Raw genomic sequence first — 72,089 nt, 5'->3', positions numbered from 1 at the left:
CCGTGAGCCGAGAAGAGATTAGAGTGTGGGAAAGCTGAGACTGCTGGAACTGGTGGGCAGAGGAGGAAGAAGAAGAAACTGTGCAAAGAAAGGGGTGCAGTCTACGGAGGATACTCTAAATCTCTACTGAACAGGACCCGATGCCTGTGTAGAAAGATACTCCAGCTAATCAGGCAAAGAACGATTCTCAGAGAGAGGAAAACTGCCTGGGAACTATGAACTGAGCAAATCTTAAAGCTCAAAAATGTTGAGAGACATCGGAGTCCTGGTCTAAAAGAATACAGTGACCATGTCAAACCGTGCAGGCATTGAGGGCGGTCCCAGCAGAGGCACAGGGCGTCTGTAGCACAGGTACACTGTGGCAGTACAGCTAAGCCAGGAAGGAGGAACCGCAGACCCTGTAACAATTAAAAACAAATCTCAAAGGCACAAGATGGTGAGGATGTAAACTCACATGACGCAGTGTGTTTTATGAAACAAAGAAATCCAGATCCTCACCATCGCCACACACATGATGTCCAGCGTCCAGTTAGAAGGAACTGAACCTGCAAAAAACCAAGAAAATGTAACCCAACCCCTTTCAATAGAGTAAACCTCTAGAAGCAAACCCAGAAATCACAGAGGTCGTGTGATTATCATAAAAGGACTTGCAAGCAGCTGTTATAAGTATTTTTGAGGTTGAAGAAAAACAGAGGCATAGTGAAGAGAGAAACAATCGGGGAAAAAAGTCCTAGGATATCTGGAGCCAAAAATTACAATATCTAAAATGAAAAATTCACCAGACAGGCTTAAGGGTAGATTAGACACTGCGGAAACAAAAACAAAATTGAAAGCAAGACAGACTGTACAAAAAAGATTTTTAAAAAGCTAATAAATTAAACAGAACTTTGGTGACATGTAAGACAATATTAAGTGGTTTGCTATTTTAAAGGGAAAAGTAAACTTTCTGTTTTCACACACAATACTTGTATGCCTAAAAATGGGTAAAGATTTCTTTCCACCAGCTATCAGTTCTCCAGTGGACACGAGCAAGATATTGTATGATTCATTTCAGGTCTAACCCTGTCTACCTGAGGACTGCATCAGATCCCACAGGAAAGGGCTCACACTCACAAGACTCCCTCATGTTAGACCCTAATTACAAACCCAGATTGTCACCTTAGCTACTAAGCAATTGGCTATAAAAGGGGCTCCCATGACCCCTGTTTTGGCTTCAATTGATTTCCTAGAGCAACCCACAGAGCTCAGGGAAAGACTTGGCTTAACTTCACCCACTTTTTTTTTTTACAAAGACTGTTCACAAGGCTAAAAATGGACAGATTAAATGATATGTGAGGTACAGAAAGCTCCCAACTATAAGAATTTTTGTCCCTGTAGATTTGAGGTACATCTCCATCCTATACATAGATACGTTGTTGTTCTCCAATGTGAAAAGTTCCCAAACCCTATCCTTTTAAGATTTTATAGAGACTTTATTTTATGTGTATAACTGATAATATTGCTGGCCATTCGTGAGTAACTCAGTCGTTAGTGACCAAATCCCTCTTGGAGGTCAGGGGATAAGGTCACTGTTCGGTTCCCTGGTAACCTGGTCATTGTTCGGTACCCCCAGCTTGAAAAAACTCATTCTATTTTCATAAACTCAGGTGTGGTCAAGAGGACTTGATATGAATCACAAAAGAAGTGGCTTTCACCTTTAGACTGGACTTTTTTCAGAAACTGAGGACAGAGTTCAAAATTTTTAACAGAAGATGACCTTACTGCTCTAGACACTTACAAAATTACAAGCATTTTTGGGAATTGTGGGCCATAAACAATGGATGAAACCAAAATATGTATTTCCCTTTATGTCACAATATTGCAACCAGATTATTGAATTTTGAGTCCCTAAAGAAAAGGAAGAGAACATAAGAATTATTGGAAGAACAATAGCTGAAAGTTTTCTAAATTGTTTTAAAAATAATGTGACATATTTAAAGGCAGGATAAATACAAAGAAAAAATTACATCAAGGCATTTCCCAATTAAGTTTATGAAAACTCATGATGAAGATATAATCTTAAATATAGTTGAAGAAAAATTTCATCTCGCCAGGAAAATAACTAAAAAACATATTAAAGACTACTCAACTGAAACTATGCAAACCAGAAGACAATGGAATGATAAATGCTAACAGAGCTGAATTCTAGACTGCCATTCTAGAATTCCATAGCCAGAGGAAATATCTTTTGAAATAAAGGTAAAATAAAGAAACTTCAGAAGCTGAGAAAATGCATTATGACTAGTTACCTGCATTATATGAGTTACTAAATAATGTTCTTCTGGCCGAAAGAAAGTATCAAATAAAAATCACATCTATACCAATGAGTCCAGAGTACCAGAAATTCTAAATATGGGTGTAGATTTTTAAATAACTATGTGTTTGCAAATTTCTCAGTTTCTTGAAAAAGTAATTGACTATTAACTGTGAAAAGATATGTAGTTAGATTTATAATATATGAAAAAGTAAAATCTGTGACAAAAGCACAAAAGAAAGAAATTATGTTGTACTAAGATTCTTATACCATACATAAAGTTGTATGATAGTAACTGAAAGTAGACTCTTACTGATAAAGTTTACTACAAATTCTAGAGCAATCACTGAAAGCATTAATAAAAGTATAGTCAGTAAACTTATACAGAACATGGAATGGAATCCTAAAAAATATTGAATTAATACAAAATAAAGTAGAAAAAAGTGAGACAAATAACATACGAAAAAGTAGGAAATAAATAATGAAGAGTATATTTGAACCCTATGAAAAGTTACATTAAATATAAATTGTCTAAACATTCTAATTCAGAGACCGAAGATACACAGATCAGATCAAAAAAGGATGATCCAACTATATGCTATCTACAAAATACACACTTTGAATATAAAGACACAGATTGATCAAAAGTAAAGGATAAAGTATAATATATGAACACTAGTTATACTAGTTGTATGACTATATTCATATAAAAAATAAACTTCATAAAAATGAGTACTTCAGGGATACATAGAAATGCTCCATGATGAATAAAAGCATCAATTCATTAAAAAGACAAAATGCTTTTTAAAAATATCTTTATTAGTATATATTTACAAATACATAATAATTACATTCATCTGGGGGAACTGGTACGAACACAAAGGGCAAACTGATTATTAATGTTCTCGCCACCAACAACAGAGCTTCAAAATACACAAATAAAAATCTGACAGAACTGAAAAGGAAATGAACAAATCTGAAATTATATTGAAGACTAGAAAATAGATAACCTATAAGGACAAAGAGGCTTTGCACTTAACCAAACAGATCTTTATGGAATACTGTCTCCAACAAGAACAAAGTGCAATTGGTTTCCTAGTGTACCAAATAGACCAGGTTCCCAGTGTGGTTCTGGAGTGGGATTGTCCCTGCTCACAATGTTGTGCACATTTTTTTCCAACAACACTGCAGTTGGGAGCAGTGTGTTGATGTGGCCTTAGTGTGATGGGGTGAAGCAGGGTCCCGCAATTGTTCACAAGTGGCCCCGTTTCCCCTGAGGCTTCCTGGAAGATGACTGACTGGAACTGGCCAAGCTCTTCCTGGAATTTTCACTACTGCATGGAAGCTGTTCAGTAGCCCCCAGGCCTCAGTGTATGACAGGTCTTAAAAATCTGGAACAACCCTGCTCCTCAATTACAGTCAGAGACACTGAGGCCCAAAGATTTTTCCAAGATCACACAACAACTTCAAGGCAAAGTCAGAGCTGCAGCCAGCATCACGCTTGGGGACAGAAGGAAATGAGCAAAGTATGAAAAAGTGCCACTGCCACCCACCAAATGCAAACAGAGCCTAGCATCACCCAGTATTTCCTTTTGATTATGAACATTTTGAAAGCTACTGAAAGATAGAAAGAGTATAATTAATACCCATCTACCTGTCACCTAGATTCAACAGCCACTCAAATCCTTCACTACTTGCCTCATCATTCTTTTTTAAGCTGAAATGTTATAAAGCAAATTATAAAAACCATGACATTTCATACCTAAAAGCTTAAGAAAGCATTTCTTTAAAAAAAAAAAAGACCACATTCCCATGTAATTATAAAGAAAGTGCCTAAAAATTATCAACAATTCCTTAGCATGCAATGCCCAGGATTTATTTCAGCAGAGTCTTTGGTGTCCCCCACCACCCCTCTTTTGGCCCTCTCTGGCCACCAGTGCAGCATCGGTAACAACACTTTAAACACCAATGCTTCCACCTTGTGGACCTGCATTTCTATCGGAGGCCAAGCTAACAACACAATCCTTTCCCCCTGGATACAGCAGCAATCCTCAGCCAATGAGTTCATCAGTGACCTGGGTGTGTCGTTCTCAGCCATTATGAGAGGCTGTGCAACTGAACTCCACGGCCCACAGTGGGGACCCACTCACCAGTAGACTCAGGATTCCCTTTTCCAGGTATAAACCCCCCAGGAAACATCTCACACCCAAATCTTCGCTCAGCATCCATGACATGGGTTCCTTTCCCTCTCTGACACAGTAAGCGTTGGCCAATATCATACTCAGTGATTTCTTCCTTGACTAAGAACCCTTGAGTACTCACTTCAGTGGCCCTGATCATGTAATACCTAACACCAAAGCTGATAGAGAAGCAACCAGAAATAGAGGTAAGACTTGGAAGAAAAAGCAGTTAGAATTCACTTCATCACCGTCTCTTGCACTAGCTGCCAGAATGACCCTTGGGTGTCTGCCACCATGCTTTTCAGCCTCCTTGACGCTGGAGGCTGCTGTCATTTTAACACGTGGGGGTTCCTGAAGGTCCATAACACATGGTAGTTTACACAATATTGGGCCCATGTTTGTGTAATATGGAGCTGAAGATCAGTCTCCACTAGCACCTAGCCTTCTCCTGCCTTGACTAGAAGATTATGCATGGCAGAGATGCCAGCCACTGACAACCCCAGCAGCCTCACAAAGGTCCCTTTATGGATACCCTGGGTTTCTCTGCTAGACACATAGCCTCTGCTGCTTGAACCCTGCTTTGGTGCCAGGCATTGTGTCAGGCATCCCACATGCACATCACAGATGTCTCCTCAAGAGTGTCTAAACAAGAAAGAAGGACCATGGTTCTCAGACAATCAAGGAAACCAAGGCCCAGAGCCTTGCATGACTTTCTAAGACCACAAACCATTGATCATGGAACTGGTATCTAACTTTGGACCACGCAAGCATGCTTAGTCCAGAGCACCTCCATCTTTTCCTCTGGCTCAGCAGGATTCAGTAAATATGCATAGGATCCAGAACAGAATTCAGACAGTCAGCACATGGCCCATCTGGCCAGTGTTTTGGGAGGCAAGGACCCTGTCCACATACACAAATCCAGCATGTTTAGGGCTCAGGGCTTCCCACACTAGTTGAAGTCCACTGCAATAAGTCTGGGCAGGCACCAAGTCCAGGGTGATCACTGGGATTAAGGGTTGTTGGCAGCTGTGCAGTGGGGATCTAAGCAAGACAGAAACTGTTGTAATACTCATCTTACCCAGACCACAAATTTGGGAGCAGGCCAACTAGAATGAAAGAGGGTAACCGGCTTTCATCTCCCCAAGGACAAGTGGAAAGACATGAGAGGACATAAGAGGAAGCGAATGAACTGTACTCCTGCTCACAGCAGCAAAGAGCTTTCTTTCTGCTCCAATTGGCTGCTCAGGACAGTGTTCCTGTGTCCAGTTCATGGCCAGGACCCTGAGTATGTGCCTGAGTGTGTGCCATGGAGCCAACCACCCCTGTATAGGGGATAAGACATAGCATCTTTTATTACTGTTTCCCACCTTGGACCCCTCTGGGCTGTAGAGCTGATGAATAGAGCCCCAAACCACCACTCTAAAGCTCCTAAGGGGAGGGAGTCTAGCTAGGGCTGCCTACAGGGTGTACTGCCAGCATCAACAGTCCCAGTCTGGGCCAGGGTGCTACACGGGAGTGACGTTCCCAGTGCCGTAGCAGGTTCCAGGAGAGCCCTGTGCTGGGGAGACTTGCACAACCTCTATCTGGAATTATTCACCTGGATATGGAGAAGAGTATGCACCTCCATTTCCACATCTGAAAACGGGGATGATTGGGTTGCCTCCCGGTCTTCTCGTGGTGATTTGATGACTGTAAACAATGCATATAAAGTGTCTGCTTTGGTACTTCAAATGGTAGCTAATGTGCTGTTGGTTGTTTGCATTCTTACTCTCATCGGAACGCAGATTTTCCCTGCAAAGATCCATTCATTTTACCTGACTCAGAAGACATAATTACATAGTGCCGGCATTGGAAAAGAGCCTTCGAGAGACACTCTATGCTGTCAAACCCTTTTCTTCCACAGATGAAACAAAAAATAAGACCCAGAGAGATTTGAACACTTAAGAAGGTCACACGGAAGTGAGTCAAGAGCCCAAAGGAGCTGAGCCCACCCAGCCCCAGGCTCCCTCTCCACCTGCCATCACCGCTGCATCTCATATCGTGAATGTGGCAAGTTCAACAAGAATTTGGGTATATTAAAAAAAAAAAGATTGATTTTGATGTTTGGAGGCTTCATGAAACTAGCAATTTTAATCAATTTTTCAAAATTGCTAATTTCATCCATCCAAGAAACTCACACACAAACAGAAGGGCTGATTGAAATTTAAATGGTGGCTGGCTCGTTAGCTGCAGGCACCAGGCTGGGTATTTTCATATGCAAGTCTGCAACTGTGTCCTGGCCTGGCAGCTAGAGGAAGCAATCTCCACGAGACACTCGAGGCATTAAGAATGCAGGCAGCCAAAATGAGAAGCAACAACATGAAATGATAAAACAAAGACAGATCATTATTAGCACCAACATAATGTGTTCCTGTGTCCTCCGATCTCATTTAGAGCCAGGCCCGTTGTCGACTGAAACTGTAATTAGGCTGATAGGAACCAGGGGATTAAAGTAACTTTCTCCCCCCTACTACCCCCACCCCCACTGCAGAGATTTCAAATGAGCAAGATGGGGAGGAGATAAACCTGAGAGCGGTTTAATATTCTGGGCTGCAGCTTGGGACGGCAAAGGCTGACAAACAGTGCCTGCACCCTGCCTGAGGCTGCAGGGAGGGGTGTGCCATCACCAGCCGCCCAGCCCCACCAAACCTGCGCCTGGGTCTCCTCACCTCCGTGACCGTGAACTGTCATCAATCTGTCCACCTCCAGCTTTCCTCTACACTGCTTTGGCATTGCCCCAGCATCCCTGCCGCCTGGGTCGCTACAGAGAACCCCTCCATGGCCCAGAGTGCCAGGACAAAGGCCCCCAGGACCCTACATTAGGTGCCATTTTCCTGCCTCCTTTAGACTCTGTGGGCCCACCAGGTGACCTCTCAACCACACAGCTCATATCATCCCCTTCTATACATGCACCTATGACCAATCCCTGGCCCAGAGAATAAAAACAAACACTTCTCAAGGCACAATCTTCTCCACCTATCCTGACATTGTGTCTCTGGTCACTTCTGTCCCAGGTTGGGGTCATACAAGTCACTTGTCCACTCAGGTACATGCTTAGGACACCCTGCTGTTCCTCTACTTGGCAACACACTCCACATCCCCTAAGGCCTTCCCTGGTGCTTTCTTGGGAAGTCACTGGAACCCTGTTGTGTGCATGTGCCCTGTTGGCTCTCCTCTGAGCTGTGACCTCAGTGCTGGTGACCACAGTGACCTTCCACTTGACTACAAGCTCTGCAAGGGGAGAGACCAGACCACATCTGTCCTCATATTATGGACTCCAGTGTTTGGCTGGAGACATGGAATTAAAATTCATATCAGCTTTGATCAACTGGCAGGTGTACTTGGGATTCCAGGGAAGGCAGCTCGTACCACGATTTCCTCTGCCTGCTTTTTCAGGGAAAATCAACTGCTTAGGCAGGATTTCCGGTGTGAGTGGGAATGCACATGTGTGTGTGTGTGTGTGTGTGTGTGTGTGTGTGTGTGCATGCGCACATGTGCATACACTCATATAGGTGCATATGTACATATGTGTGTGTACATAGACATGTGTGCCTGAGATAAGTGCACATAGGCAAACACAACCAGTCTCAAGCTGGGTAGAGCTCTGACTCCCTGGGCAAGGTGTTGACATAAGAGGAAGATGTGTGGCTACCTTTGCCCGGGCTGAGGGGGGCAGATCAGCACCCCAACTTCCCACCACATCAGCACCCCAACCACCCATCACTGCTACATTTTATGTTCCTTCATCCAGTCTCTGTACTTCCAAGTTCCCAGGTACCTCAAGAGCCGATTCAAAAGTATGTGATGGTAACCGGAGATTTAGCTCAGTGGCACAAGTGCCTGCCTGGCAAGTGAGAGGTCACGAGTTTGATCCCTGGTACCAAAAGCTTGTGACAGTCACACCGTCACCAGAGACCTGGAACATCATGGTCACAGTGGCCCTTATCTCCCTGGTCCTCCATTTCCCCACCTGTGAAATCAGGAGTGGTTAATGTGAATGAGCCATGCGGCTCTCCCAGTCCAGTGTGACCCCTGTCACACTGGATACAACCCCTTCAGGATACAACTGCCGCCTTCTACCACCTGGGCCTTCAGGGGAAGGCTTAGCCTTGGGACAGGCTTCGGGGCTGCTAATGGTGAACTTGGCCTTAAGAAGGATCCACCACTAAGCATGTTCCGCACCCCTGCAGTGGCTCCCGAGGGACTGTGAGAGGTATAGAAAGGAGCTGCAGCCCCACCTGCAGCAACTGAAATCCAGGAAGTGCAGGCTTGGGCCTGTTAGTGTTCATCCCAGAGAGACCTCAGCCAGGCCCTCTGTGGCTTTTGTTTTTCTGCACAAAACAGCTCATTGTCTTTGAGAGTGGCAGGGGTGGCAGAATGCAATTGAGAACTCTTGGCTCACTTTCTTGTCTTCACTTTTAACAGACAGAATCGCTTCGCTCGGAGACAGAGCCTGCGTGGATGTGATTGCATTTGTGATTTCTACGTGTGTTTGAACACTTCTGTACTTCGGATGTGGTCAGGTGGGTTCATGGTGGTGGCTGGGCAATGGTGGGGGATGAGTATATGAAGGACGTGAAGTCACAAGGGTACACATTAGCACAGGATTGGGTGTACACCTATGCTGGGTACACATTAGCACAGGATTGGGTGTACTCGTGTACACCTATGCTGTGTGAACATCCTAACCGTGCATTTGTATGCATGGGTGCAGACTTGTGTAGATGGGTGGTGGTGTTTTCAGCATGTGCTCAGGGAGGTGTGTGTGTGCATCGTGTGTGCCACTATGCACACTGTGTTTGGAACTGGAGCCATGCAATGCACTTCCTTCCAATGATGAAGTCACATGGGCTGATCCCAAAGACAAGAGAAGAGTTGTCCCCAGATTTCCACCATATAAAACCATCCTCACTGACACCCCTATGCTCTCACACACTCCGAAGATCAGAGAAGTAACCTTTACAGAAGTCCCACATGGTCTCCCCGCTTCCTGCATAAGCTCAGTGGACATTCTGCTGTAACTTCCTTAGGGTGTGATGGTTAGGCTTACTCAGAGGCAGGCCGACCAGAGACAGCTTCTGCAGCTGCTGGCTGCAGGCTCCAGACGCTTGGGGCCCAAAACCAGTGCCTGGTGTACAGCAGGTGCTCGGGTCCTGGTAACTTCGGCTGTCAGGCAGCATTAATAACTACTCCTCTGGTGCGAGGCCAGACAGCCTCTAGGCAGGGTCTCCAACCCCACCTCCCCACCTGCAGCCCCTCATCTTACATGCCCCATTAGTTGCACAGCACCCCAAAGTACAACAGGAATGCTTCCTGAGCTGTTTCCTCTGCTAACTGCCTCTGTGACAGCTTCTTGGCTGGAGCAGAGCTCCAGGTTCACATATGTTAAGAGTATGTGCTGCAGGCTTCTGCCTCAACATGGAAGCAAGGGGCTAGGCTTACGACAACCTTTCCTGTATCCACAGCCTGAAAGCTGCTTCCCAGGAGCCCTGCCTAGGAAGTCACTACAGAACCTCAGCCTGGACAAGTCCAAGTGGCCTTCCACGTCTTCTCCTGGTCCAAGACACTTGCTCTTGCATTGCTACCTGGTGACCACTGGCCTCCTTGTATGGACACCCACTGACAAGGACTTCCACCCTTGAGGAGGTGCTTTTTTACAGCGAGGCTCTGAGTAGGGCCTTGGAAATGAGATGGCTAAAAAGACACAGCCACACCCTCAAAGGACTGAGGAAGAATTGGAAGCACCAGTTCATATTTTGGTGAGGTTAAGTACTGCCCACCTCACTGGGTAAGCCCTAGATTGTCAGCCTGCCCCCAGCCAAGGGAAAGCCATGATCATCCATGTGATCAACTACAGTCTAGCTCCATGGCTCTCTCCCTGCTGTGCCAAAATTTTACCTTTTTTCCTTTGAGGAACCAAAAGCTGGAGGGAATTACGCAGCATCACACCAGAATAGTTGGCACCTAAGATCCTGTCTCTCCAGGAACAAGCTAATCTTCCTAGAAGGCCAGATTTGCGGTCTGTGGGTCTCCTGGAGCTCTGATAGCACTTGGACCCTTTGCAGACATAGAATTCAAGGCTTGAGAGGGCACATAATTATTCCAAAGTCACACAATAAGGGATCCCAGTCCTTTTCGCATTTGACTCAGGGTTCTGGGGTTCAGTCAGTAAGGTCTGACCAGGTTGTATGGTGGCCTGGCCAGGAGATCAAGAGCAAGAGCAGTTTTCATGGCTTGTGCTACTTCCGAGAGCACTGTCTTGAGGTGTTCCATTTGTAAGGTCCACATCTGTGATCTTCACTTGCCATTTGCTGAATCTACCCTAGGAACTCCGTCTGTGCCCAGGACTCCAGGTGGAAAAAAGGAGAATGAGAGACCAAGGAGATGTAGAATTAATAGTAGATGATGCTAAAGGAGAAAAATCCTAGAGAATTCACAGGCTACAATTTCTTCTTTGCTCACGTTACATGTCCAATATGGGTGGCTCTGATCCACTCAGTCATTTATGGCACCAGGATGACAGTGGATGTGTCATCCTGTACCTGTACCTGCACCATCTGGAGTCCACAGAAAGGAAGCTCTGAAGGAGGACTCCTGCCAGCTCTTAACTGTCTTGGCCAGGAAGCGACACCCACCACTTCTGCTCACTGTCTAGAACAAGCCACGCAGCCCCCTGCCTTCCAGCAAGGGAGGTTAGAGATGTAGAGGGCATACAAAAGATTTGGGGAGTATTTCCTGTCTCTGTCATGGACATGATGGTCCCAGTCCTCCAGGGACTCACATTAGCCAGAGAGCTAAAAAAAAAAAAAAAAGGCCACTGGGGAAGAAAAACTGGCCCATGTTAGTGTCCATGAGCCTGTGGCCAGAGCTGGAGGCTTACGCAGAGCAAAGGATGAGGATGGTAAAGGAAGCCAGGAAGGAATTCCAGTAGGAGACCAGTCTAGAAAGAGGTATCTTTTGGTACCAAAGAGGGCACAGGTATCATGTGTTTGATGAGTCGCTGAAGATGGAAGATGAAAAATAGAAGTAGGGTAGGGAGGGGTCAGACCAGGTCCATGGGGGCCAGAGAACAAAGCCCTTGGAAGACACCTTGGAAGTGAGCAGGGCTGGGGATCAGGATGAAAGAGGCACTTCCGGAAGGTGACATCCTCTGGGACAGACTGGAAAGAGCTGCAAGCAGGGACATGTTGAGGGACTCTGCTGGGAATCCTAGATGAAGACATGAAGTCAGAAGAAAGGATGGCACCAACCAAGGGTCAGACGGGAGAGACATCTTACGGGAGCCAGCGCGACCGAGGACAATGGACCAGCTGGTGACGGGAATGCAGCTGAGTGCATCAAACCTGACTTCCTGCCGTATAAGAGCATCCCGGAAAAAGCAGCATTAAGCTGGACCAGAAGGGCTATGAGACAGCCACATGGAAAGGAGAGGATTTGAGTCATCTTGAAATAACATTCTTGGCACTACTTCGACATCCTGTCATGGGGCTAGAGCAGCTGGCTCACCCTGAGGGAAGGAGTTCCGCAACCCTGCCCCTTCCTGCCGCTTGACAGCACATAAGGGCACAGGATCTCCCTTTTGAAAGCATCCTTATTCCATGCACAGAGGGACAGCTGGCACAGGGATAGGCTGAGAGCCAGGCAAGGGGCCTTACCCGGCTGGCAAAGCTAGATTCCAGAGGGCAGTAAGGAGCAGGTCCCTCTTCTGCAGAGGTGACCAGTGACCTTCCAATGCCAAACCTGGGCTGTGGTCTCAGAGAGGTAGAGATTGAGGAAGGGACCGTGGTGTCACAGCAGTGATGAACTGGGGATGTTTGCCTACAAAACACACGGCATGGGTTTCCATGGTCTGACTGGCCAACTGGGATCATACCCTTGGCTCTATGGGCTGAAATTCCCTCTGACAAGTGAGCTCATAGGGTTCCTGGAAGGTCAAAATTTCTAACACTCAAACTTATTGACCAGTGGAATGGAGCATCTCAAGAATAGGACTAGGGATCTCATCGCTAGATAGTGAGGACAACCATCACTGACCCACCTGATATAAAAAGATTCAATCCAGCCCACGCCAAAAGCTCAACAATCCTGACACATGAAATCTGTTGTTTAGAATCCCAGATCACACAGTTATGCATTTTACCACAGAATCTTCTCTTTCCCAGGGCATTCCCACTGCCAACCCTGAAAAAAAATACCCCTCAGTCCCAGGTAAATGGAGACAAGGTAATCCTACATTGTAGGCCCCACAGTGACATAAAATCCTTTGGTATTGGGCGGGGGTAACTCCATTGTTTGTGTTTATGATATACTATACATCACCATTATTTATCATGAAGGCTAAGCTTTGATTTTTTTAAGGATTGAATCTTGGGAAATGAGAAGACACCAGGTTGTCCATCTATAAACACTGTTCTGACCTACATATGTTCTAATAGGCTGCTTCTCCAAGGTACAGAAAGAGCTGAAACCATGGTTAGTGTGCCAGGATGCTACGTTATCAGCATCTGCGATCTGTGACCAATATAGATAATCAATGGTGAATTACTGTGGAATGCTACTAACCTATTAAGACACAAGTAACAACTATGATGGATTCTTACCAGAAGAACCAAACCTAAGTCTAAACTTTGGATCTAATGCTGGGTATATGGAAATAACAAGGATGGAGGGACCAGTTCGATGTCACCACAGGAATGAAGTCAACAAAACCCCACAGGTGGGATGTCCTGGGACACAACTGACTCATATCTTTCATCAAGGCTAAAGCAAGAGAAATGAAAGGGGCTGGGGGAGGCTGTTTTATTAAAGCCATGGAAACCCAACCAAAAGAGTGGGCTAGGTCTGGAGGGGTAGCTCATTGGCAACATGCATGCTTAGCGTACATGAGGACTGGGTTCAATCTCCAAACCCTAACACAAATAAGAGAAAGGGCTGAGTTTGGATTTGAGTCAAACAAAATAACATAATTAGCAGGGATGCAATTCTTCCTAGAAGAGCAGGAAAATGTGAGTATAGATTAGGCTACTTGATGATCTCTGACTTATGAGTGTTTGCCTTCTGACTGGTGGGGACAGGAACTACTCCCACCCCTGTGCACGTTCCAGGCACTGTTGCCTCCACTCCTTTCAGATGGTTTTATTCTGTCTCATGAACTCTGCTCAGTACTTAATAGGTATCCTTTGCAGGCATAAGATGGTGACCTCCCCAACCCACACCCTACTCCAAATTCTGTCCTTTACTCTGCACTCTACATCCTTGGTTTCATCTCACCATGTCAGGGGCTCCCTACACTTTATCTCCAGACTACATTGGTGGCCCCCTTTCTCGTGCTGCAGCCTTAAACTTGTTCAAGATAGTGGGGGTAGCCCCCAGGGCTCTCTTGACCTGTTTATCTTCTCACTGTTGTATTACTATTTTATCTCTATGCCCATCTTAAAATCTGTGTTTTCCTGTGTTTTATCTCTTCATAGTTACTGTCGACGCCAAATGGTCCCTACTGTCACTAACCAGGAGGGTAGATATAGTGCCTACTGTTCCCTGTTGGCCAGAAGGGAAGTCTTCCCCACGCTTTCCCCAGGTGAACTCAGCAGGAATAACAGTGTCTGTTCCAGGGACTTAATCCATTCCTGAGGCCCTGTGCAGTGGCACAGCCTGCCCTGGGACGTTTCCCCAAGGCTCCAGTCTCAGGACCTCAGGACCTCAGGACTTCTAGAGCAGGGCCTGTCCTGCTGGCTTGGGACACATGCTAGCATTTCCACTGGGCTTGCAGAGCTGGCACTAGCATGCTATTTGTGAGTTTCCATCAGCATTTGTTCCTGTTATCAACACCATATAAAATAAACATTTGTCTGACTTGAAGATTTTGGCTTTCGTGGATGTTTTTCCATCTGTCTCTTTTCTCCTTCTCTCTGCCCCTTTCCCAGTCACCACCCCACCCCCCGCCTCCATCCACAGCACTATTCCCACCCACCCTGATACCCATGTGCACACATATGCCAAGTCTGTGCTCTTGGGTTTGGGGAGCACTTGTAGCCTCTCACCTGTCTCCTCATTTCTTTGCTCTCCTTTGCCCTCTTCATCTCATGGTTCCTTCCTGAATAACTTCCTATGCTGGCATCAAACACCAGAATTCTAATTCTAACTATGCTCTGTGCTGTGCGACCTTGAACAAGGTGCAAAAGCCCCTAAGCTGTCACTTCGTCTGAGCCTACCAGGTACTGAGGACATGTGAGCATAGAATGTCCCAGAGACTCTTGCTGCTGGCCACCAGACAACCAGGTGAGCCCATACTAGAGGAACTTCAGAGCAAGGGAAGCTGAGGTGGGAGTCCGAGGGCCTGGGTTCCAGCCTTGCCTTGCTGCTCCATGACTGTGTGGCCTTGAACGAGTCACTCCCCAGCCCTGAGCCTCCAGCCTCTAATCTGCAACAGAGACCACTGTCTCTGCACTCCTGGATGATAGGATGGGCTTGAAAGCTTCCTTGCTTCCTCCTTGGGAAGAAACATTTCATGAGGTCCTGGTTGCATGTGCTCAGGAAGTCAAGAAAGAGTGGGCACACTCTGAGGACACAGACCTGGGCCTGAAGTCTTTCCAGGACCCAGCACACACAGTCTACTGGCCCCATCTGGCTGATCCAAAACACGGGGTAGACACCCAGTTCCTGATAATGTAAATATTTCACCTTTCTAACCATCAAAGTAGTTCATGTTTGCTTTAGAAAATTAGAGAGAGATAGTACAGTATATTAAGAAAATAAAAAGTGGTCCATAATCCCTTCATCCTGAGATATCTAATAACCTTTGGTTGATTTTGTTTCAGTTTACATAATCACACAAACATATAGACACACACACACATACAGACACACACACAACTCAGTCTATTTTGAAATCACAATCAAGTGTAGCATAACAACATTTCAGTCACTTATGGACTGCTTATGTGATAGTGGTCTCATAAGACTATATTGCCTTGTGACATCATCACCTCTGTCATTTATGTGAGAGTACTCTGTGATGTCCACAAAACAAAATCACCCTAATAATTGTTAAATGGAGACTACCTGTATATACAAGATGTAAAACACAGTGGTGAATTTCCATAAGCCACATGGGCATATATACAAAACATATTAATTTTCTTTGTTTTCAATTCTTTCCTGAGCCCCATTTTTCCTAAAAGCAGAAATTCTAGTCAAATCCATCCCATACAAATTCAGTCATTTTAAGTTTTTCCTTGGAAGAGGCAGTTGACAACTTGGCCAATGTTGACCCTTCTTCATCTGTCTCACCTTCCCTAAAAAGCTGTTCAAAATTGCTGGTGAAGCCAGGGTGAGAGACTTCAGTTGGGGTGGAGAGAAAGCACCTGGTCAGCTGTCCCACACCATGCTCAGCTAAGGTCACTGTCCATTTTGGCCCCAGGAGCTCAGTTCATTCTGTGATACCCTACAGCATCCCCATCACATTCACAAGTCTCCTTCAGAGGCTACCACATCATGCAACCTTCAGCTAATATACACCGTGCTTGAGGAAACCAGACCTGCTGCTTGTAGGTCACACAGAGCTGTGGGAGATGCTGAGAGCTGTGAGACAGAGCAGGAGATGATACCTGTGTCTTATCCACTCTCCCATCACTGAGACAAAACACCTCACATTCCAGATTTAAAGGAAGGGAGGTTTATTTTGGCTCACAGTTTCAGTGGTTTCAGTCCATGGTTGGCTGGTTCTAAGGCAGAAATAGCATAACAGAATACATGACTGAGTGCTGGTGGGAGTGAGGGTGGAGCTGTTCACTGCACAAAACCAGGAAACAGAGAGCAGAGGGAGGAGCTGGGAGAGAGACACACACTTCCAGTAACACCCACAGCAAGACCCAGCTCAGAACAGCACACTCAGCTCTGAACTCTTCAGCGGATTAACACTGATGAGTACATTGCCACCATGATCTAATACCTTGCCAAAGGCCATGCCTCTGACCACGTGAAACTGGAGAGGGGTAGGCATTCTAGGTCTAAACCACAATTGCCTGTTGCTACCTTACCAATCCCATGGCCAACTATTATTATCAGTATATTTTCTATCTACCTCCCTCTATCCCTATTTGCTAATTATAATAACATTACTTAGTGGTGCTAGCAAGGGGCAGGCCCTGTTCTGGGAAATTTCTGCACAATGCTTTTTTCTTCTTCTCCATAGCCCTGCAGAGAGACAGCATTATGTGTTTTAGAAGTCCAAAGAGTCAAAGCCTCTCACCCCAAGTCACCATGCTGGGAAAATGCAGAGCTGAGATCTCCCCAAAGCAGTAGACTCTAGAGCCCACCTTCTGATCATGACCACCAAGCCTCCATTCTCTGTGCCCTGCAGACATACATGCACAAACCACCTGTAATCCTGCTTTCCCATTTAAGACAATCACACTAGCACGCTTTTCAAGTTGGGTTCCCAGAAAGGCCCATAGGAAGGGTCAAAATCCTAGAGATTCATTAATTTACCCCTCTTCTGACCCATGGGTATGAGGTACACACTTCCTACTGGGGACTGAAGATTCTAAAGACCTGAATGAGGCCAGGTTCTGCTCCTGCAAACCCACCTCCCTAGAGATGGGCCAGACACAGAGACAAATGAAGTTCCCTGGTAAAATGGTGCCAGCTGGTCTCTGGGCCATGATCACAAAGCTAGGGTGCAGAGATTAGATAGCACATGTAAGTGTGCAGCAGAGTACCTGCCTGGGCATTGGACAAATGTCAGCTATTAACAGTGTTTTAAAATGCCACCAATGCCACCCAATGACCCTGAGCAAAGCAGAAGGGCCTTGTTTGCCTGAACAGGCCCATATGAGGGGTAGGAAAGAGGGATCTTGTAGGAGCCAGCAGTCTTGGGAGCCACCCACAATGGTCACACCCCACCATGACAGGACCACAACAGGCCCGAGAGCCCCATCAGTCTTCCACCACACCCAGAATCTTACTCTCATACCCCAGCTCCTCCTTAAAGCTGTCACAAGGCAAACATTCTTGAAGGGTGGCCCAGAAAGCATCCCAATAACACTGTTATCTATGGATGCAGAGGAGCTTCCCAACTCTGCTAGATGGAGGGAAGGGAACCCAGGCCCCAGAGCTCACATGAACAAACACATGACCCCTGCCTTTGGTCCATGTGTGTTTCCTTACATCCATGTGACCTACAGACATTATGAAAACCCTAAACCTGAATAAGCTATGTGTCTTCCCATCTCATGTCCTGGGTTGCTGAGGGGCTCAGGGTAAGGGGAGGTCATATCCTCAAAGGTGGGTTCTCAGGTGGCCTGACAGGAGAAGCAGCTGGAACCAGGGCCCAAAGAAGGGATGATGGGGACGGCACTACTGGGGCCTACTGGGGCCAGGTAGAAAGTGAAGAACACCTTGCTAAGAAGCTTCACTGTCACATCCTCGAGTAAAAGATAACCAGGTAGTCTGAGGCTCTTTCGAGAAGCTTCCTCAGACAGTAGCCAGATACCCACAATGACACCTCCCACTCACTGTCTCTGGTGTCCACAAGACACTGTGCATCCTCACAGATGGTCAGGGTGGAGGGCTGAGCTCCACCCTCTCACCAAAGGCCACCAAGCCATGCAGCACACAGGTCCTGAATCACTTGTATGAAGCTTCTGTCACCCCACCAGCCCTTTCCTAGACCTCCTTCCTGGCACCTGAACACTACTTAGGCATTGTTGTAGTCAGGGGTTGTGCAGAGGACAATTAGAATCAGGACATGGAGTTTATATTAATATTTTTATAATGGTCATCAGGAGTTAACACAAGAAAATGCAGGAAATCTATCCGCAACACCAAAGACATAGAATATTTAGTCAAGAGTCTAAATCCCACAGCAATGACCCACATGAGTCCAGATAAAAACCCAGAGCTCATGACAGTGCCTCCCACGAGTCCAACTGGAGGTCCAGAGCCCACAAGAAGAACTCACATCAGTCTCTTTTATCAATTCGTGCCAGGAAGGCCCAAAGGTCAGCAGTAGAGCCAGAAAGTCTATGCCAGTGGGGTGAAGGGGCTGTGCTGGTGGGATGAGGGTCCTACGCTGGAGCCGAGAAGTCACACTCACAACAAAGACCAGGCTGTCCTGAAAGGCACCACAGCCATCCTCAGCAATACAGAGGCCCCGAGCTCCGACAACGACGACAAGCACAGTCGGGTACATGCCAGGAAGCCAACGTGATGAGTTCATCCTAGAGACCAAACGGCACACATCTTCCCCTCTGGATCCAGGAAGCAATGCTTGATGTGGGGACCAGAGCTTCTCCAGGAGAACCAACGACTCGAACAGCAACTCAGAACCCACAATGCCTCAACGCAGCGACACAATAATGCCTTAACACAATAGCTTTCCCCTCTCCTTCTCCACCTATTTATGCTGGCAACTTTCCTCCGGTGGAGCATCTTCGCTCAGTGCCATGCTGACGTAATCCAGCTGGCATTAAGTTGACCACCAGTTCTTAATCCATAACAGGCATGCTGGCTGCACAGTCTTGCCTGGCACCTGCAAGCAGCACCGACACAGAGCTGGCCTGCCCACCTCTGGAAGTAGAGTCCTCTCCTTTGGGGCAGAGTGAGGCATGCACAGAGGTGGGAAGATGGGAGGACCAGGACCCCCACTCCACACTCTGGAGTCCCCCTGCCTGAATTTAAATCCAGCTTGGCCAGAAAGGCTGAGTGACCTGGCAGGACCTGAACCTCCTGCACCTCTGTTGTCTCCACCTTAGGGAGTGGCTTTTTGTTTTGCTGGCAGTGCTGAGGATGAAACCCAGGGCCTGCCACAGGCCAGGCAAGCCCTGCCTCGATGCAACACTTGCCCACTCTGACTGGAGTCCTCCCTGTGGGGCTCCCTTCCAGAAGATGACTGTAAGAGTTCATAGAGACCCACCCCAGGCCTGTCCCCCACAGCATGCGGCAATACGTTTTATGGGGGACACCACCCATGCGCCCATTTCACAGCTGGGACCAGGTGGACAGAGGCCAACTGCTAGGTCTCCTTATGCCCTAATGAAGCCATCTTCCAGCTGTTGCCGAGGGAACTCATCAGAACAGCTGGAGTCCCGCCAGCCCCTGAGGCTGAGCCTGCTTGGCACCAGCCCCTGGGAAAGCAAGCTGCAGAGTGCGAGCTGTTCCCAGAAACTGGAGACCAAGCGGCCGGGGGCTTCTGATAAGGCCTGTCTGATTCCCAAGCTGCCAGGCAGACTGAAACCATAATGGCCAAGTGGGGGATAGGGCGCTGTGAGTGGTGGGTCCCGTTCCATGGGGAGAGGCCACTGGCAGCCCACCATGACCCAAGCTTGAGCCATCGTTGGGGAGATGCAAGTAAGCTCCACGTCCCAACACCAGCAGCTTGCAGGCCCTGGGCCCTGGCTGAGATACAACCAGGACAGGAGCTCTGTGGGGGCAAAGTGGCCCCTCCCTGTCTTCAGAGCCTGTTCCCACACCGCAGCCTTGTCCTCAGAGCCACTGAGTAAGAAAGCTGGACACAGATCAGTGTCCTCGTTTGACACTGGAAGAAAAGGAGGTTCTGAGCTGGGAGGCAAACTGCTTGAGGTCACAGTGAGTAACATGGCTGGACTCAGCCACCTCCTGAGTCACCCCCCACCTTCTTTCTTTTCCTCTCCTTCCCTTCCAGCTCCCCCGACCTGTTATTAAGGCCCCCAAGAGCTTTAAGTGATTAGCTGGAGGTGGCACAGAATGGATCAGGCAACTAACAAGGACTCAGAGAAATCAGAGTTTCTGATTTCAGCTGTGTGGCCCCAGGCAAGTTTCTTTCCCCCTCTGATTCATCTCTTCATCTGTCATATACGATTGGCGCCAGGCACCAACAACCCAGACAGGACTGCAGCAGAGAGCAGATGTGTCTAGGTACAGGGCAGGCTTGGCCTCAGTCACTCAGGCTCAGTGTTCACAACTAGGGACTGCCACTGGCTAGGTCAGAACTAACTGAGGAGCAAAGACCCAAGGCAAAGCTCACCATGTCCTCAGCAGGTGCAAATGGACATAATAATACACAAAAGGGCATCGCCATGATGTGAGAGCGTCTATAAAATGCAAGGAGGGAGCTCAGGAGTGCAAGAACTTTTTGCCCACAGACAGGGGGCCCACGGGTGGGCCAGCCTCAAGCAGACAAGTCGGGAATTCAGAGGTGCATTGACTCCTTGTCCCCAGGGAGAAGACTCAGGCATAGCCTGGCACAAAGACAGAGAACACAGATGTGTACTATCTTCCTGCTGAAAGGAGAACACCCTGATACACTGGCCTCTTCTAGACTACTTGTGGGGGTACAGGGTGCACACTTCTCAAAGCAGTTTCATGAAAAGCAAGCTAGGTTGGTGGCAGAGAATCACTAAATCTTGAGAAGTCATTGAACGAGAAGGCCCAGCACAAATCCCTCCTCCAGTTCCCTGTGGTCCAAGTCCATCTGGCAACCATCTAAATGATGCAGGAAGGTTCACCGGCTGCAGGGCCTAGCCTAGAAACTTGAGACCCTCTGCATCCCCACCAGCATATCCGGATGGCCAGGTGGGGTCAATCAAGTGTGCTGTGAGGAGTCCCATCTGGGCCCTTTCTGTCCTCCCTGGGTGGAAAGCATGTCTGTTTCCTGTGTTTTTGATATCTGGACCCTGGAGTGGTGAGCAGGGCTGGCAGTTCATTGGCCTCTGGGCATGTCAATCATCACGGCTCTGCAATGACAAGAGTGGAGCCCAGGAAGGAGGGCAGGCACTGCAGCACTACAGGAAGGAGTCAGGCTTCCCACGGCTGTTGGAGGAGGAGAGGAACAGAGGCAGTGCTGGAGTGAGGAAGCTGCCCTGGAGCAGTTGGAGCCCATTCCTAGTTCTGCTCTGCGTGGCAGCATTAGTGCAGAAGACTTTGCACATGCATAGAAGCTTTGCCAGGCTAGAAGTTCCCGAGCCAGCCTTGCTAAAGGTGTTCCTAGAGTTGGCACTCTCCCCCACTCAGGTGTCCCAGCCAGTGACCCAAGTCCACTTTGACATCTTTCTCTCCTCACCCACCAGCCCACCAACCCTTTGCCAAGATTTGCTGAGTTCTCTTTGTCTTTTGATTCCCCTGCATCCTTGAAGCTCACCACCAGCTTCTCTACCTTGGGCCCTGCCCTCCCTTAGCACACAGCTTTCTGTTGTTTTTTTCTGTGTATGTCCTATAAGCCTTCTACCCCTCTCCACTTCCTACAAGAATTGCCTCCTGTTCTGCCATAGATCAGGGGCTGTGTTTATTTCCCTTACCCCTGGATCCTCCAAGACTTAGCACATTGCCCAGCACCATAGGTGCTCAATAAATATTTGTGGAGTGAATGAAGAAGGAAGCAAAGAGAGAGAAAGAAAAGAGGAACAAGGCCTTCTTGTCCAGGGAAAGTTAAATGACCAAAAGAGCAGGGTGATGGGAGGCTGGGATTTGGAAGAAGGGCCAGGAGCACAACATGTTGTCCCCCTCATGTTAGGCCAGATGGTTAAAATCCTGCTTGAACAGGCTGGGTTTGGCCCTTCTCAGAGTCTGAACCAAGCGTATTAAGAAGTCTCCGAGGTCATCTGGCTTTTTCTTTCTTGTGACTGTCATTTCTATAGAAGCCAGATGGGCAAGTTGGGTCTTCTGTTCAACTCACCTCCTATGACACTAAAATCACCATGTGTGTTAGCCAGCTTTTTCTTGCTGTGACAAAATACCTGATATGAACAGCTTAAAGGAGGAGAGATTTATTTTTGGCTTGTGGTTTCAGAGGTTTCAGTCCATGGTCAGCTGACTCCATTGCTTTTAGGCCTGTGATGAAGCAGAACCATCATGGCAGAAGGGCCTGGCAGAGGAAATCTGCCCACTGCTGGCAGCGAGGAAGCAGAAAAAGGAGGAGGAATCCTGGGAAGGAAAGGGCTGGGCATCAGGGTTAGTTGCCAAGGTGACACTTTTATATCCATGTCCTTCAGCTAGATCCCACATTCTGTTTCTATCACTTCCCAAGAATGCCATCGAATCATGATCTCATCAACAGATTAATTCACTAACGAGCGTGCAGACAATCACTTTCCCCAAAGCCCATCAGCTGACAGCCAAGCCTTCAGTACAGGAGATCAGAGAGACAGTTCAAATTCAAACCCTAATACTACGTATCAGTACTAAGAAGCCCCTAGGAGTTGAATAATCCCAAAGAAGAGACTTAGGAATGAGGGCAAAGCCCTGGCATACACAGGCTGCCCAGCATCCTGAGGGTGGAAACCCTCAGCAGTCCCCTGGGTCTCCTCCCCAAGGACCTCCGCAACTGCTCCATCAGGAATCAGCCTCCCCTCTCTGCCCACCCCAGCTGCTGCTCTGGCCTTGTGCCAGGTGGTTAATGCCGCTCCTTGAGTTTGGAGCCGAGAACTAAACACAGTCTCCCAGGAGCTTTGGAAGGAAGCTGGCCAAGCACAGGGGAAGAATGAGTCCCATCTCCCTGCCAGCGACAGACTCCATTCGCAGGAGGAACAGATATCCTCCAGACGGGTCACAGGGTTTGCAGAAATGTGACCCAGGTAGGGAGGGGGCTTGTCATGGGCTCCGTGCCAGATTCTTCAAACCCACCATCAGGTTCCACCTGGAAAAGTCTGGGCTTCTCATATCACCCTCTTCCTGCGCCCCTGCAGGTCCTCCTCTGCCTCACCCCCCTTCCTACCATCACAATTAACTCTCCATGGAGAACTTGGACATCACTCTAACCTCTTAATATCCTCTTAAAGTATCGACCCTCCACAGGGATTAGCATTGGCAAGATCCAGGACTTCACAAACGTAGCAAAGCAATAATGAGGGGCTGCTGGCGATGACCAATGGCTGGAGAGACCATCCCAGTATCTGTAAGCCCATTGGGACATCATTAATAGTACAGATAACAACATATTTTTTTCTGGTTTTACCATTTGCTTGTTGTGTAGATACAGTATTGATCCTTTCTGGATTCATTGTCTTATCTACACTATGGGGTAATACTTGCACTCTGATCAAATTGTATGAAAGTCAAATGCAACATAGAAGTCACTCACCTGCCACAGCATGGGTGTGCATTACCATTTCTTTCTTTCCTTCCATGTTCCAACTGTTTCCATGGAGAAGTGGGCAGAGCGGGGACTGGAATGGGATGTGGGGAAGGCTTTGTGGGCACTTGAACCCTGGCTTTCCCCCACAGCCTAAGGAAACTTGACCTTAAAACTGTTCCACCCATCCTTTGCCATTTTGTCCCAGGCAAGTTTGAAAATTGGAAACAGCATCTCAGATAGGGAAGCCCTGTCATAGAGAGACAAGGACCCACTCCCTGTCCTTTTCTCCACACCCTAGAAGTCATTCACCTTCTGCAGTGCTCCTTCAGATAGGGAGGTGATCCACAGTCACTGGCCCTCTCTAACTGGCACCAAGTCCAATCTTCTGTTGCTGTCTTGTTACCATAGAGCTCAGTGACTTAAAGCAAATGTTTATCTCATCTCATATATCTGTGGCTTGCCTGGGCAGCTCATCCTCCAGATCTCCCACAAGACTGTGGTCAGTAGTCCACTGGGAGGAAAGTCACTAGCCTGGCCCTCTCAGAGGGCTGGCTCATGACTCTAGGCTATTCCCTGAGGACAAGGCTGAGGCTGTTCACCAGTGCACTTATCCACCAGAGCCCTTGCCCATAAGATCACCTACACAGAGCCTCTCTGTGTGGCTTGACCATCTCGTAGCATGGCAGCTGGCTTCCCAGAATGAGTGTCCCAAGGTGCCCTAGCAGAAGTTGTAAGGCTCCTCAGAGACTAATCTGGAGGTCTCACAATATCACCTCTACTACATTCTATTGGTCAAACAGGCCCAGATTCAGGGTAAGAGGGAGAAAAGCCCACCCAGTAATGGGGAAGAGGAACATGTGCCTTTGTGGCAGCCTGTCAGCACCTCTGAAAAGTGCAACCATGCTTGTGCCCATCAGCCTTCTCAGGAAAAGGACCTGTGCCTAAGTGGGCAGAAACAAGCACTTCTACAAGAGTTGACCTACCTGGGACTTTCCTGCAGTGCCATCAGCACCAGGGGCTACCCTGGAAGAGTCACAGCTGAGTCCCCACAGGTTTCTGGGAGCTGCCCATCTGCTTAGGGGGTCTAAGGACCTGCTTCTGAGCTCTCATTGAACAAGCACTCACAGAGCACTGGGCTCATTCAGTCACCAGCTGTTCGTTAAGGCCTAGTCAAGCTGGCCAGAAAGGAGTCCACCATGGGAGGGGAAACAGGGATCAGTAGAAGACACACATGGATTCAGACAGGCACGAACGGTGTGCTACACAGCAGTCCTCAGGGGTACAAACCCAGAGGGGCAGAGAAGAGAGGGGTCTGCTCTGAAAGAAGAAACCAGGGAGGCTTCTCTGCCTTCCAACCCAGCCCATGTCAGGCTCCAGGAGGTGAGAAGGGAAGAGGAAAGGCCCTCAGTGAGGAGGATGCTGAAGGCAGGGCAGGCCCTCTGCGTTGGCCGCCTAGGAAGGAGGACAGGCCTAGGCACGGGGCTGCCAGGGGAAATGCGGCAGGGACACAAGGCAGGGAGCTGAAGACCATGAGAATCTTGAGGTTTTAACCACAGTGAGCCTTTGAACGACTCTGCCAAGATCAGATCCACCTTTGAGAGAGACAGCTAAGTTATGAGAGAAAGCAAGCCTTGGAAAGAATAGCCTGAGGAAGCATGATGGTGCGGTTATTTTGTGGTTTATCTTCTAGATTCCAAGCTCTGTTCCAAGCTCTTTTGGTGCATAAACCTAGTCAATGTCATGACAACTGTGTAAGCAGAGGTCTGTTGTCATCTCTCTTTGGTAGAGGAGACACTGAGCCTCGGAGAAGGCAAGTTTCTCACCCAGAGTCACAAACCACAGGAGCAGCTGTCTGCTTCACCACATGGCTGGCCCTGTGGTGGTCCTGATGCAGGTGACAGACACACACAGCAGGGCTCCAGAGAGAGGTGAGGAGGCAGGTGTGTCCAGCTCCCCCAGCAGGCAGTGACTGCCCAGAATAAGGGAACAAAGGTCAGGCCAGCACTGAGTGCCCATCACCAGCCCACAGAATTGTAAACCTGTTTGTCCTGCAGCAACATGGCCACAGTTGTAGCCGGTACTCTTCTTCAGGCACCATGGCAGCTGATCCTCCCAACACCAAGGACAGTGATTGAGAAATAAGGCACGGAGCCACTGTGACAAGCGATCCTTCTCAGGGACCCATGAGACAGAGACAGGCACATCTCACCCTGGTTCCACTGTCCAGGGACCGTGAAACATGCCTGCTGCTCCAGGGCCCTCAAGAGCCTGCGCCCTCCCTCCCTGCTGAGCAGAAAGGGAGGCACCAGTGGCGGAGACGCCCTGCTGGAAGGCTGGTGGCAGCAGAGCGGAAGGTGTCGCTTTGGAGCTCACTCGGTCAGTGGGGATTTCCTGAGGGGCTGGTGCAGAAAGTGGAAAGCAGATGCTGGATGGGGACAAGTCGCACTTCACAAGCAGTTAGCGCAGCTCAGTCCCCCGGGCACACAGAGATGTGCTCTGCTCGCTGGCATCGGGAATTGGAGCAGCCCAACCTGTCATCTCATTAAATCTTCAGTCACTGTCCCAACTGTCACACAGCTCTGGCTGGCTCCCTGGTCTTCCTGCCTACACAGCACAACAGAATGGCCTCCTGGTAATCATGCTGTGCACACAGCAGCACAGCCCCTCACCCCCTGGCATTTAGCACCCTGCTTATTCACTTATGCCTTTGTGATGTCAGTCAACCATGGCCTGCAAATATTAAGTGGAAAATTCCAGAAATAAACAGTGCACACATTTTGAATTGTGCCCCCATTTGAGCAACAGGATGAAATCTCCCACGGTCCTCTCTTGCTCTGGACACAAACCATCACTAGCTCCCAGTGTATCAGTGCTAATGAACATCTGTCTATTAGCTACATTAGTTACTTTCTTGTAGCAGGGACAAAATACCCAACACCTCCAACCTAAAGGAAAGGAGTTCTCAGAGCACTCGGCCCATGGCTGGCTCGCTTCAAAGGCAGAAACAGCACGTTGGAAAGACGGTGGAGAAAGGTGCTCACATTATGGCAACCAGGAAGCGAGCCTGGCCCCTCTTCATCATCACAGTCAACCAGATTAATCCACAGATGGGTGTGATGCTCCCAAAATCCCGTTCTCTTCCTAAAGCCCCCACCTCATACCAGGCACTGCCTCTGAGAAAATGAGTTTTTTGGTGGATATTTTAGATCTACACCACAATAGTTATTTACCAGCCTTCTGGGTTATCAGATTGACTGTCAAAGTCTAAGTGTTTGTGTTCAGGTTACACTTATTTAACTTAATAATGGCCCCAAAATTGCCAGCAATTCAAGTATGCCAAGAGAAGCCATAAAGTGCTTCCTTAAAGTGAAAAGGTAAAAGCTTTCAGTCAAAAAAGGGGGGAGTGGAATAATGCATACCAAGGTTACTAAGACTAATAGTGAGAATGAGAAGGAGCAGCACATTGCATGATGGGTAGGGTTGGTACTGGCCACAGTCCCTGCTGGTCACTGGGGAGTTGGAGCATCTGCTTTGGAGGAGACCCCCTCAATCAACCCCACAGCAGGGCAGCAGTTGGGAGAATCAAGCAAGTGAGATATTACTCAGCAAATCTGTGGCAGTCAGGATTCAAACCCAGATCGTGCGATCCCACAAGCAGTGCTCTGTCCTCCCCTCTGCTCTGTCCCTTTCCTCCTCGTGTCCTCAAAGCCTTCAGTTTGGGAGCTCACATGGACCATGCCTGATTACCAACCACACGAGAGACTCCATTCTGCCTGAAGACACCCACTATGAGGGGCCAGGCTCTGAGCAGGTGACAATGAAGGAAGTCACATCGCCAAGAGAGGACCCAGAGAAAGGGAAAGATGCAGAGGCAAGGCTTGGCAAACTGTGCATCCCAAAGTGAGTCCACCATGTTACTTACGTTCTCTTTGCTAAGAAATTACACCCGACACCTGCATCTGTCATTTTGGCTCATGGCTTTTCAAGAATTGAGTCTGTAGTCACCTGCCTCTGATGCAGAAACAGTATGGTGGAAGGTCTGGGTGGAGGACAGGTGCGTACACCATGGTGGCCAGGAAGCAGAGGGAGAAGGGAAAAGCTGGAGAAGGGCCCCCTGTGAGCCGCCACCCCTGATCAGACCCTACCTCCTTCAACACATTCAGCTATGGACTCATGAGTATATAGCCTTAAAAAAGCCCTGCCTCTGAGCACATAAGGCTTTGGGAGGACCGTCTCAATACAAACCATAACACACTGTATGTTTTGCTCATAATGTGTATCTTCAAGCAATGAAAGAACTTGGAGAGGAGCAGACTGGAGTTGTACAGCTAAGCTCACCAAAGCAGAGGAAAACTATGCAAAACTGCAAAAGGCAAGTTCTAGAATCTTCCACAGAGATGTCTGTCCCTAAACTGAACCCTGTTCTTAAACACTCTTGAATACAATGCCACCAGGCAGCTTCTATCCAGATCCATAGAGCCTCAGCTTGTCACTATGGGCCTGGGAGTGTCAGAGGTGACTCCTGAGCCAAACAGGAAGCAGTATGACAGCTCCCACAGGGTAATTCCTGAGTCTAGGTGTCCTATGTGCGTGCTGTGTACAGCACAGAAGCCACATGACAGTGTGATCTACCAAGAGTCTTGTCCCATGCTCCTTCTCCTTCTCCATCACACTAACATTCAAGGATTCTTCTCACACTAAACCCTAGTTAGTCCTAAGTCCCCAAGAGATGTTCAGCAAGGACAGCCTGTGGACTGGCTCCCTGGACTTCAATTTGGCCCAGAATTCAGCCTAGGGGCAGCCTGCCTTGTGCAACTGGCAGTTTTGGTTTAGAACTACTGGCTAGACATAGAAGGAACCAAGGCTTTGATCTTCTAGTCTGTAAGATTTCATTTAAATCACAAAACAATGTTACCATGTGGAAAAGACAAGAGGCCCTGTATTGATCATGTGTGCCATCTCTTCCTATCCTCTCAGGGTCACTTACTTTTCCACATTATGAGTGAAAGGGCTGTCACACAGAAGTTGGGGTACAGGAACCCTTCTCAAAGTTCTTCTCAAAGGCCTCTCCTAGCTTGTTTGGTCCAGGGGCAGATCACTGGATTCTTACAACCCATGAGCAGACCAAGCCAGGATAACCAGCCAGGATGAGCACAGCACCTCTAGCTGCTGCAGGGACTCAAGTGAACCAGCTTTTTTTAAATGAGGAGATTAGGTCTCGGGAGCAGTGAGGTCCAGGTCCAGAGATTCCCAAGGATGCTCTCTGTATCCTCTGTCTGTTTTCTACTCTCTATTTATTCTTCCTGTTAAAATTTCTCAAGAGGAAAAAATGAGGATCATAGGCATTTCTGGATTACATCTAAACAATATAACAAAAGATAAACAAAATAATAAAAAGATCTTGTAGACTTGCTCAAGGGGCAGAAATCCTAGGAAAGGAGTCTGGTTTTCCTGGCCTAGGCCAGAAGAGCAAGGAAACCAGGAGAAGGGGAAGTTAACGGTGGAAAGACAATTCTTTCTCCTGTTCTCAGGGCAGTAGAGTGTCAGCGAAAGGCCATCTCCTGGCGCCAAGAAGCCTTGCTTCTGTTACGCCCCCACTTTGCTATGTGGCCTCAAACAGAAGTACTGTTTTCTCTGGGTCCACCCTATTATAATCCAAATAGTGTGCATTGTAATCTAAATATTATAATTCCTTTTCCAGTCCTCCTCACAATCCGGAAAGTTATATTTGTAATCCCATTGAAACTTTATTGGAATCCCGGCAAGTTAATTCCAATCTACCACTTCCAGTGCAACCCACGGTGAGAATAAAGACACCAGGACATACTCAAAGGTATGGGCAACCAAGGGGTCGTAAGTCCAGTCCGAGTGAGGATATGGGCAAAGGCCCTCATCCAAGGCCTCTCCCAGAATTTATTATCTCGTGAAGAAGGGATTAGTTCAAGATGAGTGACAGTGAGGATGAAGGAAATTATGTGAGCAAAGTGAGCTGATCTAGTCCATAAAGAACAAGCATCTCTGCAATATGAGGGGAGAAAGATATGCAGAAAGACAAGTCTGCACAGTTAGACTGGAATAACATATGAATGAATTTAGGAGGCTGTTGCTTCAGTTTTTGATATATAGACTTTTGTATCCTGGGAAGCCCTAGTCTCTTATTTTGAGCCTCATACCCAGCTGATATTCCTGGAGCTTTCTGGCTCTGCCACTCTGCTTCATTCAGTCATTTAACAGGGAACACAATGCAAGGAAACAGGAAACTATCAGTTGGCTTTAAAGATTACATATCAGTACCTTAATTAGTCTTATGTGCATTGCTTAGAGCCAATTTAAGGAATAAACAACCTAGCCAGCTCTGTACATATCAGTACACAGAGACAGGGCCCAGTTTAAACAATGCAGAGGTAATAGTTCTGAGTTCAAGGAGAGCAATCCACTTGGTCTTCTACAGCACTCTACTTTCTCCAAAAAGTGAAAGAGGTGGGCTAGTCAGTGTCCACAGCCCTTATCTGCCTGGATCCTTGGCAGAAGACATGGTGTAGCTGGCCTTCCTGGCATTTAACTCTTTGCCAAGTGGATCCACACCACCTATTCACTTAGCCACACTTCCCAGCCATCAGTCCTTTCAAGCTCACCACCTACAAACCAGCCACAGACAAAACATCCACACAGCAATGACGAAAAGGAGACAAGTGTCTTTATCAGCACCCTCCACTAAGCCTCCCAAGTTCTAGGCAGGAAGGATCTGACCTCCTGCTAGCTTATCCCAGGTTAGTTAACAAAAGCCGCTTGCCCATTGAGGGTCCTCCCCAGGATTGTTGTGTCAAATAGTCCCAAAAGACAGGAGTCATAAAGTGACAGCTGCAAGGAAGGGAGGTGTTACGATTTGTGTCTGGATGTCCCCCAAAGCCTTATATGCTTGTGGGGTGTTTTCTGAGGCTGCTGAATCTAGAATTTAAGATTGGTTCATTGTCTAGGGCTGGGATTAAGGGTCTGAGTGCTACATCCACCCCAGGGCAGGTAGCCTGTATACAATATAAGGTAGGGAAATGTCGATGTCCGCTCCCGGCCGGCAGGAAGGACACACGACAAAGTCTGGTAGTGGACAACCTTTTCTTTTTATTTTCCTTCTCCGTACAGCCTGCCCTGGGTTCTCCCAGCTGAAGCCTCCTCTGGTCCGCTCCCCGCGGCTCCTTTTGTGCTTCAGTCTGCCCCAAAGCCTCTACCGGTCCGCTCTCCGCGGCTCCTTTTGGGCTTCTACTTCCGGGCTTCTATCTGGCTTCTACTTCCGCCCAGGGGTGGCACCGGTATATATACGGGTACAGTGTCCAATCATGTTAAAGTAAGCAAGGCAAGCTGATTGGCTAACATCATCAGTTGCCAGGCAGACTATATTGTTGAGCGGGTTGTTTACGCGGTAAGCAGGAAACTAACATATTCGATGGGAGGGGTAATCTACCTCAGGCCTCACTCTTTACTACAGGCCTCACGTCCGCCAAGTGAGGCGACCGGGCTCGGGGCTGCGGCTCCCAACATCTCCCCCTTTTTTATTTTTTATGAATGTGCGCATCGTAGCCCTTCCTGGACTGGGTGCAGAGGCTTATGCCCTATGCGTAGGCCCACCGTAGGTCCTTGGCTTAGACCCTGGTCGGCCGTCCCATGGTCTGCCAAGGCCCTGAGGCCCTCGTCCTTTTTCTAGGGCCAGGCACAAACTGGACGGAACCTGGATGCACACAAGCTTGCACTCATTTCCTCTCCGTAAAGAAATCCCCTCGGAGAGAAATTTAGACCTGGGCAGCATCTAACAGTCCAGCGGCTTACGTGCAGGATGGGGTAGGGCCTGGCTTAGGTCGAGTCGTGCTGGGGAGGCACGCTCTTACCCGTCATTGACTCACCTACCCTGCTGTGTATTGTCACCTTATGGAGGAGAATGAGGGATGCCCGCCATATCTAGACTCGGTCGTGGGCCAATTGAGCAAGCCATGCATATGCCTGAGGATCTTCTTGTCCATTTCGGGCTACCGCTATTTCTATTCATCTTATTGGTTGGTCTGTGATGGATCTCCAGTAGGGCAGGTCTGATCTTCAGTCGAGGGCTTTGTTGCCCGTGTCAGTCTCTCCAGTATCCACAGTGGTTCTCGTCCCGATTCCTGTGGGAAAACACAAACCGCGCCTCGGTTCCAGCTGACCACTGGATCCGGGCCCATCCATTGTCCTGTCAGGACATCTTTCCACTTCACCCACCCTTTATGGTTGGGGGAAGGGTTGCAGTGCTCCACGGCTGGGGAGCAATTATCATTATTTAAATTTAAAAAATTGTGTGTGAATAGTGCCATGGATAATCGTGCCTTTGGGGCCAGGCCTTGGCCTACTCCCCCTTTTTGTTTTTGTAAAATTTCTTTGAGGCTTTTATGAGCCCTCTCAATGATTCCTTGACCTTGGGGATTGTATGGGATACCATGTTTTAATTGAACCTCCATCATTTTGCAGAACTCATTGAAGGCTTTGCCTATATAGGCTGGTCCATTATCAGTTTTTAATATTTTTGGTTTGCCCCATGCGGCCCAAGCTGCCAGGCAATGATTGATCACATTAGACACTTTTTCACCTGTTTCTGCTGTTGCGAATATGACGTGAGAACAGGTGTCTGTGGAAACATGAACATATTTAAGAGTCCCAAACTCCTGTATATGTGTGATGTCCATCTGCCAAACATCACCAGGGATCAAACCTCGAGGGTTTACTCCCATCGGTATGGCAGGTTTGTATGTGGCACAGGAGTCACATAGTCGCACGATATCTCGTGCATCTGCTCTAGAAACATGGAAATGGTTTGTTAGTGTCCTGGCATTAACATGAAATTTATCATGGAAGGCACGGGCTCGCTCGATTGGTGTTAGTAAGGTAAAAATCCATAACGGGCGAGTGGCAGTGTCAGCAGCCGCATTCCCCTGTGTCATGGGCCCTGGCAGGGATGTATGTGCTCTTATGTGGGTGGTGAAGACCTTATGGTGTCTGTTCTGAAGCAATGTCTGGATAGACAGGAACAGTCCAGCCACTGTGGAAGTGGATCTAATTAAACCGGCAGTCTCAAGCACTTGCATAGCATTGACCACATACCTAGAATCGGAGACAATATTAATGGCTTTTGAGAACCGTTCAAGAATCATTTTAACGATTTGCAGTTTCACCACCTGAGGCTGATCTGGTTCAAATTGTATGGTAACCGGGGGCTTGCCTAGGATCACATAGGCGCCTATCCCCGTCTTGGAGCCATCTGTGTATATTGTAGTTGTTGGGACTAATGGCTCAGAGGCAGTAACCTTTGGAAAAATTATAGGGTGCTGAGTGACAAATGACAAGATAGGGTCTTTAGGGTATTGATTGTTTATATCCCCATGGAAAACACATCTCAGAATGGCCCAAGTATCTATGCAGGCAGCCAGGGTCTTGATCTGGCTGGCGGTATAGGGTACTCGGATGGCTTGTGGTCCTGAGCCAAAATGTTGGACAGCTCTATCATGCGCTTCAAGGGCCAATGAAGCGACTGCCTCCGGGTAATGCTTTATGACTTTTGCAGGTGAGACCTTAGGGTGTATCCACAGTAATGGTCCTTTTTGCCAAATCACCGCTGTGGGCTGTAGACTAGTCTGTAGCAAACAGACATCAAAGGGTCGCCCTGGTTCAATTCTGTGTAAGGTAGCCCCACCTAAGGCTTTTTCCACTCTCTGTAAGGCAGCTCTTGCCTCAGGAGTGAGCCTCCTGTGGGAGGCTATATCTGGGTCTCCCTTTAGAAGGTCGAACAGGGGTTTGAGATCTGAATTTGGTATATGTAAATATGGCCTAATCCAATTAATGTCTCCCAATAGCCTTTGCATGTCATTTAGGGTCCTAACGCCATCCGTCCTAATGGTGACCTTCTGTATAAGTCTGGAGGCGACACTGAGGTCCACACCTGCTGACCCAGGGGTGGCCCTTGTTGAAGGCTGCCACCCTGAGCTGTCCTGTCTCTGGGGCGGGGGCCTGCCTGTGAAGGGGGCCCCCTCTGGCCGTTTTTTGGCCCTCTAGCATCTCGTCCACAAATACGGTTGCCCTGAGCATCAAAGACCGACCTACACTCCTCAGCTTTGTGTGATCCCTTTTTGCATCGCCCACAAACATATGGTTTTTTATTCCTAGGGCGAGGCCTAGCATCTGCATTGTTTGGGCAATGACGTTTAATGTGTCCTGGCTCCCCGCAGGCAAAACACCCTTTAGCCTTACATTCCCCTTCTAACCCGCGAGGTCCCCTCTGCTGTACAGCCGCGGCCAGGAGAGCAGCCACTCCCGAGTTGGAGAGCGGCCCCCCTATCTCTCTGTATATCCTAATCCAGGCATTGAGGTCCTTGTTCTTATGAGGAGCTATCGCTGCCTTGTACTCCTTTGTACACTGTTCGAAAATCAGCTGCCTTACCAGCGGTCGAGCCACTCCCGGATCAGAAAATATCTTATCGGCAGCATCTTGCATTCGGGCCACAAAGTCAACAAATGGCTCTGTGGTACCCTGAATTATTTTTGAAAGACACAAGGAGGCTGTTCCGGCACCACTTACCTGTTTCCAGGCGCGGAGCCCTATGGCATTGATTTGTTCATAGACAGTGCCGGGGAACTGGGTCTGGTCATCAGCGTGCCGACCTTTTCCCATAAGCATTTTCTTGTTCCACCCCCGGTTTCCTCGATTGGCGTTTTTCTCAGCCTGCTCGGCAGAGAACTTTGTATACCAGGCTCGCCAATCCAGGTAACTGCCCGAGGGCAGACAGGCCTTTGCCAGCTGAATCCAGTCCGCGGGGGTGAGGGGCCCAGAAGACAGATTCTCCAGCATGGCAATGGTGTAAGGCGCAGTCGGCCCAAAGGTTGTAACTGCATTTTTAAGTTCTCTAATCTGCTTTATCTCAAAAGGCTCCCATACATTGCGTCCCTGGCCCATAGCTACTTGTACAGGAAATATCTCGTAGGGGCCACTATCTATCCCAGGTGGATGTACCTCATGAGACAAGCGTCCCCCCTGCCAAAGCCGCCTGTAAAAATACCGACCCGCCGGCGGCGGAGCATAAGACAGCGGCCGTGATTGGGCGGAAAATGGGGGCCCGTGCATCACTTCCTGTTCTGGCGAAAGGGGAGGGAGCTCCCAGGCGGCCGCCTCGTGGCGAGGGACCGCCTCCCTCTCGCGCCGGGGCGCACTCAGGAGCTCTCTACTCCTCCGCAGACCAGGTTGAGCAGAGCGCAATTCGCGGCGTGACACTGGAAAAGAACCCTGCGACTCCTTATTGAGCGACTTAGGCTCCTGACAGCTGGTCTCTTTGGCCTCCTTGCCATTCAACTTTCCCTCGTCCTCGGAGTCAGACGACTCCGAGGCTAGAGCCCCGTCCTTCTCCTTAGCATCTTTGTTCCCCTTGACGGGCCCCTCTCGGGAGCTCCCTGACTGGGCCTGCTCAAATACCCTGCGTACTTTTGTAAGCTCTTGAGAGCTTTCTCCACAACCACCCTCGCTCTTAGTGTTGCTACCTAGCATGTTTCCCATTTTTTAATATGTTACTCACCGCGTGAGGCCCAAGGAATCCGCCACTTACGCGTGAGCCTGAGGGGAGTCTAAAAGCCCTGTAGGTGCGCGCCACCCAGAGCCCAGGCTTATCCCCAACTCACCTGTCTCGCAGCTCTGTACTGGAGCGTTGTCCACTTCCACGTCGCGGGGGTGATCAGTCCCCGTACGGGCCACCAAATGTCGATGTCCGCTCCCGGCCGGCAGGAAGGACACACGACAAAGTCTGGTAGTGGACAACCTTTTCTTTTTATTTTCCTTCTCCGTACAGCCTGCCCTGGGTTCTCCCAGCTGAAGCCTCCTCTGGTCCGCTCCCCGCGGCTCCTTTTGTGCTTCAGTCTGCCCCAAAGCCTCTACCGGTCCGCTCTCCGCGGCTCCTTTTGGGCTTCTACTTCCGGGCTTCTATCTGGCTTCTACTTCCGCCCAGGGGTGGCACCGGTATATATACGGGTACAGTGTCCAATCATGTTAAAGTAAGCAAGGCAAGCTGATTGGCTAACATCATCAGTTGCCAGGCAGACTATATTGTTGAGCGGGTTGTTTACGCGGTAAGCAGGAAACTAACATATTCGATGGGAGGGGTAATCTACCTCAGGCCTCACTCTTTACTACAGGCCTCACGTCCGCCAAGTGAGGCGACCGGGCTCGGGGCTGCGGCTCCCAACAGGGAAAGAGGCTTACTTACCTCTTGTGTTCATCTTGCTTTTGCTGTCTTCCATAGCCAAGAGCTGCTGCTCCTCTGGCACGCCACCACCCTGCATAGGAGCCAACTGATTTTGGACTGAAATCAGCACAAACTGTGAACTAAATAAACCTTTCCTCCCTTAATTTTGCATGGCAGGTATTTTGTTTAAAAAGAAACTAAGATAGAAGGTGACTTATCCCTGAGCTCATGCCCTAGTCAATGTTGGAGCCAAAGTTCCAATCTAGGGTTCCCCAGCCTTGGTTTTCAGTGTGGACTTAACTGGTGCCACCTTCTGGAGAGACCACGATACAACTAGAGAGCAGAACAGCCCTCCTTGGGACTTGACTCCCTCAGGAATCTTATCTTGCTTCCCCAAGCAGCTCACAGGAGCTGAGTTGGGGAACTGGCTCTGTACACCTGTTTCTGCCATTGCCTGGGTATTTTTCCCTCCCAGAGCCTGGGTACATGCAGGGTCACCCTGAAATGTGCTTTTTACTCCTAGACCTTCGAGCCACTTCCTTCACCACTGCTGCTGCTGGTGATCATGTACCCTCTTTCCCAAAGCTCTCAGTGACATTGTGTCATGCTCAGGATAAGAGGCACAGCGCTTCTGCAGCCCACCCGGCCCTGCAGCCCGGGCCATGCTGACTCCTCAGCTTCTCTCCCTGTCCAGAGTCCCTGTCCAGTTTTTGCCTTAGCACACCAGCTTGCTGTGTCCTTTGGACCTTTCCACACTTGTCGTTCTCCTCCTCTGATTCTCCACTGGGCTCACCCTGCACTTTGCTCTATCCCCACATCGCCTCTTAGAGATGCTTCTCCAGCATCCCATTAAATCTAACTTTGTGTTCCCTGAACATTCTATTCAAAGACTAATTCTTTTTCTCCTAAAATACTTGTGACTGCATGAAATCCACAAGGTATTTAGTTAACTGCTGACTTCACTGTCTTCCCAATGAGAACACATGTCCCATACAGGCAAAAGCTATGCCTTATCCTATGATGTCCTTTTACTCCTAAAACAGGGTCTGCCCATAGGGGACCCGCCACAAGTCAATCAATAAGTAAACCATTGTAATAAAATGATAGCTCAGAATTAGAAGGAACTCGGATGCCCCTAGTGTGCGTACTACAGATCTTATTTGTGAAGTTCTGGTCTGTGTAAATGATGTGAGTCATTCAAAATCAGGATGTCAGCACCTTTCAATCATGCCCCTGTGTGTGATCCCACAGAAAAAAATTACCTTCTGGTGACCAATCTGACAATGAAATGAAGAAATTGCATTTATAGCGGCATCAGAAAGAATAGCTAGGAATATATTTTTTAAAAAAAGAAGTACGAGACTTATATTCTGAAATATAAAACTGCTGAAGGAAATGAAAAATGTAAATAAACAGGAAGAAAGCATATGTTCAAAGATCAGAAGACTTAGTATCACCGAGGTAGAAATGCTTCCTATTTGATCTACAGATATGGTGAAATTCCTAACAAAATCCAGCTGGCTTCTTTGAGGGGTGGACAGGCTGGTCCCAAAATTCATCCAGAAATTCAAGAGACCTAGAATAGCCAAAGTTGGAGGACTTACACTTCCTGATTTCAAAACTTACTTCCAAGTTACAGTAATCAAGACAGTGTGGTACTGGCATAAGAACAAACATGTAGATTAATTGAATAAAATTGAGAATCCAGAAATAAATTTCCACATTTACAGTCAATTCATCTGTGGCAAGGGTGCTAAAAGATTCAATGGGAGAAATAATAGTCTTTTCAACAAAATGGTTCTGGGACAACATGCAAAGAACAAAATTGGATTCCCATATCACACACCATATGCAAAAAATTCCTAAAAGTGTATCAAAACTCAAAATATAAAACTCCTAGAAGAAAATAGAGGGGTAATTTTTACAGTTTTGGATTGGATAATAGTTTTTTAGATGTGACCTCTACTGTACAGCCAACAAAATTAAAAATAGAAAAATTGAACTTTATTAAAATGTAGAACTTTTAACTTCAAAGAATATGATCAAGAAAGTAAAAAGCCAACCCAATAAACAGGAGGCAAAACATGCAAGTCACACATCTGATAAGGAGCTTGTATATGGCATATATAAAGAACTCATATGACTCAAAACTAAAATGGCAAATAATCCAATTAAAAATGGACAAAGGATCCTGAATGAAAATTTTTCCAAAAACTTGAATAAATGGTCAATAAGCACATGAAAATATGCTTAATATCTTTACCCATCAGGGAAATATAAATCAAAAGCCACAGTGAAATGCCACCTCATATCCATCTGGAAAGTTAGAATCAAAAAAAATCAAATAACAATAGTTTGCAAACATGTAGAAGAAAGGAAACCTTAATATACTGTTGGCAAGTGTAGAAAATGGTATTGTTAGTTTGGAAGACAATAGGACTGTTCTTTAAATGATTAGACGTATAATTAACTAATGACCCTGCAATTGCACTCCTGGATACCTCAGTTCAAGGCGGTACCTCAGTTCAAGGACTTAATTCATCCTACAATTCTGGGGAAATGGCCGCATTTCAAACCATCTTCTTCCTGTTCCACATGTTCAAACAGGTAAGAAGACCACAGTCATGTTTGTCACCTGATATGGAGTTTGCAAATGGAAGCAAAATTTGACCAAATTCTTCTGTTGGTGAACCAAATTATTCCCCAAAAAGAAGCATTCATGGACTCAGGAACCTCTGTATTTGAGAGAAATAAAAATATGCCTGCACAAAAAACTTGTACATTCATGGGCGATATTGTTCATAATAATCAAAAGGTAGAAACCACCTAAACGACCATCACTGGAAAAATACATGAACAAATGTGATAAATGCCAACAACTGAATGTTTTAGGCAAGAAAAGAAATGGTGTACTCATTTGTGCTTCCACTTGGGTGAATCATGAGAACATTATACTAAATAAAAGAAGTCAGTCACCACAAAAAAACAACAAATTATATGATACTAGTCATATGAATGTCCAGAACAATGGACCTCAGACTTAAGATGAAAAGAAACATAAATTAGTGATTGCTTAGGAGTTAGAGTGGTAATAGTGAAGGGTACAGGATTTCTTTTTGGATGACAAAATGTTCAAAAGTCAACTGTGGAGATTGTCACACAACCCTATATATGATCAGAACCATTGATTTATACAATTTTGATGGGCAAATTGTATGGTATATAAATAATATCTTAATAACACTGTTATTTTACAAAAGGGAAAAATCATCTTGCCAGCCATTCTTGGGTGAATTTTCACCCAAGAGAGAGATGCAAACTAGGGCCAGTTACTCATTTTCTGTAAACTTGGAAGAAGGCCCTGCAAAAGCACTGGTCCTGGGTAGCTCATCCAGATTCAAGGACAGAAACATCCGGGGAGCTGTTCTAGTGTTCCATAAAACATCTCATATGGCCAGTCCAATCAACCTCAGATCCACCTGGAACCCACGTCAACAAGCACCATGAACATGACAACACCACCACCAGAAAGGGTACCAGATCCACCCCTGTCTGTTTGGAGGGTGGAGCACCAGTACCTAAGCTGTGATTCAGTTCACACTTTTCTGGCAGGATCAGAACTGAGGTACTGCGCACAGGGAGGGGCCAACAGCCTAGAGCCCAGGATGGATCAACTCATCAGCATGCTGGCCATGTTGGCTTTTCCTGCCTCACTTCCTGCCACGCATCAAACCTCACTGGTGCTATAGCTGCATGCACTTCTGCCAGTGCCTGGGCCACGCACCTCATGGGTGTCCCTTCCCCCAACAACTTTTTCCACACCAAAGCCCAAAACCAATGTGGGAGAGAAGTGTTGTCCTCAGAGGACAGATGATGACACTGAAGCTCCAAGTCATCACATCCTTCGGCCACATCTAGCAGGCAGAGCCAGGATTCCAAATCATCCCTCTCAGGAGCCTGTGCTCCTCTCAGAATCCCAGGAGGCCTCTACCAAAGGACAACTTCTCTTTCTGCCTTCACACAGGTAAAAACAATGAAGGAAAGGTTGCTTGGAATGAGCTCACTAAAGTTTCTCTATCAGCCTTGACCCACAGACTCACTATGCCCTTTGGTATGTTCTCCACTCTGCCTCTTCCATCAGTTATCATCATATTTGTTCCCTTCGGCTAAAGATTCAGAAAAGGCTCCCTATGCCATTGCCTCTGCCTCTGCCTCTTCCTGATCCCTTGGTGTGTAACCCCAGTACAGCCTGGCTCGACTCTGTCTCTCTGGCTCTGACGCCACCCACAGGTCTTCATGCAAACCTAAGGCATTCTCTGGACTTGCACCCAGGGCTTCTCTGCAGCAGGGGACTCGACCTCTCTCTCTCCCCAGAACTTGCTTTCTCTGACTCCTTAGCAAACACCTTCCTTTGGTCCGCTGGGTAGCAGCACAGTTGGGGACAGGTTAATACCTGCTCCCTGTGTCCCACTGCAGGTGTACAGTGATGACACCTCACCTCTGGCTCAAGGGTCCTCTGAGCCCTGGTACCCACCCCTCAGCTCACCTGCAGCCAAGGCCAAAAGCAGAGGGGCTGATGCCCCCAGGAGACAGCAGCAGGCACAAATGGGAGCTGCATGACAGATGTGACAGAGGAATGGCCTGTCCTTGGGAGGGGGAATTTTTTTTTTTTTTTGGAAAGTTCTATGAAATGCCGTGGTTCCTTAGGGAGTCCTAGAGGGCTTGAGCCCCTTTGCCATGAATGTGTGCCCTCTTTAATGGCTTCCTTCCTTCACATTCACCCCTCAGTCATGAAATTTCCCTGAAAGCAAACACTACCGAGAACCAGTGCCATCCTGGCCCACCGGTCCATGCTTAATAAATGCTTGTGGATCAAAGAAGCAACATTCATCCTACTTTCATCAAACTGAGAAAATTTCTCTGCCTCCCGCCTCATGTAAATTTCTCTTCCTCCCTCCACAGGACTTGGTGGGGATAAGATCCTCAAGTTCATGGCCTTCTCTGCACCACAGCGCCAGATCCATGGGGCTCAGCTGGGAGAAGGGCAACGAGCTGCCTCTGCAAACACTTTGGCCCCAGTGTGACTGTGGTTAAGCTTGTACACAGCCTGCACTCTTTGAGGAGGAAGCCTCAGGCAGCACCCCAAGGAGAACACCTGCTCTGTCCTGGGTAAGCACCTGGGGAGTGGAGCTCCTCACATGCACCCTGCCTGTGAGATTTCCAGAGAAGCCCAGGGAAAGACAATGGGCCTGCTGGACAGCATCTGTGACTAGGGGTGCTGGGTAGGATCCAGGTGTAGCCCCAGGTCAACCAAGTGAAATAACTTCCACCCAGGCCAAGTAGGAGAACTCTCAGCTCCAGGCCCTGGGCTAGCAATCAAAGCAGAAAGAATGGTTGCAGAGCAGGACCTTGTCCTCAGGTGACAATCTAGTGGAAAATATGCCCAAATCCTGACTTCTGGAGCCCAAGTTCCAATTAAGAACAACAACAGTAATTAAGAAAATTAGTTCACATGTATGGAAGGCTCACTCGACTTGCCAGGTTCACTGAGCATTTTGAAGGCATGAAATTATTTATTGCCCACAGTCGCCCTGGGGTGACACACTGGGACAAGCTCTTACCAGCTCACAAAGGCCAGTGGTTACATTTTCAGGAATTTTACAAGCTGAGCATTAAATACGGCCATTGTTAAAGAATTAAATTACATAAATTCACAATTAAATTGTACCGAAAACAAAAGCAATAAATACTCCAAAGTCATCACTTCCCAATTCTCTCCCGGTGTCCCATTGTTCTCTGTGCACTGGGGTGGACCCCGCCCATTGTGTCTTCATGGTGGAAATGTACTGTACAGGCTACTGGGCACCCCTTCCAAGAGCTGCATTTGGTGACGTCACTGTGGCCAAGGACAAAGGCTGCAGACCAGGGCTTGATTTCTTTGTTGTGGCTGATTTTCCGAAACTCAAGAAGAAAATGCAGAAAACATTTATCATCCAGTTCAGCAAAGTCTGTCGTGCCCTTGACAACAGTGAAGTTTGCACACACTCCTCATGTTCTTCTAATTTTTACCTTAATACAAGTAAGCAAAAACACCAACATCCAGGCAGAAACGGCACCCAGCGAGCCAGGTGTGAAACATTTCCTAGTCTGTGTGGCCTTGGAGGAGGCACGCACCCCCATGAGCCCATTTTGCTGTGAAGTAAGCTTTTTTTCAGATGCAGGGTCCTTCCAGCTTCTGTCCACAAGTGCCTCTGACACTCCAGCCACACAGCAGTCCGCAGAGTCCCCTAGAAGTCCCCTGGGCCTTCTCCCTCTGAGCTCTTTCATAGGTTGTCTCTTGTGGCTGGGGAAGCCAGGAAGGCTTCACAGAGGAGGTGATGTCTCTGCCTGATGCTGAGAAGTGAGCAAAAGTGTAGGACAAAGACGCCTCACATGGCCCAGTCGATCCTTCTGCCTCAGAACCCCGGCTCCCCTGCATGAACAATGATTGCTGAACAAACAATCCCATGATGGAGGAGGCCCTGTCTGTCCAGCACCCAGTGGGGACCCCAGTAAATGCGCAGGCTGCAGGCTCAGGCACACTGCTCAGCTTTGAGACCCGCAGTCATGCTAGCTGTGAGCTGCGTGCAATTGGTGTCTCAGAACTCCGTCTGACCTACAAAACTAGCAATTTCATATGTTCCAACCTAATAGCCTCTCTGTGACTGTGTAAATGGGGTTAATAGTAGCATCGCTCTCCAAGGATTGTGGGAAGAGTAAGTGAATTAACACCTGTGTGCCCACCTGGGCTGGAGCCTGGAACACAGCTCACAGACGATAGCAGCCACATTGACAGCAGCCAGAGCTCAGGTCGTACCTACTATGTTCCAGCACTGCCCAAGCACGCTGTCTCCCCAGCTCCTCCAATCACCCTGGTAAAGCGTCCCGGTCTCAGCCCCCACCTCAAAGAGAAGGGGGAGGAGCCAGGCAGGTGGAAAGCTCACTGAGTTTGAACCACAGGGCTGAGATGCTGGGTTTCAACCCAGCAGTTCGTGCTGCCACATTAGGCCCCTGAGAGTTATTAATGCTCTCGACCAAGGATGCTCCCACAGGTGATAAGCGGACCCACCTCCCTAAAAGAGCCAGGCTTTTAGCTTATGCAGACTGCAGGTGCAAGACCGGAGGGGGCTGCAGTGAACAGGCAGCTGGGCAGGGAGCCTAAGAAGTGTCCCATGGAGGCTGCTGTCTCTAAGGTATTTGTTCACCGGCATCTAGTGGGTGGTTCAGGATTGCCAGCCAGGATGGTACATGAGGCCAGCAGTCAGGAAGATGAACTGGCCTTTGGCACCTCCTGGGCACCTGTGGATTCTGACCACTGTGACCTTTTGAGGATGATGAACTGTTCTTGCTTCTGCCTTCAATGTCCACACAAGTCCACCTTCAGCCAATCCTGACTCAGAATCCACAGAGAAGGGAATTCTGGGAAATCCATCTGGCCAAACCCCACAGAAGCCAGTCCATGGCAGATGGGAATTCTGAGGATTGTGTCACCCAGTGAGTCCAGAAAGGGGCAAACAGTCTGGGCAACTGACACCTACAGTACTGACCAGAGCCCATTCCTCAGCATGGTATTCTGTACCTTGCCCTTTGGACACCTGCCCCTCGCCCCTCTTTCAGGAGTGGCCCCACTTGATTCTCACCATCTGCAAACATGCAAGGACCCTTCCTGACACTAAACCATAACAGACTGTTCCCTTGGCCAGTCATGCCTTTCTGTGTTCCTTCTTGTCATTGGTGTAGACACTTGTTATTGTCCACTCTGGTCAGCAGACCTGGTCCGTGTGTCCATCTCATCGTCCATACAACTCAGTGTCTCAGGGGAAGCAGTGTCCTTCTCAGGATGGGTTCTATGCATCTAAGCCAATGAAAATGGGATGGCCATGGTGACTTCTTGTACCCGGGGCAGGTTCTTTTCCAAACAGGCCCAGTCCTATTGTAGTCCCTGCTTGGGAGAGTGATGCTTCTTCTCTCCCCACTGCCCAGTGTGGCCCACCGCCATCTCTTTCCTGTGGGATGAAATGCACAGCAGAAAGAGAAGGAACCTGAGCCTGGTGTTATGGCAGAGCTGTTATCAACACACTGCCTGGGTTTGGGATTATTCTTGTCGTCATCTGTAGTCAGGAAAGCACCCTGAGAACTAAACCATGTGCACTTTTCTGGTCACACCCTCTGAAGCCTGTTCCAATGTCACCTCTTCTGGGAGCCCTCCTTTGTGTGCCTACAAAGCCCTGAGCCTCTATCTACTCTGCAGCTCTGGTTTCCAAGGCATCACCTCCCTCTGACTTCCCAAGTTCTTCAAAAGCAAGCCATCTTGCAGAGACCAGAGCAAAATAAGTGCATCTGCTAACTGTTGATTCTCATTTCCCAGGCATTCAGCAAATGTTTACTGAGTGCATCTAAGACAGTGAGGACCAGGCAGGAGGTTACATGTCTGCAGGGGCCTGGGGACAGACAAGCTGGACACCTGCACGCTTGGCTTCGGCCAGAGGCAGGACACAGCTCAGTGGAGGGAGGAGCGTGACTTAGGCTTTGAGGTCCTGGGCCTCCTTCTGGGGATGGGGCACAGAGGAGCAGAGAGGCAGAGGAGTGAGCAGGAAAGAGAATCCCATGGGCTGAAACCAGGATGCTAGGACAGGATGTGTCTGAGACAGGAGCCACCCCTCCCATGGCTTTTAAAAAGGAGCAAGCATGCATTGCCTCTCCATCCAGCTCACATGGGCAGGACTTCCCAGGTACCCTCATGGACAGATGTTAACATTAGCTATAAAGCCGCAAGTCCAAGGCCAGGCACAAGAGGCTGATAACGCTGGGGCAGAGAGCAGTATCCCTTCAGTTCCTGAAGAGGCTGTGCTAAGCTTATGCAAACCCATCCACTCCAGATGGATCCTGAGTCCTGAGTAGTGCCACATCCAATGGACAGGTGCCGTAAATAGCTCGGATAGGAAAGAAAGACAAATGCTTGTTCATGGGCCACATGTCAGGCAGAACTCACGTTGCCAGTGATAGAAACCAAACTCCAACCTGCTGGGGCCAAAAGGGGCTCTGTTCACTCACAGAATCCAGAAGGGAGTAGGATGATGAAACCCAGGAAAGCAGGAAATGGTTGGGCCTCAGAACAACAGGAAATTTCTCCCTCTCTCTCGTCTGTTTCTCTCTTTATGGCTCCATCCTCTCTCCCTGCAACCAGCTCTAAGCAAGGCACAAGTATAGAACATTTGCTTGAGATAGACCCAGGTTGGAGGCGTGCCCAATGCAGAACCAATCATCTACAGCCACGTGAGTAAAGGTGTCATAACCTTGAGCAAGGGCTTGTGGCCATCTCCAGGTGAGCTAGCCAAGACTAAGAGAGCAGAGTCCCAGAAAAATGTGGCAGCACCTATGGGAACCTAGTGGTGGGAACAAGGATGGTAAACATATCTAGAGGAAGGAAGATGTTTAAAAAGAGTGATGTCCCAGATAAAGTGAGCAGAATTTACGTAGCATGAGCACAGGTCAGAGAGCAAAAGTCAGAAAGATAAAAAGATACCATGTGGAAAACAGCCATCCAGATATACAGAGATTTCTCTTCTTTAGGACTGGCCAATCCAGTTTGCATATGGTGCTAAAGCCTGTCCACAACAGACATCACCAATTGATCACGGCAATCTCTTCCAGCAAACTTAGACTCAACCTCGGAATCCTCAGCCCAGCCTTCTAAGTAGACATGACCAGTCAACTGGAGCTGGAAAATGACACACATATAACCCATTTTCACACTGTAATACTGTATAATAAAAATTGTATGGGGTCTTTGTCCCTGGTTCCTGGCACAGAGGTTCAAAAACATTTAGAATTTCCTGAGTGATAAGGAAGTCTTTTGTTAGTCATAATAAGCACCTCTTAGTCTGACTTTCTGCCAAGGAGGTGATTCATGGTAGGCTCTTAAGACAGATTCAACGGAAAAATTGGTCACACTGTAAAGATCGTGCACATGATTAGGGGCTGCAACTTTCACCCCCCCCCCCCAGCCCTTGGGGAAGAAGTGGAGCTGGATATTGAATTCAATCACACAGCCGATGATTCCATCAATCATAACCTCCCAAAGAAACGTCAGCTAAAACTCTGAAATGATAAGGCTGGGGAGGGTCCCAGCTGCTGGGAGGGTGCTGCACCTCAAGGCCCATGGGGAGGGATCTGTAAGCCCTGCCACTCCATCCCTTCCTGTCTCCAGGCCCTGCTCTGTGTGCATCTTCTTCCTGCTGATCACACATGTCATTTATAATAAGACAACAGCCATAAGTCAGTTTTCTCTTGAGTGCTGTGAGACACTCTAATAAATTCCCAAACCAACTCAAGGGGTGTAGGAGCCCCCAGACTTGTACTGGATAGACAGAAGTTCATCTTAAGTCAGGGGAAATAGACCAGATTCCATTACAATGTGAGACTCAGTCAAGAGCCAGGGTTGGAAGGTTCCAGGGTCACCCCACATGCTACTTCCAAATATGGACACTCAGGAAGGACAAAGCCAAGCACCCACCTAAACCCAGATCCAGAACCCATGAGGATGGCCATATCCACCCCATGGCTGTTTTTTTAAATAAAGTTTTATTGGAATATAGCCATACCTATTCCTTTACATAGTATCTAAGGCTGCTTTCAAAGTACAATAGTGGAACTGAGTAATTGTGACAGAAACTGTGTGACTTGCCCAAGCTAAGCCATTTATTGTCTCATGCTTTGCAAAAAACAAATTAATGACCAACCCACAGCAACACAAGGTGTTATCCAAAGCAGCACAGTAACCCGCAGACTCTTTTCCAGCACCTTATCTTATTTTGAAGCTTTGGGTAAAACATGGCATTCTCCCCCATCTCCAATGCTTTTGTGAGCACATTTCCCATAAAACACTTAAATTACTGATTCTGGTTACATGACTGTCATGGTTAATGTCAGTGGCCCCCAAACCTCATGAATTATGGACTGGACTGAATCTAGCATTTGTGATTGGTTCATTGTCTAGCACTTGGATTGGTGGTGTGTGTTTTACCCACCCAGGGGTGGAGCCAGGATATGATGTAAGGGTGGGAAGAAGGTCTCTCTCTCTCTCTCTCTCTCTCTCTCTCTCTCTCTCTCACTGGTTCACCCTTGCTGTTTGCAGCTGCCATGAACTGTGGCCCCACCATGCCACCCTGCCTTGAAGCCAACTGAGAATGGATTGAAATCTCCAAGAACTGTAAGAAATAAACCTTTCCTTCCCCAACTTTGGGCATCAGGTATTTTGTCTCAGCAATGAGTAAAAAGACAGTAACTAAGACAGTAACTATGCCAAGAAGATGCTCTGCATTTATTTAGAGCATTTTAAAGAAGCTTCAGATCTGGGTGAAATCAGGTTTTTACTGGGTAAGAAGAAGGTATTTGTCCTCCGAATCTCGAGGTCAGCATAGGAAATGAAGAGTTTGCCTGAGCTGGGACCGAGGGGTTGGCACAGTGGGCAAACAGCAGTGACCACATGCGTGTTTGGAGAGACAATGAATTGGTTAGGGTTCTCTAGGGGAGCAAGATGGACAGGAAATATATGTATAATCATGCTAGAGGATTAGGTAGGGTTACAGGGTCAGAGTCATCAGAGTCCTCAATGGCTGTGTGCACCCTGGAGAGCTGGGGGACCAGGATCTGCTGGGCCCAAAAAGATGGAAGCCACAGAAAAGGATGATGAATGCAGCCTCAAGCCAAGGCAGGTCACCTGGAAACATCCAGGAGAGTCCCTGGTGGGAGTTTACATTGGAAGGCTGAAGAAACCTGAGAGCTGGAGAGCAACGTCCAGAGGAGACAGCAGCAAAGGACACGCTCCTCATTCAAGGAGACTGGAGCTCTTCGACATGGGCACACACCCACGTCCTTTCCCTTTTTTTCCATCCAGGCTGCAAGCCTATTGGCTGGCGCCAGCCACACCCACAGTGGGTCTTCCTCCCTGACTTTGTTGGCCTATATGTCAAGTACCCACAGACACACCGAGAACCACGCTTTTCTAATCTGCTATGCATGTCTTACTCTATCATATGTCTCAGTCCCATACCAGCAAACCCCACGATGGGTCAGAGCACTGACTCAGATACCACTCTGCCTATGACCATGAACAGGCAGGTGTCCTGCCCAGATTGTCCTGCCCTCTGGAAAACCATGGACTAATGGGCTTCTCAAGCCCTACCAATCTGGAGCTAAAAGGTGTTGGTTCCAGCGAGGAATCTGCAATGGCCCATGCGTCCTTGGGATGGGGCCACTGTTTGTGGGTAATTTTTTTAAAAATCCATCTGCAAATTGTATTGTGTGAGGCCCTGGGGCCTCCACTAACTTCCAAGGCAAACTGACCAAGCAGATGGACTCTGAGGCTCTAAGACCACATGGCAGGCCTGTGCCAAACTCACCCGAGACACTCCTAAGTATTTTATGCTTTGAGAAAAGGGATCTGCTGCTAAAATACAGTTTGTAGAACTCATGGATCTAAGTGATTCCCTCAAACTCCAACATTTATGGGAGCACAGGGATAATACAAATGAGCACAGCAAGTCTCGGACAATAGGGAGTGGCAGGGCCTGTGACGAACCATCTTTAAAAAACAGATGCCCCTGAGATCTAACCCTGTGGAACTGCCAATCTAGTGTATCCAAGTCCCGTAACTTTTCAGTCGATCTGTGGATAGTTCCCAGCTACTAAGACACATGCAGGTCAAACCGAACTGTCTCTGTGAGCCAGGTTCAGCCAGTAGGCAGTGAGCCTGCAGCTCCTGGCATGGACACTGCCTTGGAGAAAACCCAGCCAGGACAGGTTTCTGTTTCTTGGAATTTGTTCCACATGATGACATGGGGCAGTAGGGAAACCACCCGGAAGACAGGCGCTCCAGCCTGCCTCACGGTGGGAGCTGTGGGAACCTGGATGGAACCCAGAATCCCTTAGCAGCATCTGTCCTGTGGTCTGTGTCCCAGGTGAGCAGCAGGGATGGGAGTGGCAGGGTGCTACGTGGGGACAGGAGTGGCCCTGTGTGGGGGCCCTAAATAAATGGTATCACCTTTTCAGGCTGCAAGAGTGGCCCGTGTGAATGGCACAAGGTGTGGCGAGGGCGCGGCAGGTCCAGGAAGCCCAAGCCCTGCTCCTCAGGAGGAAGACAAATGACCACTTCCATCTCTGCTCCTTGGCACACGCATGAGGAGCAGGAGCCCCCGTCAGAGAGGAGCGGGTGCAGGGGCCCGCGGCTGTCGGGCGGGATCATTAACAAGATAGATGTTCCTAATGGCTCCAAGAAGGATCACGTAGCTACTCATTATCAGAGGTTGAAATCACTAATTATTCGTTTCTCTGCAGCTGTCACTCTCCGCCCACCCAAATCTCCGGGCCCCAGCGGCAGCCTTCTCTCTTGTGGCCGACAGGGGGCCTCCAGCAAGCTTGGCCGGCCTCAGGGCTGGGGACCAAGGCTTCTTCCTGCATTAAATACTTATTAAAGTTGATTAGAACTCAATGCACCATAAAATCTCTTTCAAGTCAGTGAAATGCCTTTGGCTACAGATTTTTTTCCCCCCAATTCTATCCAAAAAGAGCTCCCAGAGAGCATTGGGAAAATGAGAAGCCGGCTAAGGAGGGGGTGAGTGCGAAGGGCAGGGCGTGGCTTAGGGATATTTATGGCAGGAGGCAGAAAGCTTGGAAGAAGGGAGGTCGGGAGAAAAGAGGAGCACGGATTCGACCGGGCAGGGAAGCAGCCAGATGCTCATATTTTTAGGAACCCTGGATCTAAAAATATGACACGTGGCTTTCTTTAAAAGCGATCTAGGCACTATTTACATTTCAGAGCAAACAGCATATTGTTTTCATCAGGGGGAAATAAGCACTCATGTTTACCTTATGTTTCCTTCAAAATATTTGCATTTCAAAGTCTTCTGAGCTTTAAGTTTCGGAGCGTGCGGATCGAGGCACCTGGAATTCTCCCAGATGGGCTGTGTTTACAACAGAAATGCATACCACCGGGCCGGGACAGCTCCCCAAAACAGGACAGGGCCCCCTAAGGATGGCACTGCGTCTCCTGGGGATGCTGCATCTGGGGCCGAAGCTGGTGGCCAGATGAGAGCCGGGCTGTGCTGTTGGCTCCTCCTCCCTGCGCACCAGTGGATGGCTGGTCCACACAGAGCCAGGCCAGGCAGGAGAAGGGATCAGATCTCAGGAATCTCTGACAGAGGCAGCGACCCAGCGGACCATGCAGCCATCCCTGTGCCCCAAAGCTGGCCCAATGGACCACCACTCTTCTTGCCGCCAAACCATCATTCATTCACTCAACAAATGAGTATGGAGGATGTGCACCCTGGGCCAGGTGATGGGTCAGGACAGGGCCCCAGCAATGAGCAAAGCCAATCAGAATGCACAGACTTTTGGACACTACTCAGTGCCAGCCACTGCCCTTGGCTCAAAATCAGCACCCACAAGTGGCCCAAGCCACACCCTGGACAAGAGAACTCCTACTCCTTTTCATTGATCTCACTATAGGGAATAATGTGATCCAAGACACATTACCTTAAACTTCCTTGAGCTAGAGTTCTAGCCAACCAGGTCCTCAGAGACATCATCTCAGAGCTTCCCAAGAGGGTTTCCCTCCCATATTAAAGAACAAATGTGGGAGGAGAGCATTTTCACCTTCCCCAGACCATTTGAAAGCTCTGCTTGGAATGGTGCCATGTGAAGATGTGATGTCTGGAGCTGTTGAAGCCTTCTTGTGACCATGAAGTATAAAGACTGAGAAGATCAGAGACATTGGTCAGATTGTCAAACCAACCATGGAACAGCCTCTTTTGCAAAGGGAGGACTAAAACACCTTCTTGCACCTGCACTAATCAGTGCTAGATTTGACTGCAACTAGCAGAAAGTCCCAGTTAACATTATTATGCAGGACAACAGTTTATTTTTCTCTCATATTAAAGAAAACTGAAGATAAGCATCCAATATGGTGGGGCAATATTAAAGTTATCAGAGAGCCAATCATTTCCCTCTTTCTGTTCTGCCATTCTTAGCACAAGTCTTCTACTCACATGACTCCAAAAGAGCGGCCCAAGCTCCAGGCATCACATTTCTCTTCCAGCTAGCAGAAAGGAGGAAATATAGAAGAATGCACTCCTTCTTTAAAAACACATCCCTGGAGCTGATTAGAAGTTAGAATTCTGAAAGCCAAAAGTGACCTGTGCCTGAGCAGAAAGGCAGGCAGTGATCAGGAGTGAGGTGCAGGGCCAGGACCACACTTACCCCAGGGCTAAAGCCACATGCTTCTCCCAGGCATACTACTGCTGTGAGCTCCTGGCTTCCAGGGCACAGAGAGCTCCAAGCTGTGGCACAGACCTGGAACCTCTCTGGGCCCAAGGAGGAGTCCCTCAGAGAAAGCTGCCCTCTTGGACCAAGGAAAAAGCCACCCCACTCTAATCCAACCCCGTTATACTGGATCTGAACTCTCCAGGGCCCAGTGCCAGCCTACCTCCAGAGGTGATGCGAGGCCCTCAGCAGGAAGACAACTGCCGACGGGCTTGTCCAAGAGTGGAGAGCTCCTGGTGGAAGCGTGGGACAGGGGCCAGCCCGAGAGTCCTCATTCCCCTCCCTAACCAGGCTGTCTGGCCACTGTGCCACCCTTCACCCCACAACATTGGGCCCTGCTGGCGGCCTTCCTTGTGCTGTGAGATGCTTGGAGATCTGCCGTGTGGGATCTCGGCAGGCCCGTCCCAAGCGTGGCCACACTGCGCTCACATCAGCTCCTTTAACACTGATCCACTCCCGACAGCACTGCGCCCATCTACCCATTCATCTGAATGTTCCATGCAGGGTGGCTCTGCCCTGGCCACTCCACGGCATGGTCCACACAGCACTTCTCCAAGGGCCGATGTGAAAGGGTGGCCTGGGGAGACGCTGGCCTCTAGTGTGAACCCAAAACCAAAAGCTATCAGTACCCCAAAGGCAACCAGTATCCCAAAGCATCCAGTGCCCCAAGGGTGACTGGTCTCCCAAACAGGGCTCATCTGGGGTCAGACAGGCCCCACCCAGGCATCCTGATGGCCAGTGTACATCGTAACATCTAGGAAGGAGGCTCCTGCCTGTCCAAGCTGGACTCAGGGAGACCACGGATGTCACTCTTCCTAGGGCATCGGTGCCTGCTCCTTGGACAGATGTGGGACTGAAGTGACAGAGAGAGATGGAACCAAGGTCACATGGAGGATGACAGGGCTGAAGGCAGCACTACCCTCAAGGCTCTGCCCATCTTCCTGCTCTCAAAAGGGGCATCACGGAAGATCTGTCCAATGCATGGAGCACATGGAGGGCAGTGACCACACCAGGGACACCACCCACACTGAGTGTCTGTGCAGCAGACCCAGGGAGCTGGCTAGAGTGTGTGCGACCTGTCTTCTAAATACCAGCCTGAAAAACCCAGTCACAGTCAGAGAAGTCAGCTGAGGGGTGCCAGAGCCAACAGTGCCATCGATGGGCAGCCCAGTGGTCAGGCTGAGGCGTCCACCTGCCCCTGGCTGTTTGGCCCCTGTGCTGCAGGGAAAGCCAGCACAGGGCAACCCTGACCTCCCTCCAGGCCTCTGCCTCCAGCCCCAAGTTGTATACTAAAGGAATCGGGGCCCAACAGGGGTGTATAGTAGGTAGCAGGCCAGACAGGCGCGAGAGAGGCAGTGAATGAAATTCTTTGTTTAAGAAAGGCATGAGCCGCGCGTCTGCAAGCCCAGGAGAAGCATGTCATTTTGCTGGAAATGCGATTTTCCCTAACAAGTACAGAATCCTACATGACATGTTGAAAAGTGTATCTCTTTGAGAAGCCGCTCTGGATCTCGGAGGCATCGTCAGTGCGGCACCGTGTAATGTGGCAGTTGCCATGGCAACCCCTCGTTTTCCATAGACAGGAAAATCAGAGTGGCTAAGTCTATGAAGAGCCCCCAAATAATGTTTTGAGAGCAGGCAGGGAGCGGCGAATGGGGCACAGGTTTTCAGGTTCACATTCCCCCTGGGGGTTCTTAGGGACACCTGACATATGTGGTCAGGTCTCCTCCTCATTTGTCAGAGGTGTGAAGTGAGTGGATTCGCCCCAGGCTTCCCAGTGTGGGAGCACCAGGGCTGGGGTGCCTGGACGCCATCTCCATGGGCAGGCAGTACTCGCTGCTAAGGTGACATTGGCCCCATTTCTCCCCCCAGTGTCCCCCTTTGTACCATCATTCCTTCTTCCTCCCAGTTGCCCTGAAGACAGAGTTGGCCCTCAACACCAGCTGCACAGGTAGATAAACACGTGTCACCAAAATGTCCCTCCATGCCCATGGGCACACAAGCTTCTTGTCTGCTCCCCGGGCCAGGAACAGAGCGAGGGGCTATGCCTGTGGGGACAGCGCTAAGGCTGGCTCATGCCCCAAGGACTCCAAACACAGGGCTGCAGCCCCATGTCCCAGGCCCCAGCACTGCACAACACAAGCGTGCCCACCTGAGGGCATCACCAAGAAGTCACACAGCTGTCCTCCCCCCTGACACGGTGCTCTGTGGTCTGGGAAGGTGAGGACAGGATGCTCAAGGGAACCAGTCCTATCTGATGCTCTCAGAGTCCTGAGTCCACCCTGTTGACTTTGTGTCCTCCCCTCTCCCACCGGCCCTGTGTCCTGGGGGTCTAGGGCTCCTTCCTTTAGCATTTGGCTGTAAACATCACCTCTTCCCTCTCAGGAGGGGGTGGCAGCCAACACAGGGCAGGAACAGAAGTGTCTGTCCTGTGTGTCATCTGCCAACATAAGCCAGCATGGGGGCCAGGCAGTTGTGGCAGGGGGAGAGGCACAGTACCCTCCACCCCACTTCCCGGGGAAAAGTTTCATAGAACTGTCAGACATGTACTAGAACTGCCGGGAGTGCAGGAAACCAGCTACACAGATTACAAAAACATATGTCAGGGACCCTATTGGTTTCGTGACAGTGTGAAAATCACAATTTCTCCACCGAGATAGGAAATAGGAACAGGAAAGCCAGGAGCACTTTAGCACCCAACTGCTGAGAGCGGCGAGTCCAAGCCGCCACTGAGCTAAGCAGAGATGCCACAGCGGGGCCAACCATCGGGGCTCCCCCAACTCACCATGCACTGAGGCACGCCAGCCCCCGAGGGAAAAGGACCCAGGCACCCTTCGAACTCCCTGTCTGAGAAGGCGAAGTGTATTTCTTCCCCTTGCAGAGTCACCTCCTTTCCTTTGCTCTCACCTGCAATAACAGGCCTTCAGGTGGCAGCAGGGACAGGGACAGTGTCACACCTTGAAGCGTGGGTCCCAGCCTCCTTCCCTCCCTCCGAGGTTACTTCCCCAGGCTCCTCTCCTCAGCAGTGAAGGGACTGGAGGTGGGGAAAGCCAACAGGCACGGGCCTGGCAGGAGACCCCAGTGCTGTAAAGGTCACCCAGGACCTCCTGGTCACCCCGCAGCCACTGGCCCTGCAGCACCTCCTGCTCTGCCTGCCACAGTCAGAGGGGGCACAGGCACAGATGGCCATCAGCTTGGGGACAGTGCAGGGACATCTCAGGGGACCAAGATGCACTACACAGCCCACCTGCTTGGCCTGCAATCCTGAGCTGCACCTGCGAACACTCGGCTGAAGTTCCTAACATCTCTGCCCAATCTTTCTGAACGTTCACAGAGCCAACGACACTCAACTGCCTTTCTCCATGTAAGGAGCTAATGAGATGGGGAACTAATGTCACTCAGGTGCCAGGAAAGTGGCTGCTCTGAGGTGACCTCCATCTGCAGAATCACCATGGCTCCTACCTCTGCAGGTCACGTTGCACTTAAAAAGCATCACAGAGCCTGTTCCCTCTCTGCCAGATGGAGATGAGGATTCCGGTCTCAGGCTTCACCTTCAGTTCCCGCAGCGCTCCCTGCCCAGGCTCCTCCATGGAACGGAGGTCTGGGTAGGAGTTGCTGTGCAAGGAATGTATTAGGCAGACCCCCAGGCAAGGGATGTGGAGAGGGTGGGAGGGTTGGAGGTCACAGCAAGTCTGACTGTGCAAGGAGCCTTTGGCAAAGGGTCAGAATACATCCCCTGTCCCCTCTGTGCTCAGTAACAACTGGACACACAGACAGCCACAACCGTCCAAGTCAGCAGCGAGAGCCCTGCTTAGGCCATGCCTCCAGTGGGAGGTCTTCAGGACTACCAAAATGTCCCAACTCTGTCACTGTCCCCTGGCCTATAGCACTGTTCCCTATGCTCCAAGCAGAGGATCAGCCTGTCCAGAGTCTCAGAGTAGGGACCTTCCAAGCAGTCCTCCTTAATCTCTGCACCCTTCCCCTCCTGACACTCACTGCTGCATATATCATTGCAAAGGGAATGCTTGTCCCCTAACTGTGTTTGCCTCTCATGGGGGAGCTGCCACATGCCCAACCCAACCCACCCCAGGCCTGGGAGCGGCCCAATCTCATGCAGATTGTCAAGCAGTGAGGACAGGGCTGGTATGGGCGTTGGGATTCGGGCGTGCTGATTCCAGAACCCCACACCGATGCCACCACAAAGCCCTTGCTGGGGGAGGCGAACAGCAGGGCACAGGCCCCAAGTGGACAGAGTGACAGTGGCACCCATAGATGTTTGCCCTGCTGCTGCCTGAGGCCACATCAGAATGCTGGGATCTGTGCAAGTGTGTGCCAGGAATTGGACTTGTACCCCAAACCCTCACTGGGGTTGACACAGGAAAGACAGCAGCAGCCAGGAAGCAGAGGTCCCCATCCATGAGCTAGAGAGACACCTAAGGCCACCAAGCCTCAGCCCAAAAGGGACATGTGCGCTCATCTACTCAACAGACTCAGTTGGCATGCCATAGCAAGGGGTTCTAGTCTGGCTGCACATCGGGTCCCCTCAGCATTCCTGATGGCCAGGGAGGCCTTGGAGCAGCCAAAGTCCTGCATGCTCATCACATCTAACTGGAACCAGCCTTGCCTGTGGACCTCCGTAGACAGGAGATGTTTTATCCTTCTCTTGTTGTCCCATTAACATGATATAAAGGCCTGGACGCCCTGGGCCCAGTCTGACCCCATTCTACAGATGAGGAAACCAAGACCTGAGAAGAAGAAAGCTGCTTCCTCAAACACTGCAAATGGGCGAGTCTGGTTCCCACCCCCAGGCCCTTGTCAGCTCCAGAGGCATCTGGGCCTCCATCCCCTTCCTCCTGCAGGCGAGATGTCAGGCCTGGGGATTCCGGCACTCTGCAAACAGGGAGGCCACATCTCCGCAGATGTCCCCACCTTCTCTCACTCCCTCACGGTGGGAAGACATCATGCCGGAGCCGGATGTTCTGCTAATAAATATGTATGCGGGATTTTTATTACTTAATAGTTGTAAGGTTAATCGTCGTGGTGAACGCCTATATTTAATGTGTCACTGGAGCTGCAAAATGCCAGACTGAATAGCTTTAACACACATTAGTTCTACTTGTGAATCTACAAATAGGAACCTTGTCAGAAAAGTATTCAAACCAAGATCAGTATTGATTTTGGTCCTCGGGAAAGGCACTGGACTGTGACAGTTTAAAATGATAAATGTCTAGAGAATTATTTGCCCGTATTGATAAAAAGAAGCAGATATAAAGCTGACAGTCTCAGAGGGGGCGTTGCCACTGAGCATGGGCAGTAGGTCTAACACAGTCAGGGGCTCAGAGCTAATCTCCTCTTTGATATCGGGAAGTTCCGGGCTCCTCTAGCCCTGCCCTCCTACTCAGAGCTTGCAATAATTACAGGGGAGGAGACTCACCCAGTGTCTGTGTCAGCTCTACAGAGCTACCACCGACTCCTCCAAGCAACTGACTTATCCAGAGCAAAGGCTGAGTTAGCTGCGGGTTCTGAAGATGCCAGTCGGAGATGGAAGGCCACACTGCTTCCATCCTCTGGCAATGGGTGCCATGTTAATGACTGGGGCATATGTTGGAACAAGGAAGGAGAAACATACCAAGAGACTGGATCCCGAGTACCCCACAAGGACACGACTCCTCGACCATCAGGGACCTCGCACTATCCCACCTTCTAAAGATTCACAGCACTTTCCAGTACCACCACCCTAAGGACAAAAGCTTTAACACGTGGGCATTTGGGGTCCCTCAGCCAAATCACTGCACTGACGGTGCTCTAGACATCCACTATATTTAGGGAGAACACTCAAACTCCAGTCTCCCGCTGCCTCCCTGCTGCTCAGTAACCTTCTATGGCCTGCCAAACAAAATGAGCCCTTAGCTGGGCCTGAGAGCTCTGTCCCAAATGTCAACACCTCCCTCACTTCAAGGCCTAAGCTCCCTCAGCCATGGATGCCAGCTACAGCCCTCAGGAGCTTTTACTCAGAGGCTCTGCTCTCTCCTTCCTCCCACCTAGACAACGTGGCATGCCTTGCCTGTCTCCACTGTCTGAAGCCAAGGCTTTCTTCAGGATGAGCTAAACTCTGGCTTCTCTTCCGGTCTCCATTCCAGTGACATTTGTTCTAGAAACTTCCCTGGTACATCTGGATGAGAAAGCATTCCCGCCCTCTCAATCTCCCTGTTGTGTTTTCCTCTGAGTCCTCGTTACTACCTGGATGTATCTTTTTACATTGGTTGATTTTTGTCTGTCTCCCCCAGCCAGTGCTCTGTGCCATAGACATGCCACCTGTCCGCTTTGTTATTGTGACTGGGGTCTCACATATAGAAGGTGCTTGTGGAGTGAAGGAAGAAATAAATGAGTCTTTAGTAACCCTTCCAACACCAAAATACAAAATAGTGGCCAAGGTTTTTTATGACCTAAAGGACCAGGTTTTAATATCTCAGCCTGATTAGCAACATGGTGTTTCATACAGGGCCACAAAGGCACAGCTCCCACCAGGGCCCTTATAGGTAGGACACTGGACAGGCTTGGGGGCTGCAGGTTGTCCCCACTCGGGAAGAGTACCAACAGCCAGGACCTGGCCACCCTCTCTCTGCAAACAGCTTGGGACCTAGTCTTCTGTGGGTATGCCACTGGCCCAAAGTGGCTTTGTACTGTTTGAGCATCACGGTCATCTTCCAAATATACAGCTAAAGATCCATCCTGTCCTGTCCTGTCCTCACCCAAGGCCTGGGCTGATGCCACCATCTATCTCATGTCTCAGCTCTGTGCCCTGTAAACAGTCATCCACGTTTGCAAATGCTCTCACAAAAATTAGGACTTTTGGATACATTTGTAGAATATCGGAGCAAGGGGTCTGAATGCAGAGCCACCCCACACTTGCACTGTGCTTCTGTGTCCCTTTCCCTGTGCATCCTTGTTTTCAGGATGACTACTATCTGGTTTTTGCTCCCAAAAGCATGTATCTGCCAAAAAGCTGGGGGAGATTTGCAGGGAAAGAACAAAGGATAGCTGGGCTCTTAGCAAAACAGCAGGAGGACTCTGAGTGTTCAAGCAGGAGGGAGAAAGTCCCATGAATTTTTTTCCAGAACAATGGACCTGCTTACTGCCTCTGGGCAGAAGCCCAGAGCTACGGCTCCTAGGGATACTATAGGGGACATGGTGGGGGGAGCCCCAGGAAGGTGTCCAGTGCCCTCAGCAGAGCCAGAAGGCAGCAGAGAGCAGGCTGGTCCTCAAGGGCCCTTGCAGGCAAGAGACTGGATAGGCTTGGCAGGCTGCAGGTTGTCCCCAGCTGGGAGGAACAGGGCACCCCAGAGGACTGAGGGGAGACAGACTGAAAGACAGGTGGTTTGTCCCAGCTCAGTGCATGGACCTGAGCCACAGCCTAGGTCTCAGCATACTACCAGTCTACCATAATGCTGGGCAAATTCTGGGCTTCCTCTCCTTGGTCACACAATCCCTGACCAGGTAGGTGCCCCACAGAACAGGTGGCCCTTGTGACATGCAGTGCACACTAGGTGGAACTGGTGTGGGAGATTCCCACCCGCTGCCCATCAAAGAGAGTCTGTGATCACTGGTCACCACCAGATTCCCAGGAAGAACGGAGGGACAAAGATCAGAGCATGGGGCGGCTCTGTGTGCCAGCTGGGGGGTGCTCAAGGAGCAGGGGTACTGACAAGAAGCAGTGAGAACGGCCACAGTCCTCCCCACAATGTCCACCCAGGACCAGTCTTTCTTCTGTCCACTATTTAAGCTTCTCTTTTGTGCTTCCAGAAAGATCCTGGAGCAGATCTGAGACCTCAGTCAAGCATTTTGCCTCCCAGGAAATGGTAAGTACTGCTCAGTACCCTGCAAGAGATGATTTGTGCCTCCTCATGACAGCCACACCTCCACAGCCACCCACAGCTGCTCTGGCCAATGCATCAACTGAGAAAGCACAGGACTGGGAGGCAGAGAGCCAGGTTCCAGGTTCCCTCAGAGCTCTGTAGGACCTCAGAAAGCTGTACTCTTGACAGGCAGTGGCCTGAGTCAGTGGAAATATAAGGGTGATGGGCAGGATGTGTGACAGGAAAGGAGTCCGGACCCCACTCCCCATGCCCACTCAGGCAGCTTTGTGTAAAGGTCTTTCACTTGGACCTCTGCTTGGAGTCACCCAACTAAAGGACTACACAATTAAATACACATGCGACACACACCCCACTGCAGCCCAGACAGCCTCTTTATCATGTTACATATACTGTGGCTTGGTGAGGGGATTTCACTTGGGCAAGAGTCCCAGGGATGTCCTGTCCCTGGGGACACCCTTATATTTGAACCATTCATGGACCCACAATTTCAGGGTTTTCACAACCATTGCAATGACCAGGGCTCCTGTGAGCTCTGCAAGGGCTGCTGGAAACAGAAGCATCCTCTCCTCTGTCCTTCTTCCAATGGCCCTGGGAATGGCTGCCCCATTCTGGGAGCTGCCAGACTGATGTCCAACAGAGACCACAGAGACCCAGCCAGGATGGCAGGAGTGTGCAGAGGGCACAATGGATGACCACACTGGTAAATCACTTGGCCTTTCCCCTCCTTCCCAGAGAGGGAGGAATAGACAGGCTAAGGTGGCCAACACCCCAAAGCAAAGACAGAGGACAGCTCTGGCTTCAAATGCCAGGCAGAGAGGTGGATGGTTTCTGGGCCCTGCAGTCTTGAGGGACTACACCAGGAGGAGAAGGAGACCACCAGAAAGTTCCAAGCAGCACGATGTCTGCCACAACATGCCTCAGCCAGCTTTATTGACAGCCCAAGCAGCTGACGGAGACTGGGAGGAGATGACCAAGGCTCCATACCAGCCAGTGTAGGAAGCCAGGCACCCAACTCAGAACTGACCAGCACGGAAGACAAAAGACATGGAAGAAATCGCCATGTGACTCCCAGCAGAGACCTTTCCCCCTGGAGCCCATCACAGTGTCCAGGGAGACAGATGGCCTACGAAGTTCCAAAGGCTGTCCTTGTCCCCTCTGTTAGGACCCTCTGCCATCTCTGTGTGCACAGACAGCTATTTTTTTGAATGGTGTTAGCTTCAGCAGTCAAGCTTGTAATAAGCAGACCTGTATTAAGCACATGATCAAAGCCAGCTCTCTGAATCTAATGCTGCTCCCGTAAGAACCCCAGAACCTAACCAATGGCGGAGCCCAGCAGCAGAGAACCGTTCTTCATGTGTGATCTTTAGGGCCCTGAATACAGGGCCAGCAAAAGCAAAGCTGTGTGGTTAGGAGAGAAGGAGGTAGGTCTGACACTCCCCCACACACCTTTCCCCTCCCAATCCTACCAGGGAACCTCAGGGCTCCAGGGAACCCGGTTTGGAAACCAATGATCTTGTTCCATCCCATCATTTTACAGACAGGAACTTAAAGTGAGTCAAAGAAGGGAGCTTGTTCCAGGCAAAAGAAGTGTTTGGGACCCAGGACACAAGAGGAGGGGAGGAGTCCAGTCATTCTTTTCCTACTGCCCAAACCATGACCCATCCAGGGCATGGATGGGGGACGCAGGACACAGGTGTCGCTTGTGATTACCCTTCCTCTGTCTTTCCCTCCTTCCTTTTCAACGGACATCACCAGAGCCAGATCCCTGCACACAATTACCCCGTGATGGATGTTGGCGGGGCTGCTGAAGGTGTGTGTGTGTGCAGGTTTAATGGTCATTTTCCAACAGCCCAGACCTCTTCAACTCTCTTGTGGGAGCAGGTTAAGATGATTATGCAAATGGATGGACCCCTGTATGATATTATGTCAGCGCTGGGGATGTAAGAGCTCAGACAGGTGCAAGTACACAAAAGAGGTCACTGCAGCCACCACAGGACCCAGGGAATCTCTGTGTGAGCCCTGGGCTCCAGGAGCAGCCACACACACACACACACACGCACGCTCCTTGGGCCCTCTAGTTAGCTGTCTGGCTACAGTCAGACTGTGTTCCCATGGAAACGTAAAATGTCAACCACGTCTGTTGGGATGCTGGGAAGGCAGAGGTCTGCCAGGAGCTGAGGCAGCCAAGACCTGAGGAGGACCTGCTCCCACGCTGACTTGATGGGGATGGGGAGAACCAAGTCAGATGGAGAGATGAGCCACAAAGGATGGCCCTGAGACCAGCATGCTCCAATCACGGCTGAGACAACTGTGAAGCTGGCATACAACAGCCCTGAGCAGCTCCTAAGATGGGCACTGTCACTAACTCCTCCAGGCTGCTCCTCCTAACAGCACACAGCAACAGCCCCAGACCAAAACCGAGCTCAGAGAGGTGATTCTACCAGGAACGAAAAGCACAGGGAGGTGGGGATTGGCTTACTCAAAGTGAAACTAAAGCACAGGTCTCTCTGGAGTGCACAGACAGCACAGCCTTCCAGCAGAGTCCAGAAAGAGGCCCTCTTTGATACCAGAGCACTAAGCACTGTCCTCCCTGTAGGGGCCATGCTGTGTTCCCTAGCGGTGGAAATGTACACCCCAACCTCAGCCACACAGAAATTACTGGTAATGTATAAAGGACTTTATACTTTACATAGTATATAGGACAAATGCATGAACAGCAATAATTATTATTATTTTGGTATTTTTGTTGGGTTGTTTTTTTTTAAACAGAGTCTCACTATGCAGCTCAGGCTAGTCCCGAACTCACAGTGAAACTTCTGCCTCAGTCTCCTAAGTATTCAGATTACAGGCAGGGGAAGACAAGGTTGGCCTTCACTTTGCCATCTGGACCCCCTTTCCCTGTGTCTAAATACAGAGCTCCATGGAACCCAGAATCTGTCTCTCCCAGACCTAGCAGGAGCAGCCAGGGTCTGGATTCTACCTTGGGGCAGGAGCTAGGATTCAACCCTACGCACTTCACCACAAACTGGAATGGGAAGCCCTGTCAGGATCTATCCCAAGGGGTGAGCCTTTGCCTCTCTGTGCTTCATGATCAGTTTATAGGGGAGAATAATCACCTCTGTGTTACATATGGGGACACTGAGGCTCAGAGAGAGAGCAGCACGGTTTCCCCAATCTGGTCTAAGCAGCAGGCATGCCACAGTGCATGTGTGCCCAGCGGATTCCAAGAGTGGGCATTGCAGGGCTCACCCTTGGAGCCAAGAACATGTGGGCTGGAACCCCAACACTGCTGCTTCTTTTCCTGTGTGACCTCAGCCAGCTGATTCCCCTGCTCTGAGCCTATCCATTAATGTTAATTATGTTTGTCCATCTCCAAGAGCCTTCAGAACAGGGGGACCCCCCTGTCCTCCTGAGTGCTTCTGACAAGTGCTCCCAGCCCTTATGCAACCCTTCATGACCTGGCTCCTGTCCCTGTTCCCTGCCCTGTTCTCTGTTCTGTACTCCTCTCATATCAAGCACCCCAACCCATTATTTCATTCCCTCAATTTCTCCTATCTGAGTAACAAACTCTTATTGATCATTCAAGACCCCACTCAGGCACCTCTTCTTCCTAGCCAGGATCTATTCCCCATGCCTACCATGTTGGAACTCTCCTGTGCTCCTTCACGCACTCTTGGGCATGTTCACACTGCGTTCCTAATACCTGTCTGTTATCACAGCCTGGTCATCTTAAAACATGAGTCCTAGCTTTTGCAGGGAATGAGAGCCAGGAAGGGATGCCTTCTTGTTCAGCAATCTTGCAGGAAGGAGGCTGGAGGCTCATAGCACTTGGAAAGTGGGTTGCCCAGGTGGCTGCCACCCTTCTGGGGCCACATCTGTCTTGCTAGGGAGATTGAAAGGTGGACCCCTGATGATCCTTTCTGGGAGCATCTCGGGGACAAAGGGACCGAGTAAAGCTGGCTACTGGCCCTGAGGAATCCAGGCACCCTGCTACATGCAGTCACTGCCCCGGAGGAGAAATGGACAGAGCAGGGGCCCAGAGCTTCCTGCCAGGAGAAGATTGAGGTCTGCAGATCTCTATGCCCCATCCCAAGAGCCTAAGGGAGAAGGGAGAAAACATTCTTTTTTCCTCCAAGGCAGCTGTGGGCTACCACTTCACGCCAGACCTAAGGAGCTCCAGCAATTGCAAATGGCTGGAAGTCATGGGCCTTCCAGACACTGGAAAAGTCCACAGAGAGGAGAATGGGAGAGAACAGGAGGGGCTAGTTACACGGGAGGCACGGGAGGAGCAGAAGACAAGGATGCCACAGGAAAGGAAAAGGAGGAAAAAAAGGAGAAGGGAAAGGAAGCGCGGACATCAGAAGGTAAACCTCGGAAGCAGACAGCACAGGCAGCACCAGGCACCCCTCCTTCCAGCTACTGCTACCCCGAGCTGAACCTCCAAATGGCTACAGCAGGGCTCCTCTGTCTCCCCACAGAATGGGCCTGGAGTCCCAGCCAAGGATTCCCTCCTCAACCCCAGTTGCAGGTCATCACTACCAGAGGTGTTATAAAAACACATGCACTCCTATCGTGCTCTAGCTGGATGAAGCTGGTGTGGGGAGGGGGCTGGTAGAGTGGCCATCAAAGATCCCCAGGTGACTGTCCAGCGTGTGCAGCCCAGGCAGGAAGCAGGGGATGGGAGCAGCCCTCAAAGGCAAGTCTGTGGGCCAGGGAATTGTACGTCCCCCGGGAACTGAGAAATGTGAGGTCTCAGATCCCATTGCTCATCCACTGATTCAGAAGCCCCGGAAGTGGGCCCAATGATCTGACTGGAGAAGAACTCCAGGTGATGCCCTCACAGGACCAAGTTTGAAAGCCCCTGGACTAGGGGATATGGGAAGAGAGGTGGGGGAGGGTGGGGAGGGAGGGGCAGGCAGAGGCTGCAGGGCCGAGACTTTAGAGCAGTGGACAGCTGGCTCTCCTCAGGCCCCAGGTGCAGGCCACATCCCCTCTCCGGCTCTTCAGCTCCTGGTGGCCTCACAAGTGAGCCACAGCTTGATGCAGATGGTTTGTCAGCACCGGAACCACGAGTTCCGGTAACTGGATCTTAGTCACTCCTGGTTTCCAAGGTGGACTGCACGGGAGAGCTGCTGGAGCTGGTGCTGCTGCCCGCTGCTTATCCGTTTAACCAGCCTGGTCACATCAGCAGGCCCATCCTGGGGCAACTGGAAGCAAAGGATCAGCATCGCTCTTCCCTGAGGCGGAGGCCGAGGAGCACACAGGGAAAGGAGCTGTTTTTTCTAAATGCCGTCTCCCTGAATGTCAGCTTTTCAACTACTTTGAAGGTAATAAGTTGACAGGAGAGTTATTTTGACTGTGCTAAAAAGTCATTAAAGAAAACAGTGTAAAAACAAGCCCATAAGACACAGAGCAGGCAGGCAGAAGGGCGGGAGCTTTTCACAAACTGTCTTCCTTCCCCTGATAATGCAGGGCCCGCCCCTCCACCTTGGCCCCGCCCCTGCCCCGTCCCAGGCTCCCCCTGCCCCTGGATGTCTACAGCCGGTCCTCTCCTGCAGGACCCCCCTAATCTCCCAGACCATCCTGTGCGCCTTGACAGCACCTTGTCTAGACTGCCGACTCCTAAAGTCTTAATTGCTCTTTCATCAGCCGAGAAGGGCTGCTTCTCCTTCAAGCAGCCAAGCACTCAGCCAGTACTTGTGGAACTCCTACCGGGTACCAGGCTGTGCTGGGACTCTGAGATGTCTGAGGACTTGATGGATCATCTGGGGTCAGAAGAGGACAGTTCTGATGCAGCTCGGGCTGGGCCTCATGCCAGATGTGAGGCTTCCAACAAAAACCAGACTCAAACTTTCACGATGCCGCATCAGCCCAGGGGAGAGAGAACAGGACAGAAGCTGAAGCCAAAAGCAGCCTCCCCCTCACCCCCAAGGTGCAGCGGCCTCTGAGGGCTGCAGACGGGGGCTTTGGTCCCGTCTTCCCCCAGGAATTTCTGGACCCCAGTACCTCTCCACTCCTTTACTGAGCGCTTACTATGTGCTGGGTGTTATGCTCAGCCTTGGGTGAGTGGAAAAGGTGCCTTGATCTTGGTCCTCAGGGAGTGAGCCTCTGGTGTTGCCTGATCTACCCGAGTTAATTTATGAGCCACTGGTGGTGGTGACACATGCTCCCTGGGTCTGGTTCCCTGGATGTCTGTATTCTCCATCCCCTGCCTCGCCCGGCTCTAAGCCCACCTAGGCAGCCCTCACCCCCAGAACAGTGAGCTTCTCTCCCACCAACACTCCACTATCATTGAGTTGTCAGCATCTAACTCCATAAGCTGTGGCTATAGCCAAGCACTTGAGAACCCCAAGGGTAGGTGTCCACAGGCACTTTCACAGCCTGTCCCCAAAGGATGGTTCTGTAGGGCTCCGTGGAACCACAGGGCCCTGTGGAACTCAGAGCAGAAGAGAGGAGCTCCCCTTTGTCATCCTTCTGGAAAGGATGACTCCCCAGGGCAAAGCTCTGGGTTGTCATGAACAGGATTATCAAACTGAGAGCCATTTATTCATCTCACAATTGCCTAAGTGCCTCTGGTTTAAAAAAAAAAATCATTGATTGTGTGCAATGTGCCAAAACTGTCACTAGCTGCTTCCTTGAATCCCCACCGCCACATCTGCAGGGAGAAAGCTGAGCACAGAGGAGGGAAGGGCCCCTGTTCAAGCCACCCAGCCAGTCCTGCAGATGCTGGTTCCGGGTCAGGCCCCTGCCCCAGGCTTGCAGCAGCTGCCTCTGGCCAGGGTAAGGTATTAGCCTTGCTGCCAGCACCAGAGACACAGGATTAACTATCCGAGGCCCTGCCCTGCTCACCACCAGTCACCACTGCGGCAGCCACTGCAGTCAGGATGAAATAGAGCCTCGGAAAAGCCAGCAGAGCTGAGACCATAAACCATCACTCTCTGCCAGGAACTGCCTGGTGCCTCCCACAGGCAGGGGACAATGTCTGAGGCTGTGGCAGCTAGGAAGGAAGAGGGGAGGGTGAGTGGTCCCTTTTGGGCTCACACTGCACCCTGCAAGACTGGAAGCTGGGAGAAGGGGAAAAAAGATGTTCTGCTAGTGAGAGCCAGGCACTGTTCTACAGATTTCAAGGACCTGAGGGAGAGGCGTCAGTTCCATCTGCAGACATCTACATGGTGGGGGACCTCTGGCATGGGCCATATTTCTGCAAACAGCCTCTTGGTGGCCTCATGGAGGCGTAGTTATTGCTCTGCTGTGCTGATATGTCCATCACATCTTCCTCCGAGGAGCGATGCGGTGCCTTCCAGAGAGAACAATGGACACTCACGGGAAGGCATGAGTGTGTGCATGTGTGTATGTGAGTGTGTGTGGTGTGTGTGTGCTCAAGCACGTGCGTGTACAGGCATATAGACATGTGTACAGTCTCCCAGACACCACCAAAGGAAGAGATCAATTTGGAGAATGAGAGTCCAGCCCACTTTGCATGGCTCCTAGGAAGCATGTGCGGTAAATAAGGATTCAAGAAAAGGAATGTTTCATCATTCAATTAATTTTAGCCTAGGATGGCAGCCGTGGGGTGGGGGAGGCGGTGGGGGGAGTATAATCAATACCAAGCATTCAGCTTGCTAACATGAAGCACATTTCATACAAAGCTGGACATTTTTCTCCTTGTCATACAGAATTATCTTAATTATCGTTTCAAGGAACAGCCTTATATAGCATCATCTAGTAGTCCAAAAGGCGGCTCAGAAACTCGTCACTGGAATAATTTAGGATTTTTCTTTCTAACATCTTGGTCTTGTTTGATATGCTTGCCATTTCTCCCTGACAGGGAGGTCGATTAAATCACATTTATATTGTAAACGTATGCATTGCTTTTTACCCAAGGCACTGGATGAAGAGATACAGGGGCCCCAAGGGAGGGAGAAGCCAATCCACTTTCATATTGCAAATTTCTGCTGTTCGGAAGAAATGAATGGTTGCCAGGGAGAACTGGGAATTACTTGAGGATGCAAAATGTTATTTTAGAATCCTTTTGAGAAGGGTTTTTTCCCTCCCCCCCCCTCCAGCATTTCCACTTCTGCGGCTGCTAATCGAGGTCTCTGCACACGCTGGAGGAATGCACTTCTCAGGCATTCTTTGGGGGATTGGTGGGGCCAGATTTTGGGCTGGCCGACCTAAGTGCTAAGCACACTGCCTCTTGGCCTCAGAGCAGGGTGGGGGTGGTACGGAGAAGAAGGAGTCATTCACGTTTTGCAAGGCATTCTTGTCGGAGGCCACTCTAGAAGCTTGTGGTTGGATTTACTGGGGGGCGGAGGCACTGTAAATAATAGAAAGTGTTCAGAATGAAGGGGGGGAAAGGTCATTAGCAGGGACCAGGCAGAAGTGACGCTGTGCCGTCATTAACCTAACCGAACTAATTAGGAAACATTCAGGTTTTATAAATTATGCAAGACGCTCAATTTATACTTTTTCAAATCCCTACCATAACATAGATAATGAGGGAACATTTACAGTAACAGTGTAACCTAATCAAGAAACCCTTTCATTAGCATGAAATCTTCCAACACGGTGTTTGCGAGCACAACAAACGGAATTATGGATGCCAGGGGAAACTGGGGGAAGGCGGGATGGAGGGGTGGGGGTGTTGAGTCTACATTTGGCAAGGCCTGGGGCTGTAAGAATGCCCCCCCTCCCACCTACTATGTGGAATGGAGCTTTCACAGGATTCAGTTTTGCAAAAGGCATGGAACCATCTAGAAGCCCCTCTGCTTTCCCAGTGCACTAAGAGGGATTTACAAACACCTCCATTGTCTGACTCTCTAATCCCTGATAATCACAGCACACAGCAGCCTTTCTACAGGCCAGACACCCATGGAGGTCAAGAGCCACTATGAAGTTCAGGAGCCAGCTCCTGTTGAAGGTCATCCTTCCTTCTCCGATGGCAGACACCTCCATTCTCGGTGGGGATTCTGTGTGATGGTTCCAAGCTCACTGCCCATGGACAGAGGAAGTGAGCATGAACTGAGGGTGACTTTGGAACCCCAGGACTCAAGGGAACACTGCCACATCATCCCAGATCAGCAGAGCTGGTCCGACCCCTGCATAGAGACTCAGTGACTCCAATTCAAAAGCACCTGGCCTGGGAGATTGTTAGGAACTCTTTCAACAGCTCCTCGGGGAGGTGATGGAGAGCACAGAGTACCCGGCCACCCCATCACTGACCTTCTGTTGCAGGGGAACTCAGGCTTAAATAGGACACATTTACATCTCATGACACGGAAGGGCAGAACTTCAGTGTGATTTGAAGAGAGGTTTCCTCAGGAGGCTCCTAGGATGTGTGCTTGTGCAACTTCTTCTTTGTGCAAAGCTCTTGTTATCAAATGACTGATCTCACCCACAAGCTCCCACCCTCACAACCTCATCCAACCCCAATCACCCCCCAAAGCCTCATCTTTGAATACCTTCCCGTCACAGGCCAGGGCTCCAACATATGAAGTTAGAGGTGTACAAACACTTGGTCCCTACCACTCCCCAGATGAAATATCTACCCAGAATGTGTCTCTGACATTACTTGGAAAAGGGCTTCTGCAGATGTAATTCACTTAAGGATCTTGAATGGATGTCATTTGGGATTATCAGAATGGCCTTACATCCAAACCCAGACATTACGGAGCCAGCAAGCCAGCAGTGAGAAAGCAGGCAGAATAAGAGAGATATATCCCCAAGGCAGAGGACCCCACAGACTGTAGGCAGCCACCAGGAGCTGGTAGACAAGGATGGCTCTGCAGAGCATGCAAAGAACACAGTCCTGCCACCTTGATCTGGGGTTTCTGCCAGGACTGTGAGAGAAGATATTTCTGTTGTTTAAAGTCACCAAGTTTGGAATAATGCGTGGCAGCCTGAAGAAACCAACATATTCCTATACCATGTGCAGTAGTAACTGTAATAGTGTGCAGTACAGAGTATGTGCTCAGTAACGTGAGTGACTGTGAACAGGGAGAACCCAGGTCAGCCTGTAAATTCTAGCCTCTAGCCCTAGTCCCTGCTGGCAAGCACCAGGAACCTGCTCCCTCATCTCTTTGCTGAGTAGTTGTACCCATTGCTGAGTACCCCTGGCTCCTGCCTGTGTGGCACCCCCCACCATATCACCTCACTAATCTGTCAGTTGTTTTTTGGGGCACAGCCAGGCTCAAATCACAAGATGGACACAGGAAACAGAGCACTTCTGTTACTTCACTTCTTCTGCAGCCTTCCGTTTTTGAGTGATAGTTTTAAGGCCCTCCTGTGTGTGAGGGGCCATGCTTGTAGCTAGCGATACAACACCAAGAAGCAGAATCTCTGCCTCTAGTGTTCACCCAATTCCAGCTGTGCAGCCAGGACCCCATTTGTGGGGAAGGTCCTTCTGGGGGCAAACCCCACTTTCGTTCTGAATTTTCGGATTGCTCAAGCCTGGTACAGGTCCACTTGTAGGGCTCCCTGGGTCTGCCTCAATTATCAAAGTCTGGCTGCCCATCACCACCACACTCCCCCAGTGCAGCAGGGGATATTTGCAATGCAGTCATAGAGATCACCTTTGCTGTAACCATAGAGAACATGAGCTTCAGCTCCCCAATCTCAGGGTCTCTGGTGCAGGGAAAGCCACATCAGTGCTGGGGAATGTCCTCTCCTACATCGTGACCCAGGTCTTCCAATTCCCTCCCGTAATTTACAAACTGCAGACTATAAATCCTGCGAGGAGGAGGCAGGGTCAATGAAGCCCTGCTTCACCTTCCTAGCCGTGTGGGAGGGATGGCGCTGGGGCTTCTCCCTTTCTGGCTTTATCATTTGTGAAAGAGGAGACAAAGAAGGTGAACACTTCTCAGATGACTCCTAAATGTTCCTCTGCAAACCTTTAGCTGACCCTGGATGCCAGTGAACTGTTCACAGGGTAGCAATTTCCTAGTTCTTGGTGGGTGAACATAAATCTCTGGTTTGGGAGTGGGGTGATTACGGCTCCAGCTCTGACAAGCACTTACAGTTATTCCCAGATATGTAGCTGCTTGGCACCAGGACAGCATATCTGGTCGATGGGCTAGAGGTTTCACATCCAGAGGTGGAGACACTCAGGCGGAGCCACTGCATGTGATAAGCAGCTTAGTAACAGCTTCTGAGAGGCACCTCCTTCACCTGTGCACCCAGGAGAAGCAGCTGAGACCCACCTCCGGCTCCAACTCCCATGGGCCTGCAGAGCAGGAAAAGGCACCTCTACCCTACAGACAAGGGAGTGGAGGCCCCCAGAAGCTGGAGAAAGGGGGAGCTGAGAATTAGCTGGTTGCTTGATTAGATTATTTCTAAGGACAGCTGGAAAGAGTCAAATATGACATGCTGATAGTGGGCAGGGTAGGCAGGATATGCTGGTGATCTCCATCTGATATCAGGGCTGACAGAGGCTGGAGAGGCAAGGAGCCACACCCACGGGCAGTGTCAGTCACTGCAGAGCCAGGTGCCTGGACCAGCCATAGCTCCGGCCTCTACGGCAGCAGCTTTTCATCCACCGTGCTCTGCTGAACTTGGAGTGTGTGAACTGTACAGTAGACAAGATAACCCACATGTCCACATCTGAATCCCCCTCCTGATATTTCATGGCCAGAAGTACACAGACCAAGAGGAAATGCATGTGTCAGTAGCATCATTTTGGAATCTAAAACTTCAGAAGAGTAAGAGATAGTCAGGTGTGGTGGTGCACAGTTGTAATTTCAGTACTCAGGAGGCTGAGGCAGGAGGATCACTGCAAGTTCGGGGCCAACCTGGGCTACATAGTGAGTTCAAAGCCAGCCTGAGTTATATAGAGCTCTTGTCTACAATAAATAAATAAATAAATAAAATTGACGGTATTTGTGTTACCAGAACAAGTTCTCCTGAAGGTTCCAAAGAACTCCAGCTATGGAAAGAGAACAGGCCAGGATTGTGCTTAAGTAGAAGCCAGCCCTAAAGAAGCTCTCCACTATTTACTGGCTGCTGCTTATGGGTGCTGGAAGCCTATGGGCCTTGGTTTCTTCAATTGTAAAATGAGCAGAATAATCACAGCCCCATGATGTGATTGTAAAGCTTAAAATGCTCTAATACAAGTGATAAGAAAAGCAAAGCACTTGGTGTGCTCTAAGTGTTCAACCCACGTCGGCTAGTACTCAAGGCTTGTATTAGCTTTGTCATACTGTAACCAAATACCTGAGGCAAACTAACTTTATAAAGAAAAGAGGTTTATTGAGCTCATGGTTTTGCAAATTCAAGGCCAAGCTACCAACATTAGCTGGACTCTGGTAAGAAATCACCATGGCTGAGACATAGTGGGGGAAAGGAAGAGATTCATGGCTGAGGACTCATGATCAGGGTTGGACTTTTATAAATCATTTGCTGTTACTCTCACATAAGACCAGCCCTGTCTTTCAAAGTCTAAAACAGTCCATGTCTTAGAAGTCCACACTACCTCCCAGAACCACCACCCTGGGAACCAAGCCTCAAACCAGAACCTTCAGGGGACAACCAGACCATATCCAAACCATGACCAGATTAATCTATTAAAGATGGTGCATGGGATACTGAGAAGGACGTGCAGCTGAGGCCGAGGGTTTGCACAGGAAGTGACGACAGGAAAGACTCACACCTCCAGCCTTCCAATGCCAGGCAGAAAGATGGAATGTGATGGTGACACCTCCTGAGCTTGGGCAATGACAGAATGTGGATGCTGCTGGGGGCTCACCAAAGGCTGCTCTGGAGGCCAGAGGGTCCACTCTGAAGACTAAGTGACCAGTGGGGGTCAATCATGGCCCTCACTGTCCCAAGGCCATGCCATGGAAATTATGCCATTATTATCATGATGGCACCACTTCCGCCCAAAGTCAGATGGGCTGTCCATCTCTGGTTGCTCTGTGCAGAAAATGGCCACGTTGTGGTTAAGTAGCTCTGACTTGCAGGTCAATTCTCTCTCTCCCTCTCCCTCTCCCTCTTCCTCTCTCTCTCTCCCCTTCCTCCTTCTATCCCCCTCTTTCCCTATCTTCCTATCTCCTCTTC

At 49.5% G+C, this 72,089-nt stretch overlaps 1 long non-coding RNA gene across 1 annotated transcript; it reads left to right on the top strand.

The window, feature by feature from the left end:
* The first annotated feature begins 19,720 nt into the window (after nucleotides 1-19,720).
* LOC134473665 (uncharacterized) lies at nucleotides 19,721-47,080 on the top strand. Its single transcript, XR_010044030.1, has 3 exons — nucleotides 19,721-20,097; nucleotides 40,765-40,971; nucleotides 46,979-47,080. It is a non-coding gene; the product is annotated as an uncharacterized LOC134473665 (long non-coding RNA).
* Nucleotides 47,081-72,089: the final 25,009 nt, after the last annotated feature.

The sequence above is a fragment of the Cavia porcellus genome, unplaced genomic scaffold (assembly GCF_034190915.1).
Source record: "Cavia porcellus strain 051 isolate PalLab524CR breed Dunkin Hartley unplaced genomic scaffold, mCavPor4.1 scaffold_28, whole genome shotgun sequence".
NCBI lineage: Eukaryota > Metazoa > Chordata > Mammalia > Rodentia > Caviidae > Cavia > Cavia porcellus.
Note: the sequence above shows the minus strand (reverse complement) of the source record. Positions and strands in the feature narration are given on the sequence as shown.